The sequence below is a fragment of the Nerophis lumbriciformis genome, linkage group LG29 (assembly GCF_033978685.3).
Source record: "Nerophis lumbriciformis linkage group LG29, RoL_Nlum_v2.1, whole genome shotgun sequence".
Taxonomy (NCBI): domain Eukaryota; kingdom Metazoa; phylum Chordata; class Actinopteri; order Syngnathiformes; family Syngnathidae; genus Nerophis; species Nerophis lumbriciformis.
Window position 1 is genome coordinate 23,134,420 of NC_084576.2, and position 70,581 is coordinate 23,205,000.

Here is a 70,581-nt window from a genome sequence, read left to right on the forward strand (position 1 = left end):
TTTTTGGGTCTGGCATTCTGCATCTTCCTTTTCACAATACCCCACAGATTTTCTATGGGGCTAAGGTCAGGGGAGTTGGCGGGCCAATTTAGAACAGAAATACCATGGTCCGTAAACCAGGCACGGGTAGATTTTGCGCTGTGTGCAGGCGCCAAGTCCTGTTGGAACTTGAAATCTCCATCTCCATAGAGCAGGTCAGCAGCAGGAAGCATGAAGTGCTCTAAAACTTGCTGGTAGACGGCTGCGTTGACCCTGGATCTCAGGAAACAGAGTGGACCGACACCAGCAGATGACATGGCACCCCAAACCATCACTGATGGTGGAGACTTTACACTACACTTCAGGCAACGTGGATCCTGTGCCTCTCCTGTCTTCCTCCAGACTCTGGGACCTCGATTTCCAAAGGAAATGCAAAATTTGCATGGTTGGGTGATGGTTTGGGGTGCCATGTCATTTGCTGGTGTCGGTCCAGTAATTGAGGCAAAAGGAGCTCCAACCAAGTATTGAGTATTGTACATGCTCATATTTTTCATTTTCATACTTTTCAGTTGGCCAACATTTCTAAAACTCCCTTTTTTGTATTAGCCTTAAGTAATATTCTAATTTTGTGACACACGGAATTTTGGATTTTCATTTGTTGCCACTTCAAATCATCAAAATTAAATGAAATAAACATTTGAATGCATCAGTCTGTGTGCAATGAATAAATATAATGTACAAGTTACACCTTTTGAATGCAATTACTGAAATAAATCAAGTTTTTAAAAGTATTCTAATTTACTGGCTTTTACCTGTGTGTGTGTGTGTGTATATATATATGAAATACTTGACTTGGTGAATTCTAGCTGTAAATATACTCCTCCCCTTTTAGCCGCCACCCCCCCCCCCCCCCACCCCCCACCTCCCGAAATCGGAGGTCTCAAGGTTGGCAAGTATGAGTATAAGTCGCATTTTTTGGGGAAATTTATTTGATAAAACCCAACACCAAGAATAGACATTTGAAAGGCAATTTAAAATAAATAAAGAAAGGTGAACAACAGGCTGAATAAGTGTACGTTATATGACGCATAAATAACCAACTGAGAACGTGCCTGGCAATGTTCCCTCTAATTTTTGATGTGTGTGAGCAAACGCAAAAACTCCCTGAGCATTCAGTGGAGCCCATGTGAGCAACATCAGACGTGCACACTGTGGCTACACCAGCAGCACACCTGTCCCAAATCTGACTAAATAACAAGTTCAATCTCCATCCATTCATCCATTTTCTACCGCTTGTCCCTTTCGGGGTTGCGGGGGGTGCTGGAGCCTATCCCAGCTGCATTCGGGCGGAAGGCGGCGTACACCCTGGACAAGTCCCCACCTCATCACAACACAGATAGACAGACAACATTCTCTTATTATTATAATCAAATGACAACAGTCATTTCCATGAGGTTATTTTCTAATATAAGTGTTTAGGCCCACTTACAATGACAATGACAAAAAATATTGTTTTTCATGAACTGTGTACTTGTATTGTTTGTCTGGGTGGAGGTCCTGCTTTGGAAATAGTTTGTACCCCTTTCAGACATTGCATTTAGTTCCCATTAAAACATTCACATGTTGCACAATGAGATGTAAGCAGGGGATCATGTATTTGTAAAAAATATATTTTTATTAGTATTTATTTAATATACTAACAGCATTTCATGACTAATATTTATAAATTAAGATTCCCAATAAATGACACTAGAATAAGCACACATTTGATTGGTAAATCATAGTGTAACGACCTGGAATGACACTTTATGTGTGGTGTTGGAGTTTTCTGACTTTTTGTGTATGGGCATGTGTTGGCGCACGTGAGAAAGAGCGAGCGGCTGCTGTTGATATAACAGTTGGTTTTGGTCTGGTTTGTACTGCAGAAAATGACCAGTTTGCTAGATATCATATTTTTTACTAATGTTTTGGTGATGTGTTTATGGCCGACAATAAAGAGTTTTGCTCAGTAAAGTGATCCATGGAATTCATGTCCTCAAAGCGTCTCGACAGACGTTACAATATTTGAACAAAGATGACGAAAACTGTTTTCTCTGTCGTGTCCGTGCGTCGAAAATTGTTATGCGCTTATTTTTTTAATTTGATTTTGTGCGTGGCGTAGATTTGCCGTGCGCAGAGGACGTTTGAACAGTGCGCAATTGCACAGGCACGCACCTTAGAGGGAACGTTGGTTCCTGGTATGTTAACATAACATATTATGGTAAGAGTCACTCAAATAACTATAACATATAGAACATGCTATACGTTTACCAAACAATCTGTCACTCCTAATCGCTAAATCCCATGAAATCTTATACGTCTAGTCTCTTACGTGAATGAGCTAAATAATATTATTTGATATTTTACGGTAATGTGTTAAAAATTTCACACATAAATTGCTCCTGAGTATAAGTCGCACCCCCGGCCAAACTATGAAAAAAACTGCGACTTATAGTCAGAAAAATACGGTATGTGCGCAAGCCGCCGATATGCGCCAGTCAAACCGAAATGCTAACGTTAGCATGCTGATGGTTTGGATGCAGCAAGTACCAAATTGTATGACTCGGTGAGGTGTACAAATGTACAATTAGCTTAACAAACTAGCATGCTAACAGTTAGCAAGTGTCGTGTACCAAGTTATATGACTCTAAGGCAGGGGTGCTCACTACGTCGATCGCGAGCTACCGGTCGATCTCGGAGGGTGTGTCAGTCGATCACCAGCCAGGCATTAAAAAAATAGTCCTAAAAATGAGCGATCATAAATCTTCACTATGACGTCACTTTCGTCACTTGATTGACATTCACGGCACCCGAGGGTCTTCTGAGATGACGCTGGCTGTTGCCAGCTCATTAAAATTACCGACTGGAAGGCGAGAAACACTTTATTTCAACAGACTCTGGCGCCGTACCTGTCGTCAAAACTCCAAAGACCGACTGCACAGTTGCGCTAACAAAATAAGAGTCTCAGAAAGCTGGCGTGCACAAGCTAGCAAGCTACGGAGTTTGCCGACAATGTATTTCTTGTAAAGTGCATACAAAAGAGTACAGAAGCTGGACAAATAAGATGCCAAAAACCAACCACTTTCATGTGGTATTGGACAGAAAGGAGGACTTTTTTTCTCCTCCATTCGAAAATGCGGACATTATCAGCACTACTGTCTGATTCCAATCAATGCAAGTCATCAGAATCAGGTAATACACCAACTTATATTCTTGTCTTCATGAAAGAAAGGAATCTATATGTGTTAAACATGCTTGTATTATCTTTAAACACCTTTAACTTATTAACAATATTAACTATATGTGTTAAACATGCTTGTATTATCTTTAAACACCTTTAACTTATTAACAATATTAACTATATGTGTTAAACATGCTTGTATTATCTTTAAACACATTTAACTTGTTAACAATATTAACTATATGTGTTAAACATGCTTGTATTATCTTTAAAAACCTTTAAGTTGTTAACAATATTAACTATATGTATTAAACATTCTTGTATTATCATTAAACACCTTTAATTTTTTAACAATATTAACTATGTGTTAAACATGCTTGTATTATCATTAAACACCTTTTACTTGTTAACAATATTAACTATATGTATTAAACATACTTGCATTATCATTAAACACCTTTAATTTTTAACAATATTAACTACCGTATATGTGTTAAACATGCTTGCATTATCATTAAACACCTTTAACTTGTTAACAAAAACATATATTTCATAAATAAGTAAATATAAATTATATATATGAATGAGGTAGATCCCCACGACTTGATCAATTGAAAAGTAGCTCGCCTGCAGAAAAAGTGTGAGCACCCCTGCTCTAAGGTGTATGGTTGCAAAATTAGCAACAAAAAAAGTTTGCATGTCTGCACATGTCAAGTACCAAGTAATACAACTGTACTGTGGAAAAATTGGCAACGAAAAAAAAGTTAGCATGTTAACATTAGCATATGTCAAGCACCAAGTTATATGACTCTGTGGTAAACGGTTGCAAAATTAGCACCTAAAAAAGTTAGCATGTTAACACATGTCAAGTACCACGTTATATAACTGTAATGTGGCAAAATTGGCTTTAAAAAGTTAACATGTGAACATTAGCATATGCTAAGCACCAAGTAATATGACTCTGGTAAACGGTTGCAAAAATAGCACCTAAAAAGTTTGCATGTTAACATATATTACTGAGGTGTATGGTAGCAGAGCTAGGAAAATAATAGTTAGCATGCTAATGTCAACATGCTTACAGTTAACATATGTCAAGGAGCAAGTTATAGTACTGTAGGGCAGTGGTCCCCAACCACACAAGAAATAAAAAAATAAAAAAAAATGTTTATTTTTTTATTAAATCAACATAAAAAAACACAAAATATACATTATATATCAATATAGATCAATACAGTCTGCAGGGACACAGTCCGTAAGCACACATGATTGTATTTCTTGATGACAAAAAAATTTTTTTTTTTAAATGCCATACTCCCCTCCTCCCCCGGTCCGTGGGACAAATTTTCAAGCGCTGACCGGTCCGCAGCTACAAAAAGATTGGGGACCACTGTTGTAGGGTAAACAGTTGCAAAATTTGCACAAAAAAGTTATCAGTTTAACCTATGTCAAGTGCCTCAGATGTACGATGGCAGAATTGGCAAAAATAAAGTTAGCTTGCTAACAGTTAGCATATGTAAAGTACCAAGTTATATGACTCTAAGGTAAACGGTTGCCAAATTAGCAAAAAAAAAAAAAAAAGTTAGCATGCTTTTCAACAATCACACAATGATAAATAGATGAATATTGGTGTAGAATCCTATAATGCTACAATGAAATGCATGGGCACCCTCTAGTGGCTGTGCAGGTTACTACACACTGTGTGTGTGCGTGTGTGCGTGTGTGTGTGTGTGTGTGTGTGTGTGTGTGTTCTGTCAATGCTTACTTAATGGGGACGTCGCTTTGTTTACACAATCAACTTTAGGGGACCTCTGACGGTATGGGGACAGAAAAATAGGTCTCCTAAAGGGAAACCTTTTTAAATGATAGTGAGATCCATTCTGAAGATGCCTAAGTGATTTTTAAGCTTGGCCCATAAAACATGTTTACTAGTTAGTTTGAGTGTGAGACATTTGCACAGCAGCCCCCTCATCGGGCTGTAGCTGGTACTGCACTCGCTGCTCTGCTCACACTTCTTCCGTGTATAGTTAATCACTTCCACATGGTGAAACTTCCTATAAGAGGACAGCTGTAGTGCTGTATTCTGAGGATCATGTCGTATTTAATTTGAACTTTTTTTTTTAAAGGGTCCTCAGTAGTCACGGTCAAATTTGTGTGAATTATGCAAAATTATTTAAATTTGGTCCCCATGAACCATATTAACTCTTTTTCCCCAGGGTCCCCAGTAAGAATGATCAGCGCATTACTTCATCAATCCAGAGATTTAAAGACGTGTATGAGCTAACTGGGCAGTGGCCATTTTACCTCATTTTTTTTATGCCTCCACAACCTGTAGAAAGGGTGGTCCCCACAAATGATGATCAAAAACGTGTGTGTTTTTTTTTTGCAGCCTGCTGACCAACACGGTGGTTCAGACTTACAACACGGGCAAGCCCGTGTGGAGCTGCTGCTGGTGTTTGGACAGCACCAACTACGTCTACGCTGGCTTGAGCAACGGCTCGGTACTGGTCTACGACATCAGAGACACCAGCACGCATGTCCAGGAGCTGGAGCCGCTGCGCTCCAAGTCTGTGCCCTTTTTTTTTTTTTTTTTTTTTTTTATAAAAACACCTAACAATGTCAAAACGCCAGGAACCAACATCCAACATCATTCCTTCCAGGGCCCCGGTGGCGTCTCTCTGCTACCTCCCGAAGGCGGCGTCCAGCTCGTTCCCGTGCGGCGGGCTGATCGCCGGCTCCCCGGGCGGCGGCTGCTTCTGGGAGCAGGTCAATGAGACCACGTACAAGCCGCACATGCTGCCGCTGGAGCCGGGGGGCTGCACAGACATCCAGGTGGAGACGGAGAGCCGGCACTGCTTGGTCACCTACCGACCAAGTGAGAACCTTTCGCCGCATACCATCTTTCCTCTCTCTGCCGGCGGTGACGCTCTCTCTCCTGCAGGCCGCCTCAACACAAATTTGCGCTGCGTCCTGATGGCCCTGACCCGGACGCCCCAGGAGTACCTCAACCAGCCGCCCGGCTGCTGCTGCTTGCCCGTGCAGACGTTCAACGCCGGCTCGTCCTGCAAGCACCTCACCAAGAACGCCATCTTCACCAGCCCAGATGGAGGCGGGGCTCTGGTGTGCGCCGGAGACGAGGCGTCCAACTCCACCATGGTACGATCGCAACTAGAGATGTCCGATAATGTTTTTTTTGCCGATATTCCGATATTGTCCAACTTGATTGATTGATTGATTGAGACTTTTATTAGTAGGTTGCACAGTGAAGTACATATTCCGTACAATTGACCACTAAATGGTAACACCCGAATACGTTTTTCAACTTGTTTAAGTCGGGGTCCACTTAAATTGATGTATGATACAGATATATACTATCATATATACTATCATCATAATACAGTCATTACACAAGATCATCACATTGAATTATTTACATTATTTACAACCCGGGGGGGTGGGGGGGGGGTTGGTTGGTTGTTATCATCATCAGTCATCAACAATTGAGAACAGAGAAATGGATATTGGAATAGTGTAGGTCTGACTTGGTAGGATATATATATATAGAGAGAGAGAGAGAGATCAGAAGTCATAAGAAAAAGTATCTGCATTTGATTATTAACAATCCAGGGAGGGTGTTAGTTTATGGTTGTAGCTGCCTGGAGGTGAACTTTTATTGCGGTTTTGAAGGAGGATAGAGATGCCCTCTTAATTACCGATTCCGATATCAACCGATACCGATATATACGGTCGTGGAATTAACACATTATTATGCCTCATTTTGTTGTGATGCCCCGCAGGATGCATTAAACAATTGTAACAAGGTTTTCCAAAATAAATCAACTCAAGTTATGGAAAAAAATGCCAACATGGCACTGCCATATTTATTATTGAAGTCACAAAGTGCATTATTTTTTTTAACATGCCTCAAAACGGCAGCTTGGAATTTGGGACATGCTCTCCCTGAGAGAGCATGAGGAGGTTGAGGTGGGGGGGGGGGTATATTGTAGGGTCCCGGAAGAGTTAGTGCTGCAAGGGATTCTGGGTATTTGTTCTGTTGTGTTACGGTGCGGGTGTTCTCCCGAAATGTGTTTGTCATTCTTGTTTGGTGTGGGTTCACAGTGTGGCGCATATTTGTAACAGTGTTAAAGTTGTTTATACGGCCACCCTCAGTGTGACCTGTATGGCTGTTGACCAAGTATGACTTGCATTCACTTGTGTGTGTGAAAAGCCATAGATATTATGTGAATGGGCCGGCACGCAAGGCAGTGCCTTTAAGGTTTATTGGCGCTCTGTACTTCTCCCTACGTCCGTGTACCACTCCTTACAGCGGTGTTTTAAAAAGTCATAAATTTTACTTTTTGATACCGATAATTTCTGATATTACATTTTAAAGCATTTATCGGACGATATTATCGGACATCTCTAATCGCAACCTTCCTCCTTCACCATTGTCTCGTTCTGCTCAGCCTCATGTGGCTTTCACGATAAAACTCTGACCGTGACTCCTCAGGTGTGGGAGGCGGCTGGCGGCACTCTCCTCCAGAAGCTTCCCGCCGACCTGCCGGTGCTGGACATCGCGCCGTTCAGGGCGAGCGGCGACAACTACCTGGTGGCGCTCACGGAGAAGATGATGAAGCTGTACAAGTGGAAGTGAGCGAGCATTATGTTTACAATAACCGAATCAAGATTTCAGTCTTTTTATTTTGAAATGGTCAGGGGACCTTTTGAGCAACATGTTGTCTAAAAACAAATCACCAAAAAACTGTTTTTGTGTGCCACACGTGTCATTTGACCATCAGGCGAGACAAAGAGGCGGCAAATACTCGGTCGTCCTGATTTTTAATGTTGGCCTGTCTTTATTTACCAGGCAAATATTTCGCTGTTAAATATTTTAATGCGGAAAAACAGGTTTTCAGTGTCCTTCTCAGACGTCTGAGTGGCCCTGAACTCAGCACCAGCAGCACCCAGCTTGGTTGAACTGCTCAGCAATGTTAGGGTTTGTACAATAAAACACCACCAAATACCGTCTTTACTACTCTTTATTACTCTGAATGAGTGCTTCAAATGTCCCAAAGGGCATTTATTGTACCTTATGTATGTGTGTAAATATATATATATATGTTTGTATGTATCATTCCTAGTTTTCCTTTCAAGTCAATAAATACATTTTACGTCTTGATTGGCTTCTCTTCAATCAATGCATGTTGAGAGGTAAATCTTATTCTGAAAAAAACAGACTTTGTCTTTTCACCAATCAGTAAAAGATTTTATTGCATTGGATCAGAGAATGCAGGAACTGAAAATCCAGAACAGTAGACAAGGGTTTCTGCGGGTCGTTGAAAATAATTCAGTGGATTTAGCACATTTTGAGGCCTGAAACGACATTGAAAAGCATTACATTTGATGTCCAAAGGTTATTAAAAAAAGGTAATGCAGTAAGTTCACACATGCTATTAGATAGTTACCAGTCGATAATTAAAGTCAGGCCCCAGTTAATTGCCTAATTTCTTTGGCGTTATTAACAAGGAAACTTATGCTGTCACAACGACGCCACCACAACTGGCAGCTGCTGCTACCACTACAAAAAATAAATACGTTCTCAGATTAAACAGTCTTGTGAGCCAATTGTAATTCACTAGAGTAAAAGTTTCAACTATTCAATCATTGTCAAATTCTTACATAAGACAGTTGTAATCTCTTGAAATTTTTACACCAAAGGTTTGGACACACCTTCTCCTCATTCAATGCGTTTTCTTTATTTTCATGACTATTTACATGCCCGAATGCAGCTGAGATAGGCTCCAGCACCCACCGCAACCCCGAAAGGGACAAGCGGTAGAAAATGGATGTATGCTTTGCACACTCTTGGCATTCTCTCGATTGAGCTTCAAGCACACCTGTGAAGTGAAAACCATTTCAGGTGACTACCTCTTGAAGCTTTTTGAGAAAATGCCACGAGTGTGCGAAAAAGTAATCAGAGCAAAGGGTGGCTATTTTGAAGAAACTAGAATATAAAACATGTTTTCAGATATTTCACCTTTTTTTTTGTTAAGTACCGTACATAACTCCACATGTGTTCATTCATAGTTTTGATGCTTTCAGTGACAATCTACAATAGTCATGAAAATAAAGAAAACACATTGAATGAGAGAGTGTGTCCAAACTTTTGGCCTGTACTATATATTAGTAGTACTGAGTAGTAGTTTTTCAAATAATCACATCTCAGCACACTTATAAGCGTAAACACAATTTTTGTGGAAAAGAAGCATTCTCATCCTGAACTTTAAATTCACAGCCATCTGGACGCCTCCTTAAAATAGTCCCCTAAATCGGTGCCTCTCAATTATTTGAATCATTTTACAAAAATAAAAATGTTACTAAACACATTAAAATAAATCTTCTGAATTGAATTACTGTGGAGAACTTGATCTTTGTTTTTTGTATTGCGCACTTTGTGAGTTACATTCTTTACATAATCACATTTTAATAAAAGTAGATGAGTAAAAAATAGCTGAGATAACATATGTAACAATTTAAACCAGTGCTTCTCAAATAGTACCGGTATATATATTTTATGTATATGTGTATATATATATATATATATATATATATATATATATATATATATATATATATATATATATGCATATTTATATATATATATATGTGTGTGTATATATGTATTTTTATGTATATATGTTTATATATATTTATGTAAATGTGTATATATACACACATATATGTATGTATATGTATATATATATATATATATATATATATATACACACACACGTGTGTGTATATATGTATGTATATATGTACGTGTGTGTATATATGTATGTATATATGTACGTGTGTGTGTGTATATATATCAGTAACGTGCAGTCAGGGGAGGCAGATGAGGCGGAGCGTCACGTGCCATCATGGAAAGAAAAAAAAATGTAAAAAGAAGAAGAAAAAAAAATTGTTATGTATACAGTGATTATACTATAAAGTTATTTTCCATTTAACTTCACCAGTTTTAGATTATTTTTATTCAAAATCGCTGAATTTTCACATTTGCCGTTCAAATACTGAGAAGAGACTATGCGGTGAGTCAGCAGCCAGTTGAGGCACGTCACTGAGTTGATCCTCACCATGGATTGCGCAATGACTCGGCTAACTGCTGGCCTGCTGTGCAGTGAGACCGTATTGCTATATGAATTATATTACCGTATTTTTCGGACTATAAGTCGCAGTTTTTTTCATAGTTTGGCCGGGCTCTCGTGCGATTTATATATGTTTTTTTCCTTCTTTATTATGCATTTTCACCAGGTGCGACTTATACTCCGGTGCGACTTATAGTCCGAAAAATACGGTATACATTTCCATAGTTTAGTTAGCTGAGGTACATAATGTACAGTGTATTTTGTCAACAACTGTATGTGTGTAACGTATTTCTTGTGCTGAGCAATCATAAAGCTGCTGCGAAGACGCACTGGGTGAGGCTCGCAGTAATCCCGCCTCCTGGTGGTAGAGGGCGGTAGTGATCCCAGAGATCATTCATGCGACTACTCGGCTGCAGAAGAAGTGACAACAAGCAGCAACAGTTAGCAGCGATCGTTTATTTGTTCCTCTCGCCTGGATTTTTAACATGGAGGATTCCATATCTAAAATAAAACAGTTTTCTAAACTGGACTTTCAATCGAAGCAGGAGGTAATAATTAAAGGAAGATCTCCATCGAGACAGAGAGACTTTTAAAACTGAAGAAAGATAACGAAGACTTCTATAAACAAGTTATCGATGCTTTTGTTCAAAAGGAGCTGCGCATGGACTTCATTTATAAGTAAAGGTAAGACCATAATAACGGTTTTTTTTATTAAATATGCTTTTTTGTGCGCTACAGTTTGTATGTGTAAAGTTAAAGTTAAGTTAAAGTAGCAATGATTGTCACACACACACTAGGTGTAATGAAATGTGTCCTCTGCATTTGACCCATCCCCTTGACCACCCCCTGGGAGGTGAGGGGAGCAGTGGGCAGCAGCGGCGCCGCGCCCGGGAATAATTTTTGGTGATTTAACCCCCAATTCCAACCCTTGATGCTGAGTGCCAAGCAGGGAAGAATGCTGCTATGAGCTTTTAAACATAACCCGTTAACTGCTGCCAATCAAATGGTGAATAAGATACTCTTTAGGGTTGTAAATCTGACTGTGATGAAGTCAGTGCCTCACCAGCCATGAACCTCACCGCACGTCACTGATATATATATGTATATATATGTGTGTAAATATATCCATCCATCCATTTTCTACTGCTATTTCTATATATGATATGTATATAATATATATATTATACTATAAATACTACATAAATATATTATTAGATATATACATATATGTATTCTGTATTATTCTATTTATATACATTTTTATTGAATTTTAATTTTAATTTTATTCATTTATTGTATTTGAAGTCACTTTTCATGTTCATTATTCTAAAGGATAGTAGTTGAAGTGTGCACACAGGACACAGCAGCCAGGTATGCTAGTACAATTTTGTAATCACATCTTTATTATTTCATACTTTTCATTGTCATTTTTATTTATACTTTTTATATCCATTAATGCATTTTATTCTTACTTAGTTGTGTATTTAAAATGTCCCACATTTTTTTAGGGTGAGGGAAAAATTCAAACCGCTGATGTCACTGCCAAAGCATGGAAACATGGCACCGCCTTATGGATAGTTGTCAATGAAAACAAAACAAAAAAGTCAATATTTTAGAATAATTCCCACCAATCGAGTAGTATTTGTGTAAATTTAAATAGTTGTGGTCTACCTCTAATCTTATGACTGATATTAGTCATTGTTTCCTTGTTAAAAAGAGGAAAAAACTAACTATAATAACAAACCAATCTTTTGAAAGGATCGGCTCCTCGGGATCCGGCTCTCTTCAAAGAGCCACAAATCCCATCTCTGTTGTTTATGACATTACAGGGCTTGAATTTAACCGCGGCAATTGCCGCGACCGCCCTCTCATTTGCTGTAATGCCCTAAAAAATTGACCAACATTGGCGTAAACTTGATGTGGCCACCCTTGACTTTTTATGTATTTATGGACGAGAGATATAGTGGTCAATGGCATAATGATAATTTGCAATAATACTCCACACGGGTCCTTTATATTACTGAATCACCGTCATTTGGTAATGCAAGTTAGACACTACGAAGTCATAAATCATGGCGGACTGACCACGTTAATCTCATTCCAAGGGTGTACCCTCGGAGTATACTTGGTCAACAGATCTATATGTCACACTAAGGGTGGCCGTATGAACAACGCCAACACTGTCATAAACTTGTGCCATATCGTGAGACCATACTAAACAACAATGACAAACCCATTTCGGGAGAATATTTGCACCGCAACACAACATAAAGGACACAAAGAGCCCAACAGAACACATTCCCAGAATTCCTTGCAGCACCAACTCTTCCGGGACGCTACAGTCATTTCCCCTCGCTTCTCGCCGTGTGTTTAAGAGCGCACTGCTTTTTAGATGGAGACAGGTGTGGACAATATTGGAGACACTACACTACACTAAAAGTATACAGCGAAGGAGAAAAACTCTATGATGTTGCTTTCATTTTGACAATACAGCATCCATCAGCTGCTGTGACAGAGTTAATGAGGTGAGGAAACACGCTGTCACTCCTGTTTTGTTGTTGTTGTTGTTGGCCAAACTGTTGTACTGAACCACAAGGGGGCGTTGGAGAAGAACACATCTTGTTTATTAGACTTTATCTTCATTAGCCAAACTGCTTTGTGTTTTATTTTGATATCAAAAAGTAAATGCCATGTTTTTTTTTCATATCACAAAGATATTACTTTAAAAACCATTTGACACATCATTTTGTTTTATTTGCATGTAGTTAATTCCTATACGGCATATTTCTGCTCAAACTCTTAATGGATCTGTCCCGATACAGCATCGACATGTACATAACTTAAAAAATAAATAATGATAAAAAAAATACTTCCCTCTATCAAAAGGTAAAATATAGAGATAAAGGCATCATGAAATGACAAAAAGCTGACAAGTTTATATTAATCATGAATTTAAAAAAAACGGTATATGTGTGCATGCATGCTTTGGAGCCCCTGCCTGGAAAGAAAATAATGTTTGCCTTGGTGCCTTAAATATGAGCCCTCCTTTAAAAACCTCTAAAGGCTTAGTGGCCACATGCGTGGACAGCACCTTTTAGCTCTTATTTCCAAAATTGTGTACACTACTGAATTGGGGTCTTATGGCCGCTTATGTGGACACTTATACTGCCATCTGGTGGTGTCAGAAGAGTATAACATACAATGGATTTTGGAAAAAAAAAGTAAAAAAAAAAAAGAATTAGCAATGTCACTAAACATGAAGTACATGTTTGTTACTTATGGACTGTCCGTCCATCCATTTTCTACCGCTTGTCCCTTTTTGGAGCCGCAGGGGGTGCTGGAGCTTATCTCAGCTGCATTCGGACTAAGTACATCATATCAAAAGATGGTTCTTAGTTTTTATTCTAATTAGGGTCCAATTAGGGCTGCAACAACCAATCGATTAAAATCGATTATAAAAATAGTTGGCGATTAATTTAGTCATCGATGGATCTACGCTATGCACATTTTTTTAAATTTATTTTTTATTTAAAAACATTTTTTAATAAACCTTTATTTATAAACTGCAACATGTACAAACAGCTGAGAAACAATAATCAAAATAAGTATGGTGCCAGTATGCTGTTTTTTTTTTCTTCAATAAAATACTGGAAAGGATAGAAATGTAGTTTGTCTCTTTTATCCGATTATTCATCGATTAATTGAAGTAATAATCGACAAATTAATCGATTACCAAATTAATCGTTAGTTGTTAATAATAAGCCCAAATAGCAAAGAGAGAGAAAAAAAAAAATAGGGATGTCCGATAATGGCTTATTTGCCGATATTCGATATTGTCCAACTCTTAATTACCCATACCGATATCAACCGATACCGATAGATACAGTCGTGGAATTAACACATTATTATGCCTAATTTGGACAACCAGGTATGGTGAAGATAAGGTCCTTTTAAAAAAAATAAATTAAGATAAATAAATTAAAAACATTTTCTTGAATAAAAAAGAAAGTAAAACAATATAAAAACAGTTACATAGAAACAAGTAATTAATGAAAATGAGTAAAATTAACTGTTAAAGGTTAGTACTATTAGTGGACCAGCAGCACGCACAATCATGTGTGCTTACGGACTGTATCCCTTGCAGACTGTATTGATATATAATGTAGGAACCAGAAATATTAATAACAGAAAAAAACAATGTGAATGAGTGTGAATGGTAGGTGCACTAATTATAAGTGTATCTTGTGTTTTTATGTTGATTTAATAAAAACAAAAAACAAAAAACGATACCGATAATAAAAAAAGCGATATCGATAATTTCCGATATTACATTTTAAGGCATTTATCGGCCGATACTATCGGCAGGCCGATATTATCGGACATCTCTAAAAAAAAAAAAAAAACATGTAAACAAACAGCTTGGGCCGTAAGAGGTTTAAAGGCAACACTTGCCTTGACCTTAAAAGGTTAAAATTCGATGCTTGACATTACATTGCGTCTTTAATTGGGTTTATATAGTGACGCAAAAACAATGACTATATCCTAAGGGATTTTGTGATTGGACCACTGGCAGCTTGAACCCACACGTGCTCATTAAGTATTCATGACGCAGCCTGGAGAGAAAACTTCCGGTGGTCAAAATCCCAGATATCCCTGAACGCAGCAGCAGGCTGAGCGAAGATGGCGGACTGTGTACGTGTTCCTCTGCTGCTGCTTTTCATCTGCTCCTTGCCGCTTTTCTACCCGTCCCAAGCCGAAAACACCGGCCTCGGCAAAGCCCGGTCCAATGCCGCTGGCCTCCAGAACCAGCCTGGTGGCGCGGCTCCGGCCGTGATGAACGCGGGAGCCGCCGAGAGGATCCTGGGCGCCGGGGCCTCGGCGCCGAGGAAGCGCTCTACCGGCTGGAAGTTGTCCGAGGAGGCGGTGTGCAGGGACGACCTGACGCGGCTGTGCACCAAGGAGTCCTGGAACAACAACCTGGCGGTGCTCGAGTGTCTACAGGACAAGAAGGATGTGAGTCAGCCGGAGAAATGCCGGGGATTTAGGCGAGGGTGTGCCAGCTAGCCCAGTTAGCCACATGCTAGCACACAGACAACGTCACGCGGAACTCCAATCATTAATCCCACAGTTGCTACTTTGTCACTGCGTTGTCCAAATAATAACTAACGTATTACATATTTGAAGGTATTACCCGAACCACTAAACTATGTGGCTCAGTTCGGCGCGGTGCAATAACAACAAATAGTCTCTTTGTGTGCCCGAGGTGTCACTTTAGGAACATTCCGTATGGCACAGGTATCGAACTCAAAGCCCGGTGGCCACATTTTGCCCGCAACATACTTTTAAATGGCCCGCTAACGTTTTGGAAATAATATGCTTCAATAAAGTACCTTATGTTTTCTCACTAAATGTATTTATGCCCATTATTACAGAAAAATATATGTACTGCATTAAATTGCACATTTAAACGTTAATATTAACCATAATTATTATAATATTATTAGAGATGTCCAATAAAGGCTTTTTTGTCGATATTCCGATATTGTCCAACTCAGGGGAACATTATCACAATTTCAGAATGGTTAAAACCATTAAAAATCAGTTCCCAGTGCCTTATTATATTTTTCGAAGTTTTTTTCAAAATTTTACCCATCGTGCAATATCCCTAAAAAAAGCTTCAAAGTGCCTGATTTTAACCACCCGTCCATTTTCCTGTGACGTCACATAGTGAAGCCAACACAAACAAACATGGCGGAAAGAACAGCAAGCTATAGCGAGATTAGCTCGGATTCAGACTCGGATTTCAGCGGTTTAAGCGATTCAACAGATTACGAATGTATTGAAACGGATGGCTGTAGTGTGGAGGCAGGTAGCGAAAACGAAATTGAAGAAGAAACTGAAGCTATTGAGCCATATCGGTTTGAACCGTATGCAAGTGAAAACGACACGACAGCCAGCGGCACGGGAGAAAGCGAGGACGAATTCGGCGATCGCCTTCTAACCAACGATTGGTATGTGTTTGTTTGGCATTAAAGGAAACTAACAAATATGAACTAGGTTTACAGCGTATGAAATACATTTGGCAACAACATGCACTTTGAGAGTGCAGACAGCCCAGTTTTCATCAATTAATATATTCTGTAGACATACCCTCATCCGCGCTCTTTTCCTGAAAGCTGATCTGTCCAGTTTTGGAGTTGATGTCCGCAGGCCAGGGAAGCTAGGGTCGATAGAGGGTTTAGCTCGCTCGTCTGCGGGAACAAACTGCCGCCATTGCTTGCCGTGCTACCGAGGACCTTTGTCCCTGAATTGCTCACATACTCCGGCAGATTCAATGGGGGTCTACCGGCAGATTTCTTTGACTTTATCGTTGGAAATGCATCTGCTTTGAGTGTCGCAGGATATCCACACATTCTTGCCATCTCTGTCGTAGCATAGCTTTCGTCGGTAAGGTGTGCGGAACAAACGTCCAATTTCTTGCCACTTTTGCATCTTTGGGCCACTGGTGCAACTTGAATCCGTCCCTGTTCGTGTTGTTACACCCTCCGACAACACACCGACGAGGCATGATGTCTCCAAGGTACGGAAAACAGTCGAAAAAACGGAAAATAACAGAGCTGATTTGACGCGGTGTTTGAGAAAATGGGGTTGTGACGTCATCGCTCCGAGAGCAAATATTAGAAAGGCGTTTAATTCGCCAAAATTCACCCATTTAGAGTTCGGAAATCAGTTAAAAAAATATATGGTCTTTTTTCTGCAACATCAAGGTATATATTGACACTTACATAGGTCTGGTGATAATGTTCCCCTTTAATATTATCCATAATTATAATATTATTATTAGAGATGTCCAATAATGGCTTTTTTGTCGATATTCCGATATTGTCCAACTCTTAATTACCGATTCCGATATCAACCGATTATATACAGCGAGTTCCGTTGCATCACTACTGTGTACTACTGCAGTATCTTGTAACAGACACTTCCACTGTAATATATGCTAACATTTTGTTCATATCTATAATTGTGTTTACTAGAGGTGCAACAGTACAGGTAAACCATGCTACGGCCCTTACCTGATTTTAGGGCCATGGTTTTGCTTCTTTTTCGGTAAGTTTTGTGTGAGTAGAGAGAACTACTTTTTTTCCTCTCAAAATTATTTAGTTGTTTTGCTTTTCATCACAAACATTCTGCAGTAAACAAAGTATTATTAGTATAGTAAATACTATAAGACTTTTATTTCAACTAAACATTTACTACACAACACTTACAAATGGTAAATGATAGAGATGTCCGATAATGGCTTTTTTGCCAACATCGATATTGTCCAATTCTTAATTAGTTAATTATAAGTACCTTATTTTTTTCTCACTAAATGTATTTATGCCCATTATTACAGAAAAAATATATGTACTGCAGGAAATTGTACATTAAAACTTTAATATTATTCATAATTATTATTATTATTATTAGAGATGTCCAATAATGGCTTTTTTGTCGATATTCCGATATTGTCCAACTCTTAATTACCGATTCCGATATCAACCGATACCGATATATATACAGTCGTGGAATTAACACATTATTATGCCTAATTTTGTTGTGATGCCCCGCTGGATGCATTAATAAATGTAACAAGGTTTTTCAAAATAAATCAACTCAAGTTATGGAAAAAAAATGCCAACATGGCACTGCCATATTTATTATTGAAGTCACAAAGTGCATTATTTTTGTTTTTAACATGCCTCAAAACAGCAGTTTGGAATTTGGGACATGCTCTCCCTGAGAGAGCATAAGGAGGTTGAGGTGGGGGGGTAGCGGGGGGTGTATATTGTAGCGTCCCGAAAGAGTTAGTGCTGCAAGGGGTTCTGGGTACCGTATTTTCCGGAGTATAAGTCGCACCGGCCGAAAATGCATAATAAAGAAGGAAAAAAACATATATAAGTCGCACTGGAGTATAAGTCACATTTTTTGGGGAAATTTATTTGATAAAACCCAACACCAATAATAGACATTTGAAAGGCAATTTAAAATAAATAAAGAATAGTGAACAACAGGCTGAATAAGTGTACGTTATATGAGGCATAAATAACCAACTGAGAACGTGCCTGGTATGTTAACGTAACATATTATGGTAAGAGTCATTCAAATAACTATAATATGTAGAACATGCTCTACGTTTACCAAACAATCTGTCATTACTAATCGCTAAATCCCATGAAATCTTATATGTCTAGTCTCTTACGTGAATGAGCTTAATAATATTACCGGTATTTGATATTTTACGGTAATGCGTTAATAATTTCACACATAAGTCGCTCCTCAGTATAAGTCGCACCCCGGCCAAACTATGAAAAAAACTCCCAATTATAGTCCGAAAAATACGGTATTTGTTCTGTTGTGTTTATGTTGTGTTACGGTGCGGATGTTCTCCCGAAATGTGTTTGTCATTCTTGTTTGGTGTGGGTTCACAGTGTGGCGCATATTTGTAACAGTGTTAAAGTTGTTTATACAGCCACCCTCTGGGTGACCTGTATGGCTATTGACCAAATATGCCTTGCATTCACTTGTGTGTGTGAAAAGCCGTAGATATTATGTGACTGGGCCGGAATGCAAAGGCGCTCTGTACTTCTCCCTACGTCGTGTACCACTCCGTGCAGCGGCGTTTTCGTCATTAATTTTACTTTTTGAAACCGATACCAATAATTTCCGATATTAAATTGTAAAGCATTTATCGGCCGATAATATCGGCAGTCCGATATTATCGGACATCTCTAATTATTATTATTATTAATTAATATTAATAATTCATATTATTAAACAATATACATCCATCAATATAACATACATTCATAAACGTGGATGCATATGCAAAAGTGCAATATATTTATCTGTACAGTAATCTATTTATTTATTTCTGCACCTTATTGCTCTTTTATCCTGCACTACCATGAGCTAATGCAACAAAGTTTTGTTCTTATCTGTACTGTAAAGTTCAAATTTGAATGACAATAAAAGGAAGTCTAAGTCTAATTAGGGCTGGGCGATATATCGAGTTTGTAAGGTATATCGATATATTTTTAAACAAGATATGAATTAAGAAAATATCGGTATCATTTATTTCTCGTTAAAATGACCTGTGATGAGGTGGCGACTTGTCCAGGGTGTACCCCACCTTCTGCCCGAATGCAGCTGAGGTAGGCTCCAGTACCCCCCGCGACCTCGAAAGGGACAAGCGGTAGAAAATGGATGGATGGATGTATCGAGTTTGTAAGATATATCGATATATTTTTAAACAAGATATGAATTAAGAAAATATCGGTATCATTTATTTCTCGTTAAAATGACCTGTGATGAGGTGGCGACTTGTCCAGGGTGTACCCCACCTTCCGCCCGAATGCAGCTGAGGTAGGCTCCAGTACCCCCCGCGACCTCGAAAGGGACAAGCGGTAGAAAATGGATGGATGGATGTATCGAGTTTGTAAGATATATCGATATATTTTTAAACAAGATATGAATTAAGAAAATATCGGTATAATTTATTTCTCATTAAAATGACCTGTGATGAGGTGGCGACTTGTCCAAGGTGTACCCCGCCTTCCGCCCAAATGCTGCTTGGGCCGCGACCCCGAAAGGGACAAGCGGTAGAAAATAGATGGATGGATGACCAAACGCCGCTTATTTGTTGTGTTCCTTGTTCTCCCCCCCCCCCCCATCCCCCCCCACCCCCCCCCACCCCCACCCCCCCACGGGCTACTGAAATTAGTGATTATTTCCTTGTTAAAATAAAGGAAAAAACTATAATAACGAACCAATATTTTGAAAGGAACAGCTCCTCGGGATCCGGCTCCCTTCAAAGAGCCATAAATCCTGGCTCTGTTGTTTATGACATGACATAGCGTATATAATTGTTTTTTTTATAGTGACGCAAAAACTATGACTATATCCAAAGGGCCGACTCGCAGCCTGAACCCTGCCTGCAAATGTATTTTTGTATCTGAGTTTGATACATTTTGTATTATTTGCGCAGCTATGTTATTTATTTTACGTGGAAATAATATTATATCTATTTTATTTATGTTATGTAATTCTGTACTACTTAAACAGTTTATTTTCTGAGCTGTTGATACCCATCCTGACTAGCCAAGTTAATAAAAGTGTCACTGACTGTTTACAGTACAGTTGTCATTCGCTTCAATTTCACTGAATATCGCTCAAAAATGAATGTCTTTATATGTATGCTTTCACCCAAAAATATATCGAGATATATATCGAATATCGAGTTTAAGTAAAAATATATCGAGATATACTTTTCCGTCTATATCGCCCAGCCCTATCCATAATTGCAACAAATATGTTATGCTTTCGAATTTCTGTTGGTTAAAATAAAACTAAATACCTATATATCTGCTTGACTTACGATTTTAAAACAAGTTATTCATGAAATTGCACACTGAAAAAATGACAATACAGTAAAGTTAATGGTGCCTTTCACAGCACTGTACATTGAAAATACTCTACCGCTTTGATTGATTGATTGAAACTTTTGTTAGTAGATTGCACAGTACAGTACATATTCCGTACAATTGACCACTAAATGGTAACACCCGAATAAGTTTTTCAACTTGTTTAAGTCGGGGTCCACGTTAATCAATTCATGGTACCGCTGTTTTTTTTACGGTAAAATTCTATCACCTGAGTTTTTTTTTTAATTGTAAAGTCTACTGTTGTTTTTACAATGTATTACTAGAAATGGATAAAATGGTACCACCTTTTTTACAGTAAACAACTGGAAGCTCTGTAAAAACCACCATAGATTTTACCGTAGAATTCTGGCAACTGAGCTGCCAGTTTTTTCCCGTAAAAAAAGGTGTTACTGTTTTTCCATTTACCGTAATATGATGTAAAAATACTTTTTTATTACAGTACAATTCTGGTGACTGAGTTGCCATTTTTTTCTTGGAAAATCTACAAGTATTTTCTACAGTTTACATACCGGTAAATAATAATAATAATATATATATATGATATACAAATGCAATGGCAAATTCATATATTATTCGCTGTTACAAGCGGCGCTCTGATGGCCGACATAACTACGATGTGGTCCTCAATGAAAACCAGTTTGACACCCCTGCTTATGGCATTGTGTCGGCCGTAATAACAGTAATGAAGAAAGAGACTAACATTAAAGTGTTGTTTGCAAAAGATTCCTCAGCCGAATCCATCAGAAATCGTACATTTTCATCGTTGCTCTCATTCGATGATCTCTCCTTGCTTGGTGAATCCAAAATATCGCAATGCAATCCGATATTTTCATGGATAAATGTTTGGGGTTGGGTCGGCCAACCTGTGGGACATCTGTTTTATCTTTTATTTTTTTCGATTCCATCGTCCGCTTCTTCCGCTTTGCTCTAACTTTCTGAGTTGGAGGGCAGGATTGTGTCGATCTGCGGGCAGTCACGCCTGAGATCGGCTGTTTGGAGGCCCGTAACTCAAATCACGCTCACAACTTTAAGCGTAACAAAAATCTGAGAGACAGCTAGTATTTCAATGTTTAATACATTGTAAAATTAGTTTTTTACTCAGAAATATTTTGTAAATGTTTTTGCATACATCAATTGTTTCCAAACGGTGCCTGTAATACGGCAGTAAAATGGCTCTTCAAACAAAACAGTAGTCATCGTCATGGACCCATTAGCTGCGGAATTTAACTCTCCAATCAGCTAAAAAGACTCAATAACTCCACGGTGACGTTTTGGTGAATTTGCGAAACCGGAACAATACAAAAAGAATAATAATACTAACACAGACACTCGTAAACATTTTAGCATGTTTTAATTCTTGGTTGTTTTTATTTATAGTTTTATCGTTTTTTATTTATTACATTTTAGTATTTTAGGTGATATATTCTGCACTACTTTTAAGGTATATTTTACAATTGTGTTTTATTCATCCTTTTGTGTCACAATGTAAATGTGACACTGTGTGCCCCTTTTCTTATGTCTGTACAGCACTTTGGCCGACTGGGGTTGTTTTTAAAATGTGCTATATAATTAAATAAACTGGACTGAACTAGCATATTAGCTAATGCTAACAACGCTAGCTTCATTCCATTTTACTGATATTTGTACCGATTTTAAATCGGTACAAATATGCATGAAAACATTCCTACAGACATCACACATGGGACGGTTTGGCAAGAATTGTTTTAGTTATATTGTATAACTTGCAAATGTATCTTTGAAGGATGAATGAAGAATCCTGTCGAGCAGAAACGGTACGGAAAGTAATATTTCTGGGTCAAGGCACGAAACAGGAAATAGAATGTCAACACGCAGCACCTGCAGTGAGTGAACTTGTACAAAAGATGGCGCCATAGCACAAACAATAACACCTTTTCAGTGTCTGTCGGTGTAATACGAAAACTTTTTGTTGAATACGAAACATTATGGGCGATAGCAAAGAAAAATTCATAAATTAGCCACACCGTTTTATAAGCTGCGGAGGTGAAAGCGTTGGAAAATTTTGTAAACTTTGTTTCTTACATGTATCGTTATCAATGGAGGACGAGGAATAGCTTAATGAGGAAAGGTAGGAGGATATACTAACCCCAAGCTACAGCTCCTGAATGTAAACAAAGGTGGGCGTATTGATACGAATATAAACGGTAACGATACCAAGTATAATATAATTATATAGTCGTACCACAGTGGTTAATCAATATTTTTAATAAACAAATATTTTGTCGTTTTGGTTATTATTTACAAACTCAGGAAATAAGACGACTTTAAGGGTGCAAAAAACAAAGGCTTGAATTCAGAGCCAGTAGCAGGAAATTTGCATTATTTTATTGATACTGTTACACCGCCAGCTATATAATTGTGATTGAAAATGGAATGATACAGTGATATTGAAATTGTGAAGTATCAGCATCGGTATATGACCAATACTGCCCATGTAACTCCTTGGTGTTGGCTCAAATGTGAAGTAGGAGTTAAAGCAGGGGTCTCCAAACTTTTTCCACTGAGGGCCGCACACGGAAAAATTCGAGCATGCCGGGGCCATTTTCATATTGTTCATTTTTAAAACCAATACAAATATATCAAAACATTTTAACATTTAGACCTCCTCTCAAGTTACGACCCGAGGAAAGGGAAGGGTTTCAGTCATGAAAAAGTCAGATTAATATATATTTTTTTTGTTCAACGCTTAAGTCATCTTTATATATATATATATATATATATATCTGTTAATGTAAAGTTTTCTTTTTTCATTTTTATGTTTTACGCCCTTTTTCATGGCAAAGACACAAAATATGGAATATTTTCCCCCCTAAAAAGTTTTTCAAAGTTGAATATTTGATGTGAAGTAAGTGGAGCCTTAAATCATCAATAATTCATAACATAGATTTTTATTCATTATTTTTTGAGCAATGACTGTTTAAAAATAACAAAAAAAACCCTAAAATTCCTGGTGGTCCAAAAAGGCCCCATCTCATAAAAGTGTTAATAAGTCATATTGTTTTGTTACTCTCAATATTTATATCCATCCATCCATCCATTTTCTACCGCTTATTCCCCTTGGGGTCGCGGGGGGCGCTGGAGCCTATCTCAGCTACAATCGGGCGGAAGGCGGGGTACACCCTGGACAAGTCGCCACCTCATCGCAGGGCCAACACAGATAGACAGACAACATTCACACTCACATCCACACACCAGGGCCAATTTAGTGTTACCAATCAACCTATCTTCTGTATATCAATTTAAGCTCTTTCCACCAATTGTAAGTTTTTATTATTAATTTTTTTTTTATGCCCTTTTGCCAAAGAGAACTTTGTTTTTTTATGTAAAAAAACACAAAATACGCAACATTTTTCCCCCAAACTATTTCAAAGTGGATTATTTAATGTGAAGAATGTGGAGCATGGAATAGGTCAATAGATCATAACAACATTGATTTTGATTCATTATTATTTTTAGGTCAGAGACAGTTTTAAAGTAAAATACAGCCTGTATGGCTTTGTGTGACTGGAGTCAAAAGTGCAACGTTTTCTCGTTACTTTTCACTTGTTTGCTCTGTTGTTCCACTTTTTTATAATTTTTTTGTGTTTTTTAATAGTATTTTTAGGCAGAAAAAAAATTAGCGTGTAAACCAGAAGAACTGCTCCTAACTTAGTACGTGGAAATGTACCGACTGTGGTTTTTGCAGGGACATACATCATGTTTGTCACAACCTGAGCATAGTCAAAGGCTTTTGTGGGGGTGTAATGTCGTGTCCAGCGACAAAGGCTCCGCGGCAGGCGTGGCGTGGCTTTTACACCCACAACATTTTTGTGTGTGTGTGTGTGCAGTCAGTGGCTGTGGTTTGGTATACGTGGAATCGGAGGACGAGGAGGAGGAGCAAGACTTTTGGTCAAGAACGTGCAGAAAATGTTTATAATGTGTCAAAAATAAACCGTCGCAAAAAGACGCACTTTGACCCATTCATTGAGAATAGGATGGACTTTTTTTTTTATGTATCCCACAATGGAGAAAATACAGGATGTAATTTGGAATAAACTGAAAAAAAGCAATACAATGAAGGTTGGCTATGATGCCGCTAGCTCAGGGGTCGGCAACCCGCGGCTCCGGAGCCCTAACCCTAACCCTAACCCTAACCCTAACCCTGGGAAAAATGTCCTCAGCCAGCTGGACCAAACAGACAACTGTCCATCGAGGGAGTCACACTTTATATTGATCATGATACACGCAGCACGTCATGCGTGTTAGTACAACTACAGTACATACGCTGTCTGGCTAGCTGTGTAGAAACCGCTCTCATCACACGAAAAAGTAAACAAATATTTTTTCGAACACATTTTTATTTATCCTGTTTTATCGCCCAGTCCTAACACATCCCTGATTGGAACATCCCTACCTTTTTAAGTAACTATTTAAAAATGTACCGTATTTTTCGGACTATTAAGTCGCAGTTTTTTTTCATAGTTTGGCCTGGGGTGCGACTTATATTCAGGAGCGACTTATGTGTGAAATTATTAACACATTACCGTAAAATATCAAATAATATTATTTAGCTCATTCACGTAAGAGACTAGACGTATAAGATTTCATCGGATTTAGCGATTAGGAGTGACAGATTGTTTGGTAAACGTATAATGTTAGTTATTTGAATGACTCTTACCATAATATGTTACGTTAACATACCAGGCACGTTCTCAGTTGGTTATTTATGCCTCATATAACGTACACTTATTCAGCCTGTTGTTCACTATTCTTTATTTATTTTAAATTGCCTTTCAAATGTCTATTTTTGGTGTTGGCTTTTATCAAATAAATGTCCCCAAAAAATGCGACTTGTACTCCAGTGCGACTTATATATGTTTTGATACTTCTTTATTATGCATTTTCGGCCGGTGCAACTTATACTCCGGAGCGACTTATAGTCCGAAAAATACGGTATTAATTTCCCTTTGCCCTACATAGATCTGTTGTTTTTAGAAGGAAAGTTTGCTGCAAAAGTCCTGTTTATTTAGCAAGATGTCATAACATGGCCTGTTTTTTTTGTGCTTGGCTTTGAAATGTCAACTTGTATCACTGTCGTACGGTATTTGTTGTCAGCGAGGATACATACCTGTCAACATTGTTATCGTTATTGACCTTGAAGGCATCCCAGCATGGATACCAAGTGCGATGCGCATGTTTATCTGGGAATGACGAAGACGACTATTTTTGGGACAAATGAGGATTCACAAACTTATCTTTTTGAAGCGGAGTATACGCTGGTTTAACTGCTGCTTCTAGAAGCGAGGACGGAAAGGAGGGGGAAACGTTGGAGCAGACGGAAGTGAGTGCGGTGAAATCGACTCGAAGCTGCAAATGTGGAACTTGAAGCCAAGCTATTTCGCTATAAATTGAGTGCTTACCCAAAATAATCGGGAAAATCGTTTCAATTAAGGCTGCAGCTAACGATTATTTTTCTATCGATTAATCTATAGATTATTTTTTTCGATTAATCGGTTAATCTATAGATTATTTTTTTCGATTAATCTATAGATTATTTTTCCTTTTACCGATTATTTTTTTTATTTAAAATGAAGATGAAAAAATAAATGTTGGCCAGTTTTTTCAAAAGGCATGACTTTTATTTACAAAAAAAAAAAGTATGGCCACTCAGTCAACATTGACAACAACATGACAAAATATTCTGTAACAATGTAAACATTTAAAACTTTTAACATTTAACAAAATTAAAAGTAGCTTATTTGCTTTTTAATGTGCAAATATAAAAGTAAACATCCAGTGCAAATCTTAATATTCTGCAGTAGTATAAGCATTTCAAAAGTAAAAGTATTGCTTATTTTGCTTTAAAATGTGCAAAAATAAAGATAAACATCCAATACAAAAAAGTGCAAAAGGAAATATTCTGTAACAGTGTAAACATTTCAACAAAAGTAAAAGTATTGCTTATTTTGCTTAATAACACAACAATGATAGTATGATTAAAGTGAAAGTTAATTGTTGGTTTGTACATAGTATATGTAACTGTTAATGTTGTAAAAGGTATTTGCACAACTAGTTAACGTTAGCGTTAAAGAGGAGCGCGTCTTTGTAAACACTGAACAGGCACGCCAAACGCGCCTCTCAGAGCGAAACAGTGTTTTAGTTTATGAATTTACAACGCAGATACAAATGACACATTCATGTTTTTGTGTAATGATGACAACGTATACTCACGCGGACGATTGACTAGTTGATGGTGATGGCAAGAACGCTGTCGGGTGTTTTCTTTTCAAATGTTCCTTCATAGCCGTTGTGCTGCTATGATAGGCCATTTCCGCTCGACACAGTGTGCATACAACAACTGTCAAGTGTTTTGCTTTTTTCGCTGTGCTTATCCCACACTTGAAGGGATGTACCAATGCTGAATGTGGCTTCTGGATTTCACTCAAAAGACCAGACCGTAGTTACTTATTCCTTTTATTTTCCTTTAGTTTGCAACAGTTTTTCCAACAAAGAAACAGCTTCTTTTTTCTTCTTTAGTCTTTTTAGCAGTCTTTAGCAGTGTTAGTAGACTTTAGTTTCTTTAGCTGTCATTAGCTGTCTTTAGTAGCATTTAGTAGCATTTAGTAGCTTTTAGCTTCTTTAGTAGGTGAAAAACCTTTAAGGACAAAACACCACAAGATAAACATGCTGTAAAAAATCAATCAATTATCAATACCATAATTTACAATTATTAATTAGGCTATCAAACTCTTAACCATTAAACAAGTGCAAGAAAATGGACACATATTTTCCCTTTAAGTTAAAACAGATTTTAAATAAATTGTCTCAACATAAATGCACCAGGATACATGTAAAATACATTTAAACCCAGAAACACAATAGATACATGCAGCAGAAAACCCAATATGCAAATACATAAATACCTAACCAATTAACCACCTATTTAGATACATATTTAAAATCCATATTCAATATAAATATATTATTAATTTAGCAGTGAAACACTCAATCTTAAACGCTGTCTACTGGTAGAAAAATGCCCCTTTTTCTATTGCCTCACCAGCAGCCAATGATCCAACACACTTAAATCCAACACTTGAAGTTGAGCGACTTCACCCTCCTGATGAAGCAAACTGCTACAACATTTATCAAACTAAGCAAAGAATATCAACACTAAACAACAGTTACATAACACACTGTGTGTATTTAGCCTCCAGACTAAGCACGCTACATGCACACAACTCCCCCCCCCCCCCCATCTCACCAGCGCAACAAGTGCGCCACACCCACGAAGAGAAATATTAAATCTTACATACTTTTGGCACAACTCTTGGTTATCTGTAATGAACTAAACCTTTTTCCACTCTGCGCTGGCGTCTTTTGTACTCCTTGATTTGACAAAGCAGTCTAATTACTGGGCTCGTGCCCCAACAGATGAGACGGGAGTGCGCCGCGTTATACCTGCGCGTGAACGTAAACTGATCGGCTCTGATCATATAAGCCGACTGGCCGAAATAATGCCGAATTATATACATTTCCTGGGGTTGCCTAGGTGAATAGGGATGCGGATGTGCTCTAAGATAAAATATAATTTTATTAAGTGGGGTTTGGCTGGTTGCTAAACAGCCACGGTTGCGAGCTCGCGCGTCAACTGACGAGACAGCTGTTCGCCGCTACAACATTATAAGGCCGTTTATTGAAATACTCCCACACTTTTGACGACTTTTGGCGTGCTTTTTTCCCCTCGCACCGCTCGCATCGTCTGCTTTGCGCTCCGCCATGACGGCAGTGTGACGTAAATATGCGACGCGTCGACGCATAAAAACGACGTCGACGTATTTACGTAACCGATGACGTCGACTATGTCGACGCGTCGTTTCAGCCTTAGTTTCAATCAATCAGTGTTTACTTATATAGCCCTAAATCACGAGTGTCTCAAAGGGCTGCACAAGCCACAACGACATCCTCAGCTCAGATCCCGCATCAGGGCAAGGAAAAACTCAAAAAAATTATTTATTTCATTTTGCCCTACGTAGATCTCTTGTTTTTAGAAGGAAAGTTGGCTGCAAAAGTCCTGTTTATTTAGCAAGGTGTCATAACATGGCCTGTTTTTTTTTGTGCTTGGCTTTGAAATGTCAACTTGTATCACTGTCGTACGGTATTTGTTGTCAGCGAGGATACATATCTGTCAACATTGTTATTGTTATTGACCTTGAAGGCATTCCAGCATGGATACCAAGTGGCGATGCGCATGTTTATCTGGGAATGACGAAGACGACTATTTTTGGGACAAATGAGGATTCACAAACTTATCTTTTTGAAGCGGAGTATACGCTGGTTTAACTGCTGCTTCTAGAAGCGAGGACGGAAAGGAGGGGGAAACGTTGGAGCAGACGGAAGTGAGTGCGGTGAAATCGACTCGAAGCTGCAAATGTGGAACTTGAAGCCAAGCTATTTCGCTATAAATTGAGTGCTTACCCAAAATAATCGGGAAAATCGTTTCAATCAGTGTTTACTTATATAGCCCTAAATCACGAGTGTCTCAAAGGGCTGCACAAGCCACAACGACATCCTCGGCTCAGATCCCGCATCAGGGCAAGGAAAAACTCAAAAAATGTATTTATTTCATTTTGCCCTACGTAGATCTCTTGTTTTTAGAAGGAAAGTTGGCTGCAAAAGTCCTGTTTATTTCGCAAGGTGTCATAACATGGCCTGTTTTTTTTTGTGCTTGGCTTTGAAATGTCAACTTGTATCACTGTCGTACGGTATTTGTTGTCAGCGAGGATGCATATCTGTCAACATTGTTATCGTTATTGACCTTGAAGGCATCCCAGCATGGATACCAAGTGCGATGCGCATGTTTATCTGGGAATGACGAAGACGACTATTTTTGGGACAAATGAGGATTCCCAATCTTATCTTTTTGAAGCTGAGTATACAGAGGATTAACTGCTGCTTCCAGAAGCGAGCACGGAGAAGAGGGGGAAACGTTGGAGCAGACGGAAACCGAGAGAGTGCGGTGAAATCGACTCGAAGCTGCAAATGTGGAACTTGAAGCCAAGCTATTTCGCTATAAATTGAGTGCTTACCCAAAATAATCGTGAAAAACGTTTCAAACAATCAATCAGTGTTTACTTATATAGCCCTAAATCACGAGTGTCTCAAAGGGCTGTACAAGCCACAACGACATCCTCGGCTCAGATCCCACATCAGGGCAAGGAATAACTCAAAACATTTATTTATTTAATTTTGCCCTACATAGGCAAAGTCCTGTTTATTTAGCAAGATGTCATAACATGGCCTGTTTTTTTGTGCTTGGCTTTGAAATATCAACTTGTATCACTATCGTACGTAGGTATTTGTTGTCAGCGAGGATACATATCTGTCAACATTGTTATCGTTATTGACCTTGAAGGCATCCCAGCATGGATACCAAGTGCGATGCGCATGTTTATCTGGGAATGACGATAACTCAAAGTCATTTTGTCTAAGAATGTCTCACCAGAGTTATGGATTTCTGATTTTCCTCATGATCGAAGTGCTGTAAAGAACACATTAGTTAGCGGAAAGATGGTTCCAGAATGTCATTGTTTTTGTTTCTTTTTCAGGGCACCGAGATCGCTACTGAATGCAACCATGTAAGTGTTTTCATCAACCTTTAGGGGCAAATCAAGGAAAGCCCTGTGACACTTTGCTATGCTCGCACCGCCAGCAGGTCAGGCGTCTTTATTATTCTTCTCTTCTCTGTCTTGCAGCTGCTGTGGAACTACAAATACAACCTGACCACCGACCCCAAGTTTGAGTCCGTTGCCGTGGATGTGTGCCGGTCCACCATCTCTGGGGTCAGTCACTAGCTCCGCCCCTTTTGCAGACTGAGAATCTACACCAGGGGTGTCTAGACTTTTCCCCCTGAACAATCAAAGCATGCGGAGTCTATTTTAATAGTTCTCATTTTCAAGACCAATACAATATATAGATTTTTTTTTTTTTTTAACCTCTAGGGCTCCCCTCGAGTTGGGGACCCGGAAGGGTCTCAGGCATAAAAATGTAAAAAAAAAAATTAAAAAAAATAAAATAAAATATATATATATATATATATATATATATATATATATACTTTTTTTTTTATTCAATGCTTAAATCTCTAAAACAACTTCAGGTATATCTGTTGATATAAAGGTTATTTTTATGTTTTATACTCTGTTTATTATGGCAAAAACACTAAATATGCAATATTTTCAAAGGTGAAGTAAATTGATCCTTAAATGGGTCAATAATTCACAACATTATTTTTTGAGCAATGACAGTTTAAAAAAAAACAAAAAAAAAACACTAAAACTTGGGGATCCAAAAGGGCCACACTCATAAATGTTAAAAATAAGTCTTTCTCTTTTCTTTTCTTTTTAACGCTTAAGTCTAATCATCAACTTCAGATCTGTTCTGATTTTGATTCATTATTATTTTTTGAGCAATTAGTTTAAAAAAAATCCCACTAAAAGTATTGGGTATTAAAAAAGGTTCCCACTCATAAGTGTCTTTTTAAAAAACAATAAAAAAATGTTATTGTTTTACTTTCAACGCTTACGTTTCTAGATCAACTTCAAATCCATTCCTCGATTCTAAGCTTTATTATTTTCATGTTTTGAGATTTTTCTCAGGCATAAGCATGTTTAAAAAAGGTCATATACCGGTACATTTTTTTAAATTGAACTCTTAAGTCTCTAAAACAATTTCAGCTATAATTGTTGAAATAAAGGTTATTTTGATGTTTTATGCCATGTTTATACCCTGTTTATTATGGCAAAAACACAAAATATGCAATATTTTCAAATGTGAAGTAAATGGATCCTTAAATAGGTCAATAATTCATAACATTATTTGTAGATCAATGACAGTTTAGAAAAAAAAATACCACAAAAATGATTGGGGATCCAAAAGTGTTAAAAATAAAAAAACTTTTAACCCTTAAGTCTAATCATCAACTTTAGATCTGTTTGTTCATTCAAAGTTTTTATTATTTTTTCATGTTTTTTTGGTGGGGTAAGGGGTTGTCTTTTTACAACCCTGTGTTTTTAATGGCAAAAACACAAAATAGTGTGTGTGTGGAATATTTAGTGTGAAGTTAATGGATTCTTAAATAAGGCAATAATTCATAACACTCATTTTGATTCACTTTTTTTGAGCAATGACAGTTAAAAAAAATCCCACTAAAATGATAGGGGATCCAAAAGGGTCCCACTCATAAAAGTGTTAAAATTTGTATTTTTTATATTATTTGTTTTATTTTTATTTTTTTTATAACTTTTAACACTTAAGTTTCTAGATCAACTTCAGATCTATTTGTCGGTTCTAAGCTTTATTATTTTTTCCATGATTTTAGGGAGGGGGGGTTGCCTTTTTTGTTGTAAACCTGTTTTTTATGGCAAAAACGCAAATTATGCAACCTTTTCAAAGTGGAATATTTAATGTGAAGTAATTGGAGTCTTAAATAGGTCAATAATTCATAACTTTGGGTTTTAATTCATTATTATTTTTTGAACAATGACAATTTAGAAAAAAAACCTAAAATTATTGCATATCCAAAAGGGTCCCACTCAAAAAGGGTTAAAAATACGTTGTTTTTTTTATGTTTTATACTTTCAACGTTTTAATATCTAGATCAACTTTAGATCTATCTGTTGATTCCAAGTTTTTTATTTTTTCCATGTTTTTTTTGTCTTGTTTTTTACCTTTTTTGTCATTACCCTGTTTTTATGGAAAAAACACAAAATATCAATATTGTTGTAAAAAAAATGTCAATGTGTAATATTTAATGTGAAGTAATTGGAACCTTGAATATGTCAGTACGGTAATCCATAACATTGGTTTTAATTATTATTTTTGAGCAATGACTGTTTAAAAAAAAAAAATTGGGGGGATCCAAAAGGGGCCCCACTCATAAAAGTGTTAAAAAAAATTGTCATACTTTTTTATGGCAAAAACACAAAATGTCAATATTGTCCCCAAATTTAGTTAAAGAGGAATATTTGATGTGATGTAATTGGAGCAATTGAATATGCCAATAATTCATTATTTATTTTATTTTATTTTTTTAAACTTTATCATAAGTTTCTAGATCAACTTCAGATCTATCAGTCGATTATACGTTTTTGTTATTGTGTCATATTTGTTAGTTTAATTTATGCCCTTTTTGGCAAAGCAAACTTTGTTTTAATAACGCACAAAATATGCAATATTTCACCCAACAAATATTTGAATGTTTAATGTGACGCAATTGAAGCCTTGATTAGGTCAATAATTCCAAACATTGAATTTGATTCATTATTCTTTTTTGAGCAATGACAATTGTAAAGAAAAAAACAGTTTTGTGTTATTAGTCAACATTGCAACTTTTTATTGTTGCATTTCACCTGTTTGCTCTTTTATTCTACTTTTTAATGTTTTTTTTCATAGCATTTGTAAAATGTGCTGTTAAAAAAATTAGTTGCAGGCCGCACTTTGGACACCCGATTCCTGAACAAACTTGCTTCCCTGAAAGACTAAATCACGCCCAGAAGAGGACCTTTTTTTTACCTGCATGTGTTTTTTTGTGTCACTTTAGATCAAGGAGTGTGCGGCGGAGGAGTTGGGGAAGGGCTACCTGGTGTCTTGCCTGGTGGATCACCGCGGCAACATCAGCGACTACCAGTGCAGCCAGTACATCACCAAGATGACCACCATCGTCTTCAGCGACTACCGCCTCATCTGCGGCTTCATGGACAAGTGTCGCGAGGACATCAACGCTCTGCACTGTGGCAGCATCAGCACCGGAGAGAAGGTACTGCTTCCCACACGACAGTATAACACTACCAGACTGTAACCATGCATATTGTTTAGAGGGTTGTCATCATACAATACTACGATAAAAATAAACTGGACCCATGTACTTTTAAATTCCCTACTTTAGTTGAAAGGTTTTTCAAAGTATCAAGTTTTCAAGATGACTGTGGTTTATCTTTTTGTAAGGAATGTTTAGTAAGTGAGATTTGTTTTAGTTATATTGTAAAACGAACGTTGCTCGGAGCGATGAATAAAAAGTCCATGCGACTAGTAACGCTATGGACGGCTAGAAGAAGGAACGGCACTTCTACTTCCGGTTTAAAGCAAGAACACTTGTAGGCATGTAAATACCCAGTTGCACCTGCAGTGAGCTAACTCATCCAAAAGATGGCGCCATAGCACAAACAATCACACACCATTGAAGGGTCTTTGCATGTGTTTAATGAAAACTATTTGCTTTATGGCCGTCAGCGAAGAAAAATCCATGAATTAGCCGCACCGTTTTAGAAGCCGCAGGGTTCAAAGTGTAGGAAATAGCAGTTTATAGTCTGAAATTTACGGTACCTTTTTGTGTATTATACGCTATTGACTCCCACGCCTGTATTTAAGGAGAACTGACATTTAAAATACAGTAGAAGAAAAGATTACATTTGGGCTGAAGGGACGTTTGCCTGTTTGCGTGCAGGACATCCACTCACAGGGCGAAGTCATCGCCTGCCTGGAGAAAGGTTTGGTGCGAGAGGCGGAAGAGCAGGTGGGGGCGCACCCCATCAAGGATGAGTGCAAAAAGTCCATCATGAGGGTGGCGGAGCTCTCCTCCGACGACTTCCACCTGGACCGCTACCTCTACTTCGCCTGCCGCGAGGACCGCGAGCGCTTCTGCGAGCATGTGAGCATCATCGCCGCGTCCTGCTCCGACACACAGCCATTTTGTCACGCAGTCTCTTCACGCCGTTTGTTTCTTACTGCAGACGCTGGCAGGCGAGGGCCGAGTTTACAAGTGTCTCTTCAACCACAAGTTTGAGGAGGCCATGTCCGAGAGGGTAAGTGTGTGTGTTTATTCCGCACTTAAATCACGCTGACAGCGTGGATGTGTCCTCCAAAGTGTCGCGACGCGCTGACCACCAGGCAGAAGCTGATCGCTCAGGACTACAAGGTGAGCTACTCGCTGGCAAAGGCCTGCAAGTCGGACCTGAGGAAGTACCGCTGCAGCACGGATAGCGGCATGCCCCGGGCCAGGGAGGCTCGCCTCTCCTACCTGCTGCTCTGCCTTGAGTCGGCCGTGCATCGAGGTAGGCCCACCTGACACGTGAAGAAGCGCCATCAGCTCTACGAGCGTTCTACAAACCTTGATTTACCAACTTAAATCGGTTCTTGAACAGAGTTCGTAAATGGAAAAGTTTGTATACTGAAGTAAAAGTCTCCATAAGAAACAATGTAAATATGAATAATTGGTTCCATCATTTTGTGAAGGTTTATGCTATACAGTACTGTACATCAAAAAAACACCAGTGTTAATTCTGACAGTTTAGTTTTAGTCAGTCTTTTGACGAAAATGTTTTTGTTTGACGAAAATGTTTTTGTTTTAGTCCTCCAAATTAATTTTGTTTTAGTCGACTAAATTCCTTAAAGGGAAATTTGCCTATCATTTACAATCATTATGAAAGACATGACGACGGATGGAAAAAATTTTTTGGATGCATTCTAAATTCGACCAAACATTCGCTTACAATAGGGCCTATGTTCGTCACTCTATTCTGCCTATAAAGCCTTTAAAAAATCCTCCATTAGGGTTTAACATACAGAAAATGGATGGATGGAAGTATATATGTAATGTAGTAACATTTATAGCATTTAATATTTAAGTATTTTGATCATTTTATGCATACGCGGTGCATAAATTTAAAAAAACGCATCACTGATTATTACTCACTATAGACTTTATTAGAGCCAACAAACATAATAAAACATCACTTACTGTACCAGGTCTGCTGTCATTAGGATGCTGACTGCTAGGATGTTCATATATTCCCATTTAGATGAAGAATGACTCATAATCCTCTCTTAGAAACGGGGTGGTGGGGGGTACAAGCGCTTTTCGTGTCATACAGCTAAAAGAGTAAAACAATGGAAAAAAACAAAAAATTAGCAATAAGTAATACATATTGCGCATGTACAATTGCACTAATTTAGCTCATTTACAGTTTTTACAGCGTGTTTATCATTGTGCACCGTTTTGAACAAATACATTCAATTCAATTCACAGAGCATGATATTCTTGCTAGTATTAGAATTAGGGCTAGGACAGGGGTCGGCAACCCGCGGCTCCGGATCTTTGATCACTCTGATGCGGCTCAGCAGCTTACTTGCTGAACCCCCCAATTTTCCCTTGAGACTTCTGGATTTCAGTGCCTCTCGCAGATAACTCCCGGGTTTAATATTCACCGATTTTCACCCTTACAGCTATAATAAGGGCGAGCCATGATGGTACAACATTTGCCGCCCTCTACAAGCTGTATTAACAGCGTGCCAGCCCAACACTTGTTATACAACATACATTTTCTGCTTGCACACGTAAGTGACAGCAAGGCATACTTGGTCAACAGCCACAAAGGTTACACTGACGGTGACCATATAAAACAACTTTAACACTCTTACTAATAATGCGCCACACTTTGAACCAAAACCAAACAAGAATGACAAACACATTTCGGGAGAACATCTGCACCTTAACACAACATAAACACAACAGAACAAACACCCAGAATCCCATGCAGCCCTGACTCTTCCGGGCTACATTATACACCCCTGCTACCACCAAACCCCCCCCACCCCAACCCTGCTCCCTCACACATCAACAACCCCCCCCCCCCCCCCCCCCCCCCCCCCCCCGCCCCCCCCCTCTCTCTCTCTCTGTGCGTCGGTTGAGGTGGGCGGGGTTTGGTGGTAGCGGGGGTGTATAATGTATCCGGGAGAGTTAGGGCTGCATGGGATTCTGGGTATTTGTCCTGTTGTGTTTATGTTGTGTTACGGTGCAGATGTTCTCCCGAAATGTGTTTGTCATTCTTGTTTGGTGTGGGTTCACAGTGTGGCGCATTATTAGTAAGAGTGTTAAAGTTTTTTATACCGCCACCGTCAGTGTAACCTGTGTGGTTGTTGAACAAGTATGCCTTACTGTCACCTACGTGAGTAAGCGGAAGCTCCATTCAACATGTGGCTGAACAGGCACGCTGGTTGTAGTGGGTGCTATAAGCTGTACCATCACGGCACGCATGACGCTGACAAGCGCTATTCATTTAAAACCCGCGTGCCGCACCAGCTTAAAATACCATGTAAAGGTGTGGGCAGCGTGTCTGAGACCCCTGGTTTATACATAACACAAAGCAAAAATAAAACTTTGTATGCAGTGTTATTTCATTTAAAATTTCAAAAATGTTTGCGGCTCCCATTGTTTTCTATAATTTGTGAAACTGGTCAAAATGGCTCTTTGACTGGTAAAGGTTGCCGACCCCTGGGCTAGGAGATATAGCTGAAAAATGTACCACGATATGAGTGTTTGATATTGATAATTATTGATGTTTTTTATGACCTACGGAAAATAGCAGGAGAAAAATATATTAAATGGAGATGTTTTTATTTGAAATGTAACCTTCTTCTGATTATAATCATCTCCGCTATCAAGGCATAAAGGAAAGGAAATGTCAAGACAAGCATGGAAAACACTCAATGTAAACAAAATAGTGAAATCACATTGAACACTTAATAATCTCTTAAAATGAAGGTGCAAAATTAAGGAATACCGTATATTACCAAATAGTAGCCCGGGCGTTTATTTCACAAAATGGGGCCAGACCCCAGGCGGCTATTAGGACATGGGCGGTTATTTGCACAAGGCTTTTATTTATTTTTGCACCAGCCTGCACCAGGCCATTATTTGGTTACAAAGGTTACTGTCCAGTATTTTTTTTTCGTACAAAAAACGTTAAATGTAGAAGTTATTGTATACATACACACAAAAAAACAAGAGACCAACATGAGGTAGGCTATCAAAAGACAAGAGATCAACAAGGCCTCAACATGGCAGTAGTGCAACAATTGTCAAACAGAAAACCAATACTAAAAATAAATAAACTTTTTAAATAAAGCAGCATACGTGATGTATCTACTGACACAAATTAGCATCAAGCTCGTCGCTCACTTTCTTCCTACCTCCACCAGATGAGCGAGCCCGTTTTCCATCGATTGCCGACTGAGATAGTAGTTCTCCCTTTTTCTGTTTCCATTCTCGTACACGTTTTGGGTCAACTTTAAACTGCCTGGCCCCTGCCAAACCAGAATTCTGCTCCGCATACTTCACAACCGCTAGCTTGAACTTTAAGTCCAACTTTCTGTTCTTCTTCCCCCTTAAAGTATTCCCATCCATCAGTTGTGGTGTAGCGGTATCCTGTTCATTCAACTCACTGCTATTGTTTCTTGCCATGTTGAAACTTTTCCTCGTGGGTTTGTTGTTGTCGTTGAGTGTGTGTTACGCTATATGCGGTGACCCATTGCAATATGTTGATTACCCAGAATCCCCACGTAACATCTGCTGTTACCGTAATTACCAGAATTACTGCACCTTTGCTTTTCCTTTTAGCTTATAAATTAGGCTTAATGAAATCAATATGATTTTCATCTAAATTATGCAAATAACAGCCCATGGGCGATTATTTGGACATGGGCGGTTATTAGGAAGAGGTGGTTAATTCACAAAATGGGGTCAGACCCCAGGCAGTTATTAGGACATGGGCGGTTATTTGGTAATATACGGTATGTAAGAAATGCTGAGTGAAGTGTGACAAGGAAACCCAACTTAAAGGGTACACAAAGATTGTTAGACGCTTAGTATTCATTTAGCTGCTGTGCAACAATTTTTTTGAGGATTTTCGAGATAAAGGGAAGGTGCTACACGAGCCAGTAGTTTAGCAGGTGGTCAGAATCTTTTAAGCATAGGAAGAATAAATGAAAACATCTAAACATAGAGAAACCTGAGAATAAGTAATTTCTGCAGGTTTAGTGCCAGGAAGTTACGGCTGTGCTTTGAAAGGTGGTGTGGCATTAGCGGTCTTGGTGGGGACGTGCGTCTTGCATCATTTACAGACCACAAATCATTCGCAATTTCTTCATTTTGACTTTCTCGCAAGTGCTTTTGTTCATGCAACCTAAAAGTACATTAATATTTTGACATAATTTCCCTGTGTAAGTGCAGAGCAATCCCATGGAATCATGATTAAGCAATTTAAGAACCGTATGAATCGAATTTAAACCGATCCAGGAAGTTGACTATAGTACCAGCCCTACTTTTTCGTGTTTCAGGTCGCGTGGTCAGCGGCGAGTGCCAGGGTGAAATGATGGACTACAGGAGGATGCTGATGGAGGACTTCTCCCTGAGCCCAGAGATCGTGCTCCACTGTCGCAGCGAGATCGAGGAACACTGCTCGGGTCTGCACCGCAAAGGTCGCACGCTCCACTGCCTGATGAGGGTGGGCCGAGGCGACATGGGCGCCATCGACCCCAACTGTCAGGGAGCGGTCAGTGTCCTCAGCTTTCTTCTCCTCAAAGACCAAAGACATGTTTTTTTAAACACTGACGATTGTGGTCCTCAGCTCCAGAATTTGATCCAGGAGGTAGACCCCGGAGCGGATTACCGCATCGACCGTGCACTGAACGAAGCCTGCGAGTCCGTCATCCAGACCGCCTGCAAACACATCCGAAGTGGAGACCCCATGTGAGCGTCTTGGCCGTCATGCCGCGCACGGACTTTCCCTCAGTGCTGACTTTGCGGTTTTTGTGCCCAAGGATCCTGTCGTGTCTGATGGAGCATCTGTACACGGACAAGATGGTGGAGGACTGTGAGCACAGGCTGCTGGAGCTGCAGTACTTCATCGCGCGGGACTGGAAGTAAGTCCTGTAGCTCCTTCTGGTCCCATCTGTCTCCTAACCCGCGCCGGCCCCCAGGTTGGACCCCATCCTCTACAAGAAGTGTCAGGGCGACGCGGCGAGACTCTGCCACACGCCCGGCTGGAACGAGACCAGCGAGATGATGCCGCCCGGCGCCATCTTCTCCTGCCTGTATCGCCACGCCTACCGCTCGGTGGAGCAGGGGCGCCGGGTGAGTCTCTGGACTGAAGGTTTTTACCGGGTTCGGGTTGTCAAGGATGCTGAAAAAGCGTCAACGGATCACGTCGCCTAGCAACTGTGTGCTCATATTCATTGTAGCTCCCTGGTGGAAACAATGAGACACGAAACATTACTTGGACCGTGAGTACTTCCTGCTAATCAGCTGACCTAATGGTGAAGATGAGGGACATGATCCTGGTGCTTTGGTCGGGTTTTTAGCCATGTCTCACAAACACAGTTTTTAAAAACGCAAAGTCATTTTTTAACTTTTTGGGAAACTTCAGCTGGAGGTTTGTTTTTTTTTGACCGAAAATTCCAGACTATAAGCCGCTACTTTTTTCTCAAACTTTGAACCCTGCGGCTTATAACACGTTGCGACTAATTTATGGATTTTTCTTCGTTGGCGGTCATAATATAAAAATTAAAAGAAAAAGAAAATACACTGATAATGTTTTATTGTTTTTGTGCTATGGCGCCATCTTTTGGTCGAGTTTGCTCATTGCAGGTGCCCTTTTGTTTAGAGCTTTCAACCGGAAGTAGAAGTGCCGTTCCGTCTTTTAGTCGTCTATAGCGTTTCTACTCGTCTGGATTCATTCATCACTCCAAGCAACGTTTGTAAGTTTTAAAATATAACTAAAACAATTCTTATTTATTAAACCGTCCCATGTGCGATGTCTGGAGGATTGTTTTCAATCATATTTGTACATGCTATCGTAATGTAACAAAGCTAGTGTCGTTATGCTAACACGTTTACACGAGTGTATGTGTTAGTATTGCTAACTTACAATTGCATTCTTTTTGTTATGTTTCAGTTTCACAAATTCCTCAGTAAATTCACCAAAACGTCACTGTGGAGTTATTGAGTCTGTTTAGCTGATTAGAGAGCTAGCTTGCGCAGCTAGTGGGTCCATGACGGTGACTTCTGTTTTGTTTAATCAGCCGTTTTACTGCCGTGTAACACAGTGTTTTTCAACCTTTTTTGAGCCAAGGCACAATTTTTGCGTTGACAAAAATAGGGAGGTACACCACCAGCAGAAATCATTAAAAAAGGAAACTCAGTTGACAGTAAAAAGTCGTTGTCGCAATTGTTGGATATGACTTTAGACCATAACCAAGCATGCATCAATATAGCTATTGTCTCAAAGTAGGTGTACTATCACCACCTGTCACATCACCCCCTGACTTATTTGGACTTTTTTGCTGTTTTTCTGTGTGTAGTGTTTTAGTTCTTGTCTTGCGCTCCTATTTTGGTGGCTTTTTCTCTTTTTTTTTGGTATTTTCCTGTAGCAGTTTCATGTCTTCCTTTGAGCGATATTCCCCGCATCTACTTTGTTTTAGCAATCAAGAATATTTCAGTTGTTTTTATCCATCTTTGTGGGAACATTATAGATTGTCATGTCATGTTCGGATGTACATTGTGGATGCCGTCTCTGCTCCACAGTAAGTCTTTGCAGTCGTCCAGCATTCTGTTTTTGTTTACTTTGTAGCCAGTTCAGTTGAAGTTTCGTTCTGCATAGCCTTCCCTAACCTTCAATGCCTTTTCTTAGAGGCACTCACCTTTTGTTTATTTTTGGTTTAAGCATTAGACACCTTTTTACCTGCACACAGCCTCCCGCTGTTTGCAACATCTACAAAGCAATTAGCTACCGGCTGCCACCTACTGGTATAAAAGAGTATTACACGGTTACTCTGCCGAGCTCAACAACAACACATCATTTGCAGACTATAATTACTGGTTTGCAAAAAAATATTTTTAACCCAAATAGGTGAAATTACATAATCTCCCACGGCACACCAGACCGTATCTCACGGCACACTTGTGTGCGCCGCGGCACAGTGGTTGAAAAACACTGGTGTAACAGACACCGTTTGGAAACAATTAAGGTATGTAAACATTTACAAAATATTTATGTGTACATAACTAATTTCGCATATATATATATATGCGGCTTATAGTCTGGTATGGCTAATATATGGAAATATATATTTTCCTCTAGAATTTAGTGGGTGAATCTTATATACCGGTGGGCTCTATAGTCCGGAATATGTGGTATGTTTTATACTGCGGTGTGATGCCCATAGCCCATTATCTTCGTAGTCTTCCCACCAGTGACTTTCTGCAAGAGACACGTTCATGCAGTTTTGGGTCACTAGCGCCACCTGTTGACTTGGCATGCACTCCACAGCCTGTGAGTGTGTTTTTATATGAACAGAGATCTATCAACCTTGAGTGGTTTTGTTTTTGCTAAAACTGTGTTTGTGTGGACATCAGTGGGTATGATCATTTCTAATTAATGCCAATGCATGACTCAATAATTGTATTATGCATAACAAAATATATGGTAATATCAATCAATCAATCAATGTTTATTTATATAGCCCTAAATCACAAAAGTCTCAAAGGGCTGTACAAAACACACAACGACAACCTCGGTACAGAGCCCACATAAGGGACGTCGATGTGAATGACTATGAGAAACCGCATATGTGGGTAACCCCCCCTCTCTAGAGGAGACAGAAAGCAATGGATGTCAAGTGACATAATATTGTGAAAGAACAGTCCTTAGTGGATCTAACATAATAGTGAGAGTCCAGTCCATAGTGGGGCCAGCAGGAGACCATCCCGAGCGGAGACGGGTCAACAGCGCAGAGATGTCCCCAACCGATGCACAGGCGAGCGGTCCACCCCGGGTCCCAACTCTGGACAGCCAGCACTTCATCCATGGTCACCGGAACCGGGATAACCCGGCGAGGAGGCAGAGGAGAAAAGAAAAGAAACAGCAGATCAACTGCTCTAAAAAGGGGGGTCTATTTAAAGGCTAGAGTATACAAATGAGTTTTAAGATGGGACTTAAATGCTTCTACTGAGGTAGCATCTCTAACTGTTACCGGGAGGGCATTCCAGATTACTAGAGCACGAATAGAAAACGCTCTATAGCCCGCAGACTTTTTATGGGCTCTGGGAATCACTAATAAGCCGGAGTTCTTTGAACGCAGGTTTCTTGCCGGGACATATGGTACAATACAATCGGCAAGATAGGACGGAGCTAGACCGTGTAGTATTTTATACGTAAGTAGTAAAACCTTGAAGTCACATCTTAAGTGCACAGGAAGCCAGTGCAGGTGAGCCAGTATAGGCGTAATATGATCAAACTTTCTTGTTCTTGTCAAAAGTCTATCAGCCGCATTTTGTACCAACTGTAATCTTTTAATGATAGACATAGGGAGACCCGAAAATAATACGTTACAGTAATCGAGACGAGACGTAACGAACGTATGAATAATAATCTCCGCGTCGCTCGTGGACAAAATGGAACGAAGCGATATTACGGAGATGAAAAAAGGCCGTTTTAGTAACACTCTTAATGTGTGACTCAAACGAGAGAGTTGGGCGGAAGATAATACCCAGATTCTTTACCGAGTCGCCTTGTGTAATTGTTTGGTTGTCAAATGTTAAGGTGGTATTATTAAATAAATGTTGGTGTTTAGCAGGACCGATAATCAGCATTTTCGTTTTCTTAGTGTTGAGTTGCAAGAAGTTAGCGGACATCCATTGTTTAATTTCATTAAGACACGCCTCCAGCTGACTACAATCCGGCGTGTTGGTCAGCTTTAGGGGCATGTAGAGTTGGCTTCATCAGCATAACAGTGAAAGCTAACACCGTATTTGCGTATGATGTCGCCTAGCAACATGTAAATACTAAAGAGTGCAGGGCCAAGAACCGAACCCTGGGGGACTCCGCACGTTACCTTAACATAGTCCGAGGTCACATTGTTATGGGAGACGCACTGCATCCTGTCAGTAACATAAGAGTTAAACCACGACAAGGCTAAGTCTGACATACCAATACGTGTTTTGATACGCTCTAATAAAATATTATGATCAACGGTATCGAAAGCAGCGCTAAGATCAAGAAGCCGCAACATAGATGACGCATCAGAATCTGATAAGTATTGTATCATCTAGGGCTGGGCGATATGGCTGAAAACTATATCACAATATAAGTGTTTTATGTTTGTTGATACTTACTGATATTTTTTATGATCTACAGAAAATAAGGAACAGGAGAAAAAAATGTTTTTATTTGAATTGTAACCTCTGATTAGGCAGGAAAGGACATGTCAACACAAGCATGGAAAACACATTTAATGTAAACAAAATAGTAAAATCACATTGAACACTTAACAATAGTCTCCTAAAATGAAGGTGCAAAAATAAGGAACAGGTAAGAAATGAAGTGAAAGAAAATAGTGCAAAGTGTGAAAATTTAAACAGAGAGAAACCTAAGAAGAACTATCTTCTGCAGGTTTAGTGCCAGGAAGATATGGCTGTGCTCTAAAGGGTGAGCACAGCTAATGTGGTGTGGTATTAGTGGTCTTGGTGGGGACGAGCGCCTTGAAAAAATACAAAAAACTACCATACTGCCGCATAGGGCTGCAAGATTTTGAGAAAAAAATTAATTGCATATTTTCTCCCCAAAATTGTGAATCGATTCGGGGTTTTTATATTTTACACATATAAATGCATACAACTGTGGAAAATAGGGAGTGATGGTAGACATGTTCCTTTTAGACTGTCAATCAACTTATTCTTGTCTCCAGGTGCCACACATTAGAACAATATGCAATAATTTACTTAAAAAAATATATGGCTGTATGCAGAAAGACTCAGACATTTTGTCATGCTCCTAAACTGAAGAAATAATGAAAATTATACATTGTTTATCATGGAATGTAATCATAATATATAATAATTCAAGTAACTATTAAAAAAGGATATACATTTTTATTCCTCATTACTGTAGAATTGTTTACAGTTGCACTGTATTTTGAAGGTAAATAACCTTGTCATCCTACATAAATAAACAAAAAAATTAGATTTACTCTCATTTTTGTGAGCAAAAATGTAGCTTAAATAAATATTGAACATCTTACAATGCATTTTGTTTCGCAGTTGTAAAAACTAGTTGGGACCTTGTCCTTTTTTGTTGCCATGACAGAATTATTGCTCATTTGTCCGTGTTGATGGGCTCATATTGCCCATCCGATTTGAAGCGGAGATATTCCCTTTGTTCATGCAACCAACATTGCTTCAATACTTCCGCTTTTTTCCAACAAAGAATTATTAATGTTTATTGATAGGTTTACCGCCCATCCCTAATATCACATGGAGTGCAGGTGTGCTCGTGTTTGAGGTGATTGACACGGGGAAATAACTTTGTATTACTAACACTCCATAACGATAAAACTGGTGCTGATGCTGGCCTGCAGCTGTCCCGGGACTGCAAGGTGGAGGTGCATAGGATCCTCCACCAGAGGGCGCTGGACGTGAAGCTGGACCCCGAGCTGCAGAGACGCTGCATGACCGACCTGGGCAAGTGGTGCAGCGAGAAGACCGAGGCGGGTCAGGAGCTGGAGTGTCTTCAGGACCACATGGAGGATCTGGGCCTGGACTGTCGGAATGTGGTGGGCAACCTGACAGAGCTGGAGTCCGAGGTAATCTCCAAATCCAAATTGTAACCGATACCGGAAGCGCTTGTCGGTAGCGTTGACCACGTGTGTGTTGTCAGGACATTCAGATCGAGGCGCTGCTCATGCGAGCCTGCGAGCCCGTCATCCAAGCCTACTGTCATGTAAGCGTCGTCCTCCTCCTGCGTGCGCACGCTGATAAGTGACCGTTGGTGACACGCTCCTCCCCCCCCCCCCCCCCCCCCGTTAGGAGTTGGCTGACAACCAGATCGACTCCGGCGACCTAATGGAGTGCTTGGCTCAGAACAAACACCAGAAGGAGATGAGCGAGAAGTGCACGGTGGGAGTCACGCACTTCCAACTGGTGAGCGGACACCGTCGTCCACATGGTCACTTCCTCTGCCGGGGGTTCTCACGCCCTTTCTTTGTGTCCACAGATTCAGGTTAAAGACTTTCGCTTTTCCTACAAGTTCAAGACGGCCTGCAAAGAGGACGTCCTCAAACTGTGTCCCAACATCAAGAAGAAGTAAGGCCTCTTTATTAGGTACAGCTGGTCAGACATACTATACGACTTGGAAAGGTTGACGAATGCATACTGTCGAAGGGGGACTCCACTTTTTGGGGGGAATTTTGCCTATTGTTCACAATCATGAAAGACATGCTGATGGATTGATTTTTTTTGGTTATGCGTTCTAACTCGTAAATAAAACTTACAGCAGAGCCATTGGGAGGTCCTCTATCCCGCCCGTAAAACCCAATAAATAAACATCCAAAAACCGCCAACAAGACTCTATTTATATATGGTGACATGAATTAGGGCTGGGCAGTATACCGGTATCTATCAATACCTGTATATTTTAGAAAGAGGTATATATTTGAGAATATACCGCCATACCGGTATCTTTTGATATTCCTTCACCGGCTTAGCTAAGTAAGGATCCAGAAGGCGGGAAGTGTCTACCGCGCATTGCTGACAACCGACTCCGGTGGCTCCTTTTTTATCACCCAAAGTAATGCAATCACTCAGCTTCTTAAACCTGTAGATCATACTCCTTAAATTCAGGTAAAAATATACATTTCTGGATCATCATTTGTCCCAAAGTAGTCTTTGTTGTCTCTCACGAAGTCTGCCGTGTTTAGTAGTAGTGTTGTTGTTGAAGGAAACAAATGCTGTGATGCATCTGTACAATTAATACGTATGCTTAAAATGATCCAAATATGTTAATATGACTTGTTATTATGAATGTCACTACATTACATGTGCAGGGTTTCCCCTAGACTGCCAAGATACGTGGTCACCATGGCTTAATCAAGTAATTTGCATAATTTTCCATGATGTGATTTTCTGTAAAAAGGCTAAAAAAATGTATACATACATTTAAAACACATCTGTTATTATGATTTATTAATAACATATATTTTATATCGTTTTGCCATACTTTCAATTGTTTTTGCTTTTTGTACAACTTTTTTGAGATTTATTTAGTGTTGACAGACTTTTTTAGTGACTTTAAAAAAATTAAAAACTAGCGACAAATCTAGCGTATTTTTCTGGTGTTATTATAGATTGTACTCGTGTTTAGAGACTACTTCTGTCCCTCGATGTCACTGACGAAAGAGGCGAGTAGCAGTGAGCATGACGTCACACTTGCTTCAAGCTGTTGCTCAGTTTCACTTTCTCTTCTTAAAAGCCACCACTGTCCTCTTAATATTTGCACATTTTGTAGATGGACGTCCCCGAGTATATCTGCTATATATGTAAAAATTACGTCCACATCACAGACATGCTGACAACACTCCAGACAGTCACAATGTTGTGCCTTTTGTTTACAATTCGGCGATCAAAGTCTTTTTTCGGTGGTCAAGTTTTTAATACATCACTTGTCAATAGTGCACAAATAATGAGCTATATATATTTATCAATTCATACAGTAACGACCGGCTAATGTTAATGTTTTATGTTCGTGTGGTTTGGATTTGATGTCAGTTTTTCCCACGCTTGCAAACACACCGTGCCAAAAAGGTGATTGGTGGAGAATGAGGAAGTGTTGTGTGTCCGGGGAAGCGCGGACTCACGAGACTAAAGTGTTTGCACGGGAGGTAAAACTTGTTGGAATTTTGTCATTTGTTATCATAAAATTGGTAATAGAAGTTAAAAATAGCGTCAGACTTTGTGATTTTTTTCTGGGGGTTAAAATATATTATATTACTTTAATTTGTTTTCAAGTTAAAAAAAAAAAGCCTTACTTTCAAGATGTGGCGGTGATGAAAATACTTTGGTGGCGTGCCACATTCTATTACATTAAGGGGAAACCCTAACATACTTACAGTGCGTTTATAAAAAATTGATGGTTTTTGGATGTTTTATAGAGCGCTTTATAGGTGAAATTCCCATTAACTCCATTGTTAGCTGACTTATGCTGTCATGTATTTACGATTCAGAATGCATAAAAAAACTTGGAAATACTTCATCACATCATAGATAGTTCCTAGTTAGAACTGGGCTGAAACCACCGGGCATAAGCTGTTCTGACGTAACTTGGTCAACTTGACAGTCGCAGCTACGACTATTTGCCGGGTTGTTAGCATTGCGTGTCCCGTGTTGTCATTCCACATCGATCACGTCAAAACGCTCACCCACGTGGAGCTGTGTTACTGACATGTTGCTGTGTCACGCTCGGCCCTCAGGGTGGACGTGGTGATCTGCCTCAGCACCACGGTGAGGAACGACACCCTGCAGGACGCCAAGGAGCAGCGCGTGTCCGTCAAGTGTCGCAAGCAGCTGCGCGTGGAGGAAGTGGAGATGGTACATGCACTGTTTTAAAAAAAAATATGGGGGGATGTGGATCACTTTTTACACACTTTTTCTGTTGTGTGTGTGCAGTCTGAGGACATCCGTCTGGAACCAGAACTCTACGAGTCCTGTAAGCAGGACATCAGCCGCATGTGTCAGAATGTTGCCTTTGGCAACGCACAGGTCAGCCACACACACACACACACACACACACACACACACACACACACACACACACACACACACAAAGGAAGGGTGGCTTCCAAAACGTTATCATGTGACATCTTTGTCCAAAGGTGATCGAGTGTCTGAAGGAGAGCAAACGTCAGCTGACTCAGCGATGTCATCAGAAGATCTTCAAGCTTCAGGAGGTTGAGATGGTGGATCCAGAACTCGACTATCAGTTGATGAGAGTCTGCAAGCACATGATCAGGGTAACCAAAGTAATGTAGTACTAGTGATACTGTACAAGTAATATAATGTAAGTAATGTAGTACGAGTGATATTGTAGACGTAATATAATGTAAGTAATGTAGTACGAGTGATATTGTAGAAGTAATATAATGTAAGTAATGTAATAGTGATATTGTACAAGTAATTTACTGTAAGTAATGTAGTAGTAGTGATATTGTACAAGTAATATAATGTAAGTAATGTAATAGTGATATTGTACTATTGTATATTGTATTGTAATATACTGTAAGTAATGTAATAGTGGTATTGTACAAGTCCTATACTGTAAGTAATGTAGTAGTAGTGATATTGTACACGTAATATACTGTAAGTAATGTAATAGTAGTGATATTGTACAAGTCCTATACTGTAAGTAATGTAGTAGTAGTGATATTGTACAAGTGATATATTGTAAGTAATGTACGGTAGTAGTAATGATACTGTACTAGTAATATATTGTTAGAAATGTAGTAGTGATATTGTACAAGTAATATACTATACGTAATGTAATACTAGTGATATTGTACAAATATTTACTGTAAGTAATGTAGTAGTAGTAGTGATATTGTACTAGTAATACATTGTTAGTAATGTAGTAGTAGTAGGGATATTGTACAAGTAATATACTATACGTAATGTAATACTAGTGATATTGTACAAATATTTACTGTAAGTAATGTAGTAGGAGTGATATTGTAATAGTAATATACTGTAAGCAATGTAGTGGTAGTAGTGATATTGTACTAGTAATACATTGTAAGTAATGTAGTAGTAGTAGTGATATTGTACTAGTAATATAAGTAATGCAGTAATAGTGATGTTGTACTAGTAATACATTGCAAGTAATGTAGTAGTAGTGATATTGTACTGGTAATATAAGTAATTCAGTAATAGTGATATTGTACTAGTAATATAAGTACCGTGGGACGGCGTGGCGCAGTGGAGAGTGGCCGTGCGCGACCCGAGGGTCCCTGGTTCAATCCCCACCTAGTACCAACTTCGTCATGTCCGTTGTGTCCTGAGCTAGACACTGGTTAGCGCCTTGCATGGCAGCTCCCTCCATCAGTGTGTGAATGTGTGTGTGAATGGGTAAATGTGGAAGTACTTTGAAGGTAGAAAAGCGCTATACAAGTACAACCCATTTATCATTTATCATTTAGTAATACATTGTAAGTAATGTCGTTGTAGTGATATTGTACAAGTAATATATTGTATAGTAATGTAGTAGTAGTAGTAGTGATATAGTACTGGTAATATATTTTTAGTGATGTAATAGTAGTAGTGATAGTGTACTAGTAATACATTGTTAGTAACGTAGTAGTAGTGATATTGAACTCGTGATACATTGTAAGTAATGTACTAGTAGTAAGGCTATTGTACTAGTAATATACTGTAAGTAATGTAGTAGTAGTGCTATTGTACTAGTATACATTGTAAGTAATGTCGTTGTAGTGATATTGTACAACGTGGCGCAGTGGAAGAATGGCCGTGCGCGACCCGAGGGTCCCTGGTTCAATCCCCACCTAGTACCAACCTCGTCATGTCCGTTGTGTCCTGAGCAAGACACTTCACCCTTGCTCCTGATGGGTGCTGGTTAGCGCCTTGCATGGCAGCTCCCTCCATCAGTGTGTGAATGTGTGTGTGAATGGGTAAATGTGGAAGTACTTTGAAGGTAGAAAAGCGCTATACAAGTACAACCCATTTATCATTTATCATTTAGTAATACATTGTAAGTAATGTCGTTGTAGTGATATTGTACAAGTAATATATTGTATAGTAATGTAGTAGTAGTAGTAGTGATATAGTACTGGTAATATATTTTTAGTGATGTAATAGTAGTAGTGATAGTGTACTAGTAATACATTGTTAGTAACGTAGTAGTAGTGATATTGAACTCGTGATACATTGTAAGTAATGTACTAGTAGTAAGGCTATTGTACTAGTAATATACTGTAAGTAATGTAGTAGTAGTGCTATTGTACTAGTATACATTGTAAGTAATGTCGTTGTAGTGATATTGTACAACGTGGCGCAGTGGAAGAATGGCCGTGCGCGACCCGAGGGTCCCTGGTTCAATCCCCACCTAGTACCAACCTCGTCATGTCCGTTGTGTCCTGAGCAAGACACTTCACCCTTGCTCCTGATGGGTGCTGGTTAGCGCCTTGCATGGCAGCTCCCTACATCAGTGTGTGAATGTGTGTGTGAATGGGTAAATGTGGAAATAGTGTCAAAGCGCTTTGAGTACCTTGAAGGTAGAAAAGCGCTATACAAGTACAACCCATTTATCATTTAAGTAATATATTGTATAGCAATGTAGTGATATTGTACAAGTAATATATTGTATATTAATGTAGTAGTGATATTGTACTAGTAATGCATTGTTAGTAATGTAGTAGTAGTGATATTGTGCTTGTAATACATTGTAAGTAATGTACTAGTAGTAGGGATATTGTACAAGTACCGGTAATACATTGTAAGTAATGTACCGGTAGTATTAGTAGTAGGGATATTGTACTAGTAATACATTGTAAGTAATGTAGTAGTAGTTATATTGTACTTGTAATACATTCTAAGTAATGTAAAAGTAGTGATATTGTACTAGTAATACATTGTAAGTAATGTAGTAGTAGTGATATTGTACTAGTAATATAAGTAATGCAGTAGTAATACATTGTAAGTAATGTAGTAGTAGTGATATTGTACTAGTAATATAAGTAATTCAGTAATAGTGATATTGTACTAGTAATATACCGTAAGTAATGCAGTAATAGTGATAGTGTAGTAGTGATTGTACTAGTAATACATTGTAAGTAATGTAAAATTTGTGATTCTAAGTAATGTAAAATATGTGTAATACATTGTAAGTAATGTAGTAGTGGTAGTAGTGATATTGTACTAGTAATATAAGTAATTCAGTAATAGTGATATTGTACTAGTAATATAAGTAATGTAGTAGTACTGACAGAACCCCACAGAATCTGACGCTCTAATGACACTTCATTGTTACGGTAACTTTAAGAAGCCCTCATCTCACACACTCGCTGTAACAACAACAACACTTCCTCTTTATGCACCAGTGAAGCTTACAGCAAGCGAGGTTGCATTCAAGAACTCCCGGAAATATGAGCACCAGTATTGCAACCCAATTTGCACCTTCTCTATGTTCTGTATTTCCGCAATAACTGATCATTTTTGTTATGCTCGTGGATTTAAAAAAAGTATTTCTTGGTTACAACTTTCTGTTGAACTTGAATCTCCCAAAATGTCATAAGGATAAAAGTGTTTAGTTTGTTTTTTTCTTGCAAATTTCTGTCCAAAAAAAAAAAAATCTGCTTTTCATTTTTTAAGTATCTGCACTGTTTTTCAATTACCGATTTAGTCCTAGTATCGATACCTATCCCTAGCCTGGAGTGTCCAAAGTGTGGTTTGGAAGCCATTTTCGTCCAACAATTTTTATTTTTTATTTTTTTTATACAACTAATAATATACAGTATATTAATGTAATATTTATTATAAATGAAATTATATAATAATATAAATATACTATTTTCTTCAAAAAGCATGTCATCCTATATTGGATGACTTTTACTATTACTATCTATCTTAGTGATTCTCAAACTGTCATGGTACGCCAAAGAACATTGATTAATATTCAAACACAGCGTTGCTGTTTAAACTGTGGCAAAAAATATTAAATATAATTGTTAAATAAAACCTCTGCCTTGTTTTTAATAACTACTTGGGCCTACTATGCTACTGTACATTAATGTTGGTCATTATGGTGGTAGCCAAGTGTTTTCTGAGGTGGTACTTGGTGAAGAAAGATGATAATCTTGTTATTGCAATCTTTTTTTATTGTTTAATATCTTGTTCAAACATCGAATATTTCAACCGTTCCCTCTTTTCATTAAGGCCCTAATCCACCTTGTTAAAGTTCCAATTGCATCTGTGCAATATTCCAACCAGTGTGTGTTTGCGCTCGTTTGCCTGACAGCGCTTCTGCACCGAGTCTGAGGGCAAGAACGTCCTTCAGTGTCTGAAACAGAACAAGAACAGCGAGCTGATGGATCCAAAGTGCAAACAGATGATCACCAAGCGTCAGATCACTCAGAACACAGGTACGCCTTTTGTTTCCGTAGCAACAAAACAGCGCAAACCTTCTGCCACCATGTGGTGAGTGAGTGAGTGTGTGTGTGTGTGTGTGTGTGTGTGTGTGTGTGTTTGTAAGCACAGACTACAGGCTAAACCCGGTTCTGAAGAAGGCCTGCAAAGCTGACATCCCCAAGTTCTGCCAGCCCATTTTGAACAAGGCGACTGCTGACCGCGAGCTGGAGGGACAGGTCATCGCCTGCCTCAAACTCAAGTACGCGGATCAGGTGAGAGCAGGAGATGTTTGTGCACGTTTGCGTCTTTTTAACACGCTTCTAATTCATCGTGACGACCGTCCCCAGCGTCTGTCGGCAGACTGCGAGGATCAGATACGAGTCATCTTACAGGAGTCGGCGCTGGACTACCGACTGGACCCACAGCTGCAGATCTACTGCACTCATGAGGTTTTGGAATTTTGTCCTATTTCATAATGAAAAGTCCAAGGAAAGCTAAGGTCTTTTAAATATTTATTTGAGATGTCAAATAACATCAGGTTACAGAGAAGCAAGCCCACGCTGCTAACAGGAGAAGGACGAAAAAGCAAGAGCGCAAAATAAGTCTTCCAGATCTTTGTATCCGCTTTAGGAATGTAAGAAGAGAGAGGAGTTGTGGCAAATTGGTGCGTTTTGGGGGGAGAAAGGAAGAAGACTAAAACGGACTGATTGTGATATTACCAAAAACAGCAATGTTTAGGTTACACTTTGGAAAGGCAGTAATACAGCATCAATCACAAAAGAAACCCATTTTGGAGAGTAACCTTTGACCAAAAGACAAATACAATATATATTTGCGATCTTATTTTTTGGGTATATCTTGGATGGGCAGTAATACAGCATCAATCACAAAATAAACCCATTTGAAAAGTAGCCTTTGACCAAAAGAAAAATACAATCTATATTTGTGATCTTTGTTTTGGTCAAATTTTGGAAAGATAGTATAACAGCATCAATGACAAAAAAAATATTTTGGAAAGTAACTTTTTACCAAAGGACAAATCCAATATTTATTTGTGATCTTTGTGTTGGGTACATCTTGAAAAGGCAGTAATACAGCATCAATCACAAAAGAAAGCCATTCGGAGATTAACCTCTTACCAAAAGACAAATACAATATATATTTGTGAACTTTGTTTTGGTAAAATTTTGGTAAGGCAGTAATACAGCATCAATCACAAAAGAAACTCATACAAAATATATTTGTGATCTTTGTTTGGGGTAAATCTTGGATAGGCAGTAGTACAGCATCAATCACAAAATAAACCCATTTGGAGAGTAACCTTTGACCAAAAGACAAATACAATATATATTTGTGAACTTAGTTTTGGTAACATTTTGGTAAGGCAGTAATATAGTATCAATCACAAAAGAAACTCATACAAAATATATTTGTGATCTTTGTTTGGGGTAAATCTTGGATAGACAGTAGTACAGCATCAATCACAAAAGAAACCCATTTGGCGAGTAACCTTTGACCAAAAGATAAATACAATATATATTTGTGATCTTTGTCTTGGAAAGGCAGTAATACAACATCAATCACAAAATAAACCGCATCAATCACAAAAGAAACCCATTTGTAGAGTAACCTTTGACTAAAAGACAAATACAATATATATTGTCTGGGAAAGGCAGTAATATAACATCAATCACAAAATAAACTTGTTTTGAAAAAACCTTTGACCAAAAGATATATATGTGTGTGTGTGTGTGTGTGTGTGTGTGTGTGTGTGTGTGTGTGTGTGTGTGTGTGTGTGTGTGTGTGTGTGTGTGTGTGTGTGTGTGTGTGTGTGTGTGTGTGTGTATATATATATACATGTATATATATATTTGTTTTGGATAAATATATATATACATGTATATATATATTTGTTTTGGATAAATTTTGGAAAGGCAGTAATACAGCAACAATCACAAAAGAAACCCATTTGGAGAGTAACCTTTGACCAAAAGACAAATACAAAATATATTTGATCTTTGTTTGGGGTAAATCTTGGATAGGCAGTAATACAGCATCAATCACAAAAGAAACCCATTTGGAGTGTAACCTTTGACCAAAATACAAATATACTATTGATTAGTGATCTCTGTCATCACAACAGTTCTTGTCTCATTTTCTAGACATGCACCTGGGGATAGGTTGATTGGCAACACTAAATTGGCCCTAGTGTGTGAGTGTGAATGTTGTCTGTCTATCTGTGTTGGCCCTGTAATGAGGTGGCGACTTGTCCAGGGTGTACCCCCACTTCTGCCCATGTGCAGCTGAGATAGGCTCCAGCATCCCCCGCGACCCCAAAAGGGACAAGCGGTAGAAAATGGATGGATGGATGTGTGGGGGACTAATGTGGGAACCTGAGCAGATCAATCTCAGCAGGGCCTGAGGAATTTTGCAGGGGAGCCATAAATGAGTGGTATCCTTGAGACAGAGCAGGCTAATACAGCATAAATCACACAAGACTAAAATTGTTGTCCAAGAGTTTACTAAAATATAAAAGTCGGTCTTATAATTGTGTGTGCGTGTTAGATATCCCAGCTGTGTCCAGAGGAGGCAGCAGCACAGGAGCAGACGGGCCAGGTGGAGGAGTGTCTCAAGGTGAACCTGCTGAAGATCAAAAAGGAAGAATGCAAGAAGGTGATGCCTTCACTGACAGTCGGACGTCTCAGCACTCTTCACCGCCTTTCTCCTCATTAACCCAACGCGTCGGTCCCGCAGGAGGTCCTGAACATGCTGAAGGAGAGCAAGGCGGACATCTTTGTCGACCCCGTCCTGCACACGGCCTGCGCGCTCGACATCAAGCACCACTGCGCTGCCATCCCGCCCGGCAGGGGGCGCCGTGAGTCCCCACGCACACGCAAACTCCCGAGGACCGAGGTCTGGTTTTGCTATCAGTCATCAACGCGGCCAATGTTGCTTCTCCGCAGAGATGTCGTGTCTGATGGAGTCGCTGCAGGACAAACGCGTGCGTCTTCAGCCCGAGTGCAAGAAGAGGCTTCAGGACCGCATCGACATGTGGAGCTACGCCGCCAAGGTACCTCGCCACCACACAAGCGAGCGCTAGTGATGACCAGGAGTTCAACTGAATCAGTGGTTCTCAATTATTTTCTGTCCCGCCCTCCTGAAAGGACAGAATATTTTTCACGCCCCTCCCCCGAAGTTAATGTTTATTTATCTGTATGTGTCAAGATCTTTATTAACAGTAAAAATACTCTTACGTCATTACCTCTCACGCCCCCCTTTCCCGCGACACCTCAAGATGCGCCGCATTAAAGAAATTGAACTTGCTCCCAGTTACATTTTTCTCAGGGAAACATTTTTTTACACGCTCTGTGTAAAATGAATTTGTGGTACCGTATTTTTCGGACTGTAAGTGGCAGTTTTTATACTCAGGAGCGACTTATGTGTGAAATTATTAACACATTACCGTAAAATATTAGAGAGGCCGATAAATGCTTTAAAAATGTGATATCGGAAATTATCGGTATCGTTTTTTTTTATTTTTATCGGTATCGTTTTTTTTTGTATTTTATTTTTTTATTAAATCAACATAAAAAACACAAGATACACTTACAATTAGTGCACCAACCCAAAAAACCTCCGTCCCCCATTTACACAAAATGGTTGTTTCTTTCTGTTATTAATATTCTGCTTCCTACATTATACATCAATATATATCAATACAGTCTGCAAGGGATACAGTCCGTAAGCACACATGATTGTGCGTGCTGCTGGTCCACTAATAGTACTAACCTTTAACAGTTAATTTTACTCATTTTCATTAATTACTAGTTTCTATGTAACTGTTTTTATATTGTTATACTTTTTTTTTTATTCAAGAAAATGTTTTTAATTTATTTATCTTATTTTATTTTTTTATATTTTTTTTAAAGGACCTTATCTTCACCATACCTGGTTGTCCAAATTAGGCATAATAATGTGTTAATTCCACAACTGTATATATCGGTATCGGTTGATATCGATATCGGTAATTAAGAGTTGGACAATATCGGAATATCAGATATCGGCAAAAAAGCCATTATCGGACATCCCTATAAAATATAAAATAATATTATTTATCTCATTCATGTAAGCGACTAGACGTATAAGATTTCATGGGATTTAGCGATTAGGAGTGACAGATTGTTTGGTAAACGTATAGCATGTTCTATATATTATAGTTATTTGAATGACTCTTACCATAATATGATTATTTATGCCTCATATAACATACACTTATGCAGCCTGTTGTTCACTATTCTTTATTTATTTGAAATTGCCTTTCAAATGTCTATTCTTGGTGTTGGGTTTTGGCAAATAAATTTCCCCCAAAAAATGCGACTTATACTCCAGTGCGACTTATGTTTTTTTCCTTCTTTATTATGCATTTTCGGCCGGTGCGACTTATACTCCGAAAAATATGGTAATTGGTTTGTGTCAAGATATACACTATTGCCTCTCACGCTCCCCTGCCCCCCATACATATATCACTGTGCCCACCCCACCTTAAAAAAAATACATTGAAGGGGCTGTATGTGTCAAGATAGTTCTTTACTAACACTAATTACACCATAGCCTCTCATGCCCCCCTTTTTCCTGAAAGAAGCTTTCTTACAGTAAAATAATTCTTAAGGGAAAAAAATGTTCAGCTTCTTTTTCCAAAATAAGCTGTCTGGAACTTGCTCACTGTAAACTTTTTCATGAAGAAATATTTTTTTTATTTAAATTAAAAACAAGGGGCCTGTTTGGAACTTGCTAAGTTACATTTGTCTTGGGTAAATCATTTTTGTCAGTTTTTTGAAGTGAATGTTTATCTGTATGTGTCAAGATATGTCACCGCCTTTTTCACCACACCCCCACCCAACCCAAATTATAAATGGGCGGCTGTTTGGAACTTGCAAAGTTAAATTTTTTCACGCCCCCCCCACCTCCGAAGTGAATGTTTACCTGTATGTCTCAAGATAGTTCTATGTGTTAGTTCTTCTTTTTTCCCTGCCGCCCCCCGAAGTGAATGTTGATTTGTCTATGTGTTAAGACATACGTTATTGCCTCTCACGCCCCCCCCCCCCCCCTCCCCGCCCTGCAAAAAAAATGTTTAAACTAATTTAGATTAAAAATGGGCTGCTGTTAAGAACTTGCTTTTTTTCTCAGGGAGATATTTTTTTCCACGCCTCCACCGAAGTGAGTGTTTATATGTATGTGTCAAGATAGTTCTTTACTAACACTAAAGATGCTATTACGGCATTGCCTCTCACGCCCCCTTTCCCCCAAATGAAGCTGTCTGGAACTTGCTCACAGTAAAAAAAAATTTAAAGAAATACTTTTTTACATGCTTACCCCCTTCAAATTAATTTATTTGTTGGTGTCAAGATGTGTTATTGCCTCTCATGCCCCCCTCCCCCAACATTTGGATGGATGGATGGATTTTTTATTTATTTTTAATAAAAAAAATAAGGGGCTCTTTGGAAATTGAAAAGTAACATTTTTCCCCAGGTGGATAATTTTTTTCACGCCCCCACCCCTGAAGTCAATGTATCTGTATATGTCAAGATGTACTTTATTGCCTCTCAGGCCCCCCTCCTAACAATTTAAGCAAAAAATCATTTAAATTAAAAATGGGCGATTGTTTAGAACTTGCCAAGTTACATTCTTCTCGGGGAAATTATTTTTGTGTCAAGACAATTCTTTACTAACGCTAAAGATGCCTCTCACGCCCCCTTTCCCCCAAATGAAGTTGTCTGGAACTTGCTCACAGAAGCACGTAACTAAAACGTGGTTACCGTTCCCCAGGTGGCTCCCGCCGATGGCTTCTCGGACCTGGCCATGCAGGTGATGACGTCGCCGTCCAAGAACTACATCCTGACCATGATCGGCGCCGGCGTGGCGGTGCTCTTCCTGATGGGGCTCCTCTGCGGCAGGATCACCAAGCGCGTCACTCAAGAGCTGAAGGACAGGTAGACCACGCCCAATCACGGGGAGGGGGGGGTGAGGGGGTCTGGACACGCCCAACGGGAGAAACTACCACGCCGTTGACCCCCAAGCCCTCCCACGCGTCTCCCCCTCCCCCCTCGTGTCACCCCCGCGGGCGTCCATGTTGACGTGACTTCCGCCCTCCCCCCTCCTTGACCCTCCTGGATAGCGAACCACTGTTAAGGAGGCCCCGCCCCTTACTACAGGTTTGTTTTCCAACAGAGGCGCCCCGGCTGTTGGGCGCTGGGAGGGGGGTCTCGGGGTCAGAGGTGAGGACATGAGGGAGTGTAAATGTGTAGAAAGTGTGATATGAGAAGCGCTTGAGTGACTGTTTTGTGTGAGAGATGCATCAGGCTCTTTGATTTATCGCCCTGGGACTGCCAGGCGGGCGGTGCTAAACCCGCCCTCCTCCTCCACGGAGACGTCACTGCGGCTCTCCGTCCTGACATTATTTTTTTTTTCCTTCCCCGCTCTCTTTTGGGCGTCTCAGCCCACTTCATGCAGTCCCCCTCCCATCCCCCACGCCCTGCCCCGTGCCATAAATGCAGCGCGCCCCCTGCTGTTTGCTTGAGTTGTGACTTCACAGGCTTTGTCTTATTTCGGAGTTAGGAAAGTTGTGTGTCGCGGGCGAGCTGGGAAGGGTTTCTCTTATCTTTGCACACTTGATTTGCTTTTTCTAAATGCATATAAAAATATATATATAGTTTGCTCATAGCCTTATTTATTTGTTTGCGAATGAATGTTCCCTGGTGGCCTTCACGCGGCGAGCGAGTGTGCGTGTTTACGCTACTTTGAAGACTCAAATTCATTGTCAGAGGACGCCGTTTTGTGTCACCACTTAATTTTTTCTGTCAGCGATACATCGACGGCGTTGAGTTTTTGGCCCCTCCCACAATCAAACATTGGGTCGCCTCCCGCGGGATCTTTGGCGTGGACCATCAGTGGAGCACGAGAGTGCGTGACGGCTGTTTGAGTGTGACTTCTTCTATTTCCTCTTGTCCCGCTTTATTTTGTGCTAAAGATGTTTTTGTAAACAAATGTTTTTGTGTCCAATCATGGAGCTTTTTTTATTTGATTTTCTTTTGTGTGCTCTTTTTGTTGTACAGATGAAAAATTGGGCAGTTTGTTGATAATAAAGTCTGCAAGGTTTCTACTCCGTCATCTTTGTGGTCGCACCTACAAAGGTATGTCTAACAGGGTTGCCGCGGGGCAGTAGAAAACACAAAAAGTCATTAAAAGGATTTTGTGAAATTTAACCCTTTTACGCCCAGCGTATCCTAAGTGATACATAAGTGTTTGAGCCCTCTACATCAGCGTAATTTTGTTTTTCCCCTAAAAAGCCTGATGTATCAGATTAGATGCATGCATTACACTACAAGCCAGATGAGGGCAGTATTTGACCTTTTAGAAGACTGTGCAGTGATCCTGCAAGATTGCCACAAAAAAGAACCGATTTTTATCGAGAAACTTTGCCAAACGTGTAAGGGATAAGGTAAGAAAAACATTTATTTTTACTGATACATCAGTATGAACAGTTAATTTGTTGATGCAATGTAAAATTACTTAATAATCTATATTATATATTTTATTTAAAAAAATGTTTTGGAAATTTGTGTATAAAATTTGATACAGCAGGTATGAAAGGTAATGTAACTCTAAATGAGTCAATTGGCATTTTATTTATTTATTCAAATATGTTTACATTACACAATATGGTACCGGTATATTACTATTGCAATCACTCTGTGTGTTGCAATAGTAAATTATAGCTCTCTGATTTTTGTGAGGGGGAAAAAATACATAATGATGTTGACTTTTTGTACGTTTTTTTTAGATATTAAATAATTACGTTAAATATGCTTTAAAAATATTTGGAAAGAATGCTGATGTTCTTTTTATGTTTGATTATAACAAGATAGATATTTCTGTCTATTGCATTACGTTTTGGTTTGTTATGAAGTAATGAAAATGTGGGACTCGATGTATCAAATATGATACAAATGGAAAATTATATAAATTGAATTTTCTGTGGGGGGGGGGTGATTTGTTCAAAAAGACCAATCAAAGCTCCAGTTTCAAATACTTGGAGTTTTCTGTCACTTTTTGAGTCAGTAGTTCAGGCTTTAAAGGGTTAAGGCTTTTTAATGGCAATTAAGTCATTAAAAACGGATTTTGCGAAAATTAACCTTAACACCTAACGTATCATAAATGATACATAAGTGTTTGAGCCCTCTACATCATCAGTGTAATACGTTTTTCCCTAAAACCCTGACGTGTCAGATTAGATACATGCAGTACACGTATAATCCACATGAGGGCAATTAATTAATTTATTAGAGAACTGTGCAGTGATCCTGCAAGATTGCCACAAAGAAGAACGGAGAGAAACCTGTTTGTTTTGAAGAGAAACTTTGCCACAGTTGAAAGGGATAAGGTAAGAAAAAATTTGTTTCACTGACACGTCAGTATGAACAGTTTGATGCAATGTAAAATTACTGAATAATATAGAACATATTTTATAGTAAAACTTTTCAAAATGTGTGTATCAAGTTTGATACAGCAGGTATAAAAGGTAATATAACTCTAAATGAGGCAATTGGCATTTTATTGTTTTTCTTGCATTGTAAATACCATGGAGCAACATGCAGTCTTTAAGTGTGTCAAACAAATATAATGTTTACATTACACTATGGTACCAGTATATTACTATTGCAATCACTTTGGTGTGTGTTGCAATAGTAAATTATAGCTTTCTGATTTTTGTGAGGGGGAAAAAATAACATGATTATGTTGACTTTTTGCACGTTTGTTTTAGATATCAAATAATTACGTAAAAATATGCTTTAAATATTTGGAAAGAATGCTGATGTTCTTTTTATGTTTGATTATAACAAGATAGATATTTCTGTCTATTGCATTACGTTTTGGTTTGTTATGAAAACATGAAAATGTGGACTGGATGTATCAAATATGATACAAATGAAAAATTATGTAAATTGATTTTTTTTGGGGGGGGAGAGTTCAAAAAGACCAATCAAAGCTCCAGTTTTAAATACTTGAAGTTTTGTCACTTTTTGAGTCAGTAGTGCAGGCTTTAAAGGGTTAAGGCCTTTAATGGCAATTAAGTCATTAAAAAATGATTTTGCGAAAATTAACCTTATATTGCCTAATGTATCATAAGTGATGCATAAGTGTTTGAGCCCTCTACATCAGTGCAATACGTTTTTCCCTAAAAAGCTTGATGTATCAGATTAGATACATGCATTACACTTATAATCCACATGAGGTCAGTAATTAATGTATTAGATTACTGTGCAGTGATCCTGCAAGATTGCCAGAAAGGAGAGACACCTGATTGTTTTGAAGAGAAACTTTGCCACATTTGAAAGGGATAAGGTAAGAACAATTTTGTTTCACTGACACGTCAGTATGAACAGTTAATCCGTTGATGCAATGTAAAATTACTGAATAATATAGAACATATTTTATAGTAAAACTTTTCAAAATGTGTGTATCAAGTTTGATACGGCAGGTATAAAAGGTAATGTAACCATAAATAAACATGTTTACATTACCCAATACGGTATATTTAAAAAATAAAAGTAAAATAAACATATTCAATTTACTTTAACATGTTATTAATCAAAACTAGACCCCCTCTTGCCCCCAAACTATGTCAAAACATCCCCAAACTTGTTCCAATCGTTTGTGGTACAAACATTTTATTTTTATTTTTTTGTTCCATTACGGCTTTTAAGTTATGAACGTTTTATAGTTTTTACTTAAGTGTATTTATTCATAACCAACCTTGAAGGCACAAACTTGCCTGCAAACATTTGGTTAGGACTGATAGCAGCACAATACAATTGGGACAGGTTTAAACGGGGGTGGGGGGTTGAGGTCAGCCCCGCCCCCTTTTCAAGCAGCCAATAGAAACCGTTGCCTCAACAGGCCATGACATTAAAACACATCACGTTGTGTGCTGATGATGTCTTGTTTGGTCGGCCGTCTGTCACGTCTGTGTTGAATTCCTCCGCCGGCGTGGCGAGCGAAGACGGCGCCCGTGTGGATTTTACGGCGTCCTGCGTCAAAATGTGTCAACTTTAAAAACGAAGCCAAACAGCTGGAATGTTCTTGGACAGCGATTCTCAAACCAAAAATTCTTAAATTGTTTTTAATAAATACTTAGACCTGCTGCGCTCCTGTACTTCACTGTTGCCCATTATGGTGGCACTTGGAGGGCCAAGAGTTTGAGGACCACTGGACCCCAGGAAGAATAGTCCCCACTGCGGTGTAGACTAATGGGGATCCTTAATAAACTAAACTAAACCAAACCACTGGTCTAGAACAGTTCAGGCCCTTTATGGACGTTGTTTCTGAGCGGCCAATCAGGGCCAACTTTGTTCCAAGTGGGCGGGCCTTTCTCATGATTGACAAGCGGTGAATTAGCTGCTGACGTTTATTGGACAAGGAAAATGGTAAATGGGTTGTACTTGTATAGCGCTTTTCTACATTTAAAAAAAAAAAAGACCACAGCGAGTGTGTGCCACACTCACTACCTGCATCAACACTGCACTGTTTCATAATGGTCATACGCCATCTGCTGGACTAAAGAAGTCACTACATTTAACTTGCAAATACAGTATTAGCATATTTTATCAAAACAAATCACATTTTTTGAATTTTTCCTTTTTCTTTGTTTCATTTGGATCGACAATGACTACAAATCGATGTCAAACTTGTTTTGTTTTTCTTAAAGTGACACACCCACCGAGGGACACCGTATCGCTTTTTGCGTTTCATACAGCATATGTGCGACTAATATTTTTTTATAATAAACAAACAAATGTGACACTTTTTTTATTGTTCAAAGACAACATAAAAAGTCAAAACCACAATTAATAATACTAATAACGGTACTAAGTGTTCTAATGTTATTAATTAAAATTTTGATATTTGTTAAATTTCAAATAAAAAAGATGCCTAATTTTTTACTTTTTTATGCTTTTTAAAAACATTTTTCAAGAAGTAGCAATTATGTGTGTTATGGTCCGATATTGATATCAGTCGGTTATCAGCAAAAGAACAAGTATCGGAAAATGCCCGATACAAGCACAAAAGGTTGGTCTTTTCTGGTATTTTACTCAAGTCACTTACAAAAGGTAAACATGCTAAGCTATATGCGACTAGCAGCTACACAACAGCTAAGCACACTATAGCACACTAGCTAGACATACTTAATAATCAACTGAAAATATAAAACAGCACATTTGTCAATATAAGCGAGTATCAAACAATTATAGTCGCACACATACAAAGTCTTCAAGGCACATTAGTAAGTATCCAGTAACAAATGTGTCCGCATCATTCTTACTGTATCATGAGCTTGTCTTCATTAATTATTGTTGCCAAAAAACCAATTACCACTCCACTTCAACTTTGTATTTTATTTCATTTTACATATTTATGTATTTTTTCAATGGATTTTTTTGCCACTTCAACTTAAAGACAGCATACGTCCATTTCAGACAGTAAATAGTACATATTCCTCCAATAAGCTCACAAGGTTGGTATTTGTGTTGTTTTACTCAAGTCGTTTACAAAAGATAAACATGCTAGGCTATAGGCTACTAGGAGCTGGCAGCTACCCAACAGCTAAGCACACTATAGCACACTAGCTAGACATACGTAATAATCAACTGAAAATATAAAACAGCACATTTGTCAATATAAGCGAGTATTAAACAATTATAGTTGCATAATACTTACACATACAGAGTCACCTAGGCATATTAGAAAGTATCCAGTAACAAATGTGTCCGCATCATTCAACTTACTGTATCATGAGCTTGACTTCATGAATTATTGTCGCCAAAAAAAAAAAAAAATTAACACTCCATTTCAAATTTTTATGTAATTTCATTTATTTTATTTCATTTTATATATTTATGTATTTTTTGTAATAGATGTTTTCCCACTTCAATTTAAAGACAGCATACATCTGTTCCAGACAGTAAATAGTACATATTCCTCAATTAAGCTCACAAGGTTGGCCTTTTGTTGTTTTAGTCAAGTTGTTTACAAAAGGTAAACATGCTAGGCTCTCGGCTACTAGCAGCTACACAACAGCTAAGCACACACTAGCACACAAGCTAGACATACGAAATAATCAACGGAAAATATAAAACAGCACATTTGTCAATATAAACAAGTGTCAAATAATTATAATTGCATAGTACTTACACATACAAAGTCTTCAAGGCATATTAGAAAGTATCCAGTAACAAATGTGTCCGCATCATTCAACTTACTGTATCATGAGCTTGACTTCATGAATTATTGTCGCCAAAAAACCAATTAGCACTCCACTTCAACTTTTTATTTGATTTCATTTTACATATTTATGTATTTTTTCAATTTATTTTTTTCCCCCACTTCAACTTAAAGACAGCATACGTCCATTTCAGTCAGTAAATAGTACATATTCCTCCAATTAGCTCACAAGATTGGTCTTTCGTGGTGTTTTAGTCAAGTCGTTTACAAAAAGTCAACATGCTAGTCTATAGGCGACTAGCAGCTACCCAACAGCTAAGCACACCATAGCACACAAGCTAGACATACGTATTAATGAACTGAAAGTATAAAACAGCACATTTGTCAATATAAGCCAATATCAAACAATTATAGTTGCATAGTGCTCACATACACAAAATCTCCAAGGCATATTAGAATGTATCCAGTAACAGACGTGTCCGCATCATTCAACTTACTGTATGAATTATATTTGCCCCCAAAAAATAAAAAATTACCACTCCACTTCAACTTGAAGACGGCATTAGTCCATTTCAGATGGTGAATAATAAATATGTTAGAGTTTTTCATTGCTACCATTGTTTTCTGTTTGACCCATTTCACCGAATCAAACCTTTTCGCCACACTACTAACGAACATAATGTAGGATTTTTGCTGATACTGTATCGGGTAAACATTGGTATCGGCCAAGGCTCCAATGTCGGAATTTCATTTTTTTTTCCGGGACACCAATACAACTGTAAATTCTGGACTATAAGCCGCTAGGTTTTTTCCTACGCTTTGACCCCTCCGGCTAATTTATGGCCATAATGCAAATAGTTAAAAAAAAAAAACACTGAAAAGGTGTGTTTTTGTATGTGCCACGGCGCCATCTTTTGGACGAGTTCGCTCACTGCATGTGCTGAGGTGTCCCTTCCGGAAGTGAAAGTGCCGTTCCGTCTTCTAGCCGTCCATGGCGTTTCTACTCGTGGGGATCCTTCATAAATCACTCCCAAGCGACGTTTGTAAGTTTTACAATATAACTAAAACTATTCTTACTTACTAAAGTGACGTCCGTAGGAGTGTTTTCATGCATATTTGTACTAACCCCGTTTCCATATGAGTTGGGAAATTGTGTTAGATATAAATATAAACGGAATACAATGATTTGCAAATAATTTTCAACCCATATTCAGTTGAATATGCTACAAAGACAACAAATTTGAGGTTCAAACTGATAAAAACATTTTTTTTGCAAATAATAATTAACTTTAGAATTTGATGCCAGCAACACGTGACAAAGAAGTTGGGAAAGGTGGCAATAAATATTGATAAAGTTGAGGAATGCTCATCAAACACTTATTTGGAACATCCCACAGGTGAACAGGCAAATTGGGAACAGGTGGGTGCCATGATTGGGTATAAAAGTAGATTCCATGAAATGCTCAGTCATTCACAAACAAGGATGGGGCGAGGGTCACCACTTTGTCAACAAATGCGTGAGCAAATTGTTGAACAGTTTAAGAAAAACCTTTCTCAACCAGCTATTGCAAGGAATTTAGGGATTTCACCATCTACGGTCCGTAATATCATCAAAGGGTTCAGAGAATCTGGAGAAATCACTGCACGTAAGCAGCTAAGCCCGTGACCTTCGATCCCTCAGGCTGTACTGCATCAACAAGCGACATCAGTGTGTAAAGGATATCACCACATGGGCTCAGGAACACTTCAGAAACCCACTGTCAGTAACTACATTTGGTCGCTACATCTGTAAGTGCAAGTTAAAACTCTCCTATGCAAGGCGAAAACCGTTTATCAACAACACCCAGAAACGCCGTCGGCTTCGCTGGGCCTGAGCTCATCTAAGATGGACTGATACAAAGTGGAAAAGTGTTCTGTGGTCTGACGAGTCCACATTTCAATTTTTTTGGGGGAAACTGGACGTCGTGTCCTCCAGACCAAAGAGGAAAAGAACCATCCGGATTGTTCTAGGCGCAAAGTTGAAAAGGCAGCATCTGTGATGGTATGGGGGTGTATTAGTGCCCAAGACATGGGTAGCTTACACATCTGTGAAGGCACCATTAATGCTGAAAGGTACATACAGGTTTTGGAGCAACATATGTTGCCATCCAAGCAACGTTACCATGGACGCCCCTGCTTATTTCAGCAAAACAATGCCAAGCCACGTGTTACATCAACGTGGCTTCATAGTAAAAGAGTGCGGGTACTAGACTGGCCTGCCTGTAGTCCAGACTTGTCTCCCATTGAAAATGTGTGGCGCATTATGAAGCCTAAAATACCACAACGGACTGTTGAACAACTTAAGCTGTACATCAAGCAAGAATGGGAAAGAATTCCACCTGAGAAGCTTTAAAAAATGTGTCTCCTCAGTTCCTAAACGTTTACTGAGTGTTGTTAAAAGGAAAGGCCATGTAACACAGTGGTGAACATGCCCTTTCCCAACTTCCTTGTCACGTGTTGCAGCCATGAAATTCTAAGTTAATGATTATTTGCAAAAAAATAAAATAAAGTTTATGAGTTTGAACATCAAATATGTTGTCTTTGTAGTGCATTCAACTGAATATGGGTTGAAAAGGATTTGCAAATCATTGTATTCCGTTTATATTTACATCTAACACAATTTCCCAACTCATATGGAAACGGGGTTTGTACATGCTATGGTGATATAATGGCGTTAAGCGTGTCTCATTACACAAGGTGCAGCTAATATATGGAAACATATTTACTGTTTGTAAAATGTAGTGGGTGTGGCTTATGTACCGGGAAAAATAGGGTAATAATAATAAAAAATTATTGAAAAATGCTAAAGGCGGTCCTTTTAAAAGTTGTAAGGCGACACAAAGAGCGTGACCTTGGTGAGGTATCGCCCCAGCAGGGTGTGGCGCTCCAGCTCGCTCATCTCCACCTCGGCCTCCAGCGTGGCGGGGCCCAGCACGGGCGCCACCAGGAGGAGCGTGCCCGTCTGGCGGCCCGAGCGCTGCACGCTGAAGTGGCCTCGCCCCCGGCCGCCCGCCAGCCCGAAGCGCAGCGTGTCGCCCAGCGCCCGGGCCGCCGACACACGGAAGAGCACGCGGGGCGCCGACATGTTGGACACCACGGACAGGAAGTGGAAGGAGACGGAGTTGGGCGCCTTGGCGCACGCCTTGTCGCCCAGCATGCAGGGGTTCCTCTCGCAGCGCCTACACACACACACACACACACACACACACACACACACACACACACACACACACACACACACACACACAGCGTTTAAAAATTGTCGGTGGCAAAACCAGTGAAGTTGGCACGTTGTGTAAATGGTAAATAAAAACAGAATACAATGATTTGCAAATCCTTTTCAACTTACAAACCCCGTTTCCATATGAGTTGGGAAATTGTGTTAGATGTAAATATAAACGGAATACAATGATTTGCAAATCCTTTTCAACCCATATTCAATTGAATGCACTACAAAGACAACATATTTGATGTTCAAACTCATAATAATTCACTTAGAATTTCATGGCTGCAACACGTGCCAAAGTAGTTGGGGAAAGGGCATGTTCACCACTGTGTTACATGGCCTTTCCTTTTAACAACACTCAGTAAACGTTTGGGAACTGAGGAGACACATTTTTTAAGCTTCTCAGGTGGAATTCTTTTCCCATTCTTGCTTGATGTACAGCTTAAGTCAGTCACGTTGACGTGGCTTGGCATTGTCTTGCTGAAATAAGCAGGGGCGTCCATGATAACGTTGCTTGGATGGCAACATATGTTGCTCCAAAACCTGTATGTACCTTCACAGATGTGTAAGTTACCCATGTCTTGGGCACTAATACATCCCCATACCATCACAGATGCTGGCTTTTCAACTTTGCGCCTAGAACAATCCGGATGGTTCTTTTTCCTCTTTGTTCCGAAGGACACGACGTCCACAGTTTCCAAAAACAATTTGAAATGTGGACTCGTCAGACCACAGAGGGACGATCGGTCACTTCATTTCTGTTGGTTTTCCTTGTTTTTCTATTACTTCCTGTCAGTGCTCTTATTTTGTTAAGTTTTCCTGTTTGTTTTCTCCTCACCTGCCGTTGATTGGCAGCCGGTCCACACCTGCTATTTATGTTTTCACCCGAGCACTCCTCAGTGCTCGATGATAACACATTCTATGTTGGAACGTTTAGGCCAGTGTTTTTCAACCTTTTTTGAGCCAAGGCACACTTTTTGCGTCGAAAAAATGCGGAGGCACACCACCAGCAGAAATCATTAAAAAACGAAACTCAGTTGACAGTAAAAAGTCGTTGGATATGACTTTAAACCATAACCGAGCATGCATCACTATAGCTCTTGTCTCAAAGTAGGTGTACTGTCACCACCTGTCACATTTGGACTTTTTTTTGCTGTTTTCCTGTGTGTAGTGTTTGAGTTCTTGTCTTGCACTCCTATTTTGGTGTTGATTGTCATGTCATGTACGGATGTACTTTGTGGACACCGTCTGCTCCACACGCTGTAAGTCTTTGCTGTCGTCCAGCATTCTGTTTTTGTTTACTTTGTAGCCAGTTCAGTTTTAGTTTTGTTCTGTATAGCCTTCCCTAAGCTTCAATGCCTTTTCTTAGGGTCACTCACCTTTTGTTTATTTTTGGTTTAAGCATTAGACACCTTTTTACCTGCACCCTGCCTCCCACTGTTTCTGACATCTACAAAGCAATTAGCTACCTGCCGAGCTCTAGACAGCACCGACACTCAACAACAACACATCATTTGCAGACTATAATTACTGGTTTGAAATATGTTTAACCCAAATAGGTGAAATTAGATAATCTCCCACGGCACACTAGTGTGCCGCGGCACAGTGGTTGAAAAACACTGGTTTAGGCAAGACTGATTCATTTTCTGTTTATATGAGATTAAACTCATCTTACCTCCTGGTTCTTGCATCTCCATCACAAAAAAGGCAGCCATGCCAGTTCCCAACACACAGAACACTTTTCCACTTTGTATCAGTCCATCTTAGATGAGCTCGGGCCCAGTGAAGCCGGCGGTGTTTCTGGGTGTTGTTGATAAAAGGCTTTCGCTTTGCATAGTAGAGTTTTAACTTGCACTTACAGATGTAGCGATGAACTGTAGTTACTGACAGTGGTTTTTTGAAGTGTTCCTGAGCACATGTGGTGATATCCTTTACACACTGATGTCGCTTGTTGATGCAGTACCGCCTGAGGGATCCAAGGTCACGGGCATTCAATGTTACGTGCAGTGATTTGTCCAGATTCTCTGAACCTTTTGATGATATTACGGACCGTAGAAGGTGAAATCCCTAAATTCCTTGCAACAGCTGGTTGAGAAATGTTGTTCTTAAACTGTTCAACAATTTGCTCACACATTTGTTGACAAAGTGGTGACCCTCGCCCCATCCTTGTTTGTTCCCATTTAGCCCGTTCACCTGTGGGATGTTCCAAATAAGTGATGATCATTCCTCAACTTTCTCAGTCTTTTTTGCTACTTGTGCCAGCTTTTTTGAAATGTGTTACAGGCATCAAATTCCAAATGAGCTAAAAATAACAAAGTTTTCCAGTGTGAACATTAAATATCTTGTCTTTGCAGTCTATTCAATTGAATATAAGTTGAAAAGGATTAACA

The 70,581-nt window shown here is 39.1% G+C and overlaps 3 protein-coding genes across 4 annotated transcripts in view; 2 read left to right on the forward strand and 1 right to left on the reverse strand.

Annotated features, from left to right (window-relative positions):
* rfwd3 (ring finger and WD repeat domain 3) overlaps positions 1-8,373 on the forward strand; it is a 26,254-nt gene extending 17,881 nt beyond the window's left edge. Inside the window, exons 9-12 of the mRNA XM_061924334.2 lie at positions 5,586-5,762; positions 5,857-6,071; positions 6,138-6,352; positions 7,707-8,373. Coding sequence (XP_061780318.1) covers positions 5,586-5,762; positions 5,857-6,071; positions 6,138-6,352; positions 7,707-7,850 — 751 coding nt within the window. The 3' untranslated portion in view covers positions 7,851-8,373. The remainder of the gene's footprint in view (positions 1-5,585; positions 5,763-5,856; positions 6,072-6,137; positions 6,353-7,706) is intronic.
* Positions 8,374-14,990: 6,617 nt separating this feature from the next.
* glg1a (golgi glycoprotein 1a) lies at positions 14,991-59,806 on the forward strand. Of its 2 annotated transcripts, XM_061924722.1 has the most exons (26): positions 14,991-15,357; positions 30,458-30,487; positions 30,605-30,691; positions 33,451-33,666; positions 34,354-34,557; positions 34,640-34,711; positions 34,774-34,960; positions 39,024-39,238; positions 39,314-39,435; positions 39,507-39,608; positions 39,666-39,819; positions 39,927-39,968; positions 45,099-45,323; positions 45,398-45,460; positions 45,547-45,660; positions 45,734-45,822; positions 47,985-48,102; positions 48,181-48,273; positions 48,387-48,524; positions 52,538-52,661; positions 52,777-52,919; positions 52,995-53,096; positions 55,213-55,320; positions 55,402-55,522; positions 55,611-55,717; positions 58,474-59,806. In XM_061924722.1, exons 1-26 carry the CDS (start codon positions 15,025-15,027, stop codon positions 58,639-58,641), a joined length of 3,477 nt encoding a protein of 1,158 aa, XP_061780706.1. In that variant the 5' UTR covers positions 14,991-15,024; the 3' UTR covers positions 58,642-59,806. The 2 variants fall into 2 exon arrangements, with proteins under 2 accessions (XP_061780706.1, XP_061780707.1); XM_061924723.1 differs by lacking the exon at positions 39,927-39,968.
* Positions 59,807-67,641: 7,835 nt separating this feature from the next.
* Positions 67,642-70,581, reverse strand: part of LOC133571772 (fibulin-7-like) — a 10,815-nt gene continuing 7,875 nt past the window's right edge. The window contains exon 7 of the mRNA XM_061924255.1: positions 67,642-68,144. Coding sequence (XP_061780239.1) covers positions 67,784-68,144 — 361 coding nt within the window. The 3' untranslated portion in view covers positions 67,642-67,783. The remainder of the gene's footprint in view (positions 68,145-70,581) is intronic.

Coding starts and splice junctions, on each gene's coding strand:
- glg1a (XM_061924722.1), top strand. CDS start 15,025: ATGGCGGACTGTGTACGTGTTCCTCTGCTGCTGCTTTTCATCTGCTCC. Junction 34,712..34,773: donor AGGAGGCCATGTCCGAGAGG/GTAAGTGTGTGT, acceptor TGTCCTCCAAAG/TGTCGCGACGCGCTGACCAC. Junction 34,961..39,023: donor TGAGTCGGCCGTGCATCGAG/GTAGGCCCACCT, acceptor TTCGTGTTTCAG/GTCGCGTGGTCAGCGGCGAG.